Source organism: Amblyomma maculatum, chromosome 3 (genome assembly GCF_055883805.1).
Source record: "Amblyomma maculatum isolate TAMU_Amacu chromosome 3, ASM5588380v1, whole genome shotgun sequence".
NCBI classification, from domain to species: domain Eukaryota; kingdom Metazoa; phylum Arthropoda; class Arachnida; order Ixodida; family Ixodidae; genus Amblyomma; species Amblyomma maculatum.
Genome location: NC_139346.1, coordinates 40,613,788 through 40,685,876, shown reverse-complemented (window position 1 = coordinate 40,685,876; position 72,089 = coordinate 40,613,788). Strand labels below are relative to the sequence as shown.

At 48.1% G+C, this 72,089-nt stretch overlaps 1 protein-coding gene across 1 annotated transcript; it reads right to left on the bottom strand.

Moving 5' to 3' along the window:
• Nucleotides 1-40,543: 40,543 nt before the first annotated feature.
• On the bottom strand, nt 40,544-47,651 carry LOC146194630 (uncharacterized). Its single transcript, XM_084596092.1, has 3 exons — nt 46,977-47,651; nt 44,068-44,222; nt 40,544-40,697 (listed from the first exon to the last, which is right to left on the bottom strand). The coding sequence occupies exons 1-3, from the start codon at nt 47,606-47,608 to the stop codon at nt 40,561-40,563; spliced, it is 924 nt and encodes a 307-aa protein (XP_084452218.1). The 5' UTR covers nt 47,609-47,651; the 3' UTR covers nt 40,544-40,560.
• Between the last annotated feature and the right edge of the window lie 24,438 nt (nt 47,652-72,089).

The following is a 72,089-nucleotide window of genomic DNA, read 5'->3' as shown; positions in this document are numbered from 1 at the left end:
AAAAGAAAAGGTATATTTTAAGGTGAGAGCCTTTCTTTGCTGATAGTCAAATTCTCACTTGCGTGAGACCTGCTCGCGTGATTATGCAGTACATGTTCTTATGTAACTGATATGTGTTCAGACCGACGGCTAACCAATGCTGATGTCCTCGTGTCTACAGAGGACTGTTCTTGCATCGGGATGTCAATCTTTCCCATTCGCCAGCAATAGCTTGGTTGCTTATGCGTGTAGTCTAGAACCTAATAAGAAAGCCCGGAGTCAGCATCTACGTCGCATAGCCCACGGCCGCCTCTTCTTTTTCCTCCACGAAACAAAGAGGCATCCGTGTGCTCTGGGATGTCAATGCACGCCATGATGGCAAATTTTTTATTTTCTACGGTTTTAGAGGTGAAGGCATAGTTGGATTGTTGAGCGTTTCGCCGTTTAAACAACAATAAATTGAGAATGAGCAATTTGTTAAACAAAGTAAAATAATATATTAAAGCATTACTCCCAGCGAAGCCTTTGAACTGGGTAATTATGTGGTAGTATATCGAACAGAAGATGAAAATGAAAGCGATTGAAGAGCAAGCCTTGTCCGTTACAACTGGATGGAGGAAAAAAAATTGCCCTAGATTAGGTTACTGCGTAATACGAAATTTGATTGCAGCTTTTCAGCTCTGTCATCTTTTCTGATAGATTGAGGCAAAGAGTTTGAGCAAGTTGGTGTCGTGTACGATGACAACCTTTTTTATTTTTTACACATATATCTATAGAGGCAAAGATTTCGAGCAAGACATGTATATATACAAGAATACTCCACTAACCGTTCTTGACTGTCATGAAGGAAGCTTTGTGGTTGAAGAAACGAAGAGAGCAATTAATTTATCCTGAGGTTGATGGAGGAAGCGCGTGGGCCCATAGGAACGTTGTGCGGCGAAAAGATAGCAGCGCCTTTCTGGTGCCACTGGCACCGCTAGCGAATTGAGACAATGTGGGTCTGCATTTCGGCTTGGAATGCACGCACCGTGATCCGCTGATAACGAGCTGGCACCTCTTCGACAACAGCGGAATAACATTGCCGCCTCGCTGGAAGAGGATGAGGAGGTGGGGGGGGTATACGCGTTGTGAACGGAGGTGGCAGGTACGCGCAGCAACCGGAGAACACGCGTGGTCATCGCTACGGAGGAAGAGCGAGGTAAGGAGGCGGGGGGGGGGGGGGGGGAGTGCTCGCTGCCCCAGATGCGGAGCTTTGTTACGAGGGACAACCACGACGGCAACGACGACGCGAAACGCAGGAACGGGCGCCAAAAGGCTGCACTCTAACACAGCTACATTTCCCAGTGAACCTGCTTGTATACCTGGGAAGTTCTCAGCCTGAAATGTAAAAGGAAGAAATAAGAGAAACAAAAGTAAGCTCGACATTATCGGTAGAAACAAGTACAGAGGTTTTGTGATACGTGCCCACTAAGTGTTTGCTGAGTGATGAAAAGAAGTACGCGAATCAGAATAAAACTAAGCAAATAAAGTACAAAAATATGGTGACGAGTGACATTTACATAATTCAGCTAGATGTTTTTTAGCAGTACCAGGAATTGCTTGGGCGACGAGAAATACAAGAAAAAGACATAAGTAGGTTCTTGTCTCTGGGTGCCGAAGCCTGAAGAGCAAACTAAAAGAGGGCTGCAGATGCCAATCAGCACGCGAGAAATTGAAAGAGCTTTTGAAGAGTTTAGTGCTGTAAAACCTCTTAGGTTTTTGCGGCTTATGTGCTGATTTCTATAGCCGTTTCAAAGTAGGAATCACTAAAATCCTTTATTGCGACTTTACCCCAATTTACGACGCATCAAATGCTACCCTCATTTAGAGCAGCCCGTATGCTTTTAAAACATAAAAGTGAGGACGAGGATAAATTCCTTAGTGTGTGGAACAGCGCGAAAAGACGGAACACAAGAAGAGACGCACAACAGACGAGCGCTGTCCTGTCGGTAAGGATTTGTCGTCTGATAAGCCTCACAAATATTGATTATGAAGTGTTTACGACGTCTGTTTCCTTAATAGTGGAAAACGTTGTAAAAGCTCTTGTAGGGCCACACAAAACGTTTCGTTTTAAAGGCTGCCTCAACGGAACATACAGTGCGCATTGCAAGAACCCTTGTTTAATGGTTGTGACGCCTTCGTAGAAAGCTTTTCTGTGATGCAGCTTGAGCTGGCGTAGGCTTTAGATTCTGAACCAAATTAGGTAAAAAAAATGTTTGATAACTATGGCTCTTCATTGCTTATCAATATAGGCTTAACGATAGACACGGTAATATGTTGAAACCAGAGTAAAGTAGCTCTCGTTACGTATATCCTGGCATACCCGAGCTAAGCCCCTTCGTTTTTTTTTCTTTCATTCATAGTGCTTTTTTCCTTTACAACAGACAACAACGCCGACATCGGCTTTTCTGCGACATGGTGCCCTTATTCCGCGCGTGAAATGTGATACAGATTAGCATTTTTTTATAAAGCAACCCACGAAGTCAGCGTGGGACAGTTGCTTTATGGTTGCAGTGTCCACAGAAAAATGGGGCAGATACTGTTCCTTTCATTTCCTATAAACCCATATTGATTGATTGATTGAAGAACTTTATTTTCCAACCCCCCCCCCCCGGAACGTAGGCCTGAGAGATGGAGGCCGCCGCGTTAAAGGCTGGCAGGCAGGACTCGGCCCATGGCAGTCTTCTCCGTCAGGTGGACGATGTTCCTCTGGAGCTCAGGGTCCGAGGTTTGCAGTAGGGTCTCCCACTTCTCTCTACTAACTATATTTTGTCCCACCACGGGAGAGTGCGGGCATCCAAATATTATGTGGTGCAGGGTGCCTCTAGCACCACAATCACTACATCTACATCGGGGCACACAGGGTATGCCAAGACTCGATTTATTAGCGTATTAGTTCGCAAACGCCTCCACGCTGCAGGCTCTTTGTTATTCAGTTTTGGGTCTGGTAGGAGTATCTTCGTATGAGCTAATCGATAATGGTTGATTATTTCTCCATAATTTAGAAACCGCACCTCGCTACCCCAGTCGTCGGGGGGTGATATCTGTGAAAAAGTTCACTAAGAAAGGAAACGGGAGTCTCGCAGGACACAACCCCAGACCTCGCGTTTACGGGACCGGGGATCGCGGCTACCTGGTGCAATACTCAGAAAACATTCGGAAGCGACCACTACATCCAGGGGATTGTCATGCAGAAGCCTAATCGACAATGTACGCGACCAGCTAAAGTGGTCAACTGGGAGTACTTTCGGGCAAAGCGAAAAGAGCAGGGCTCTTACCAAGCTATCACAGACATCGCCGCTTAGAAAGCCGACATCTTCAAACAAGTTGCAGACGTCACTGCTGAAGTAGCTGTGGAGGACTGCGTACCAAACTGCGACAAATATTATGCCCAACTGTGGGACCGTGAGCGGAAGCTGGAGGCCCTGATTCAAACTCGCAAGTGGGATCGGAATCTTCGTGGATGGCCCGCCCGAGTCCATACCAACATTGAGAACTGTGCCGTAGAGCGTACTTGCCAAACTGGCGCAATATATGTGACCAGATAGATAAGGCTCCTAACACCAGAACCACCTAGCAACTACTCCGTCACCTCCACAACCCTAAAGGGAGCAAGTTCTAAGCTCGCCAGCAGCTCCAGGGTATCTTCCATAAATTTTGCGGCAACACCGACGCCCTCAAACAAAAGCTAGTAGACACCTACATCCTCCCGGGACCATCAGGGGTAGGAAAACGTCTGTTTAGATGCTTCGATCACTTTACCGGAGGTACGAGCTGAACTCAAGTGTCTCGAGACAAACCTCTCCGCAGGGCCGGACCGGAAGTCTAACTGTATGCTTCGGAACCTCGACGACGCCTCGATTCATGCGCTCACAGACATTCTACAAAATGCTGACCCCGCCGGGGTGGCGCCCTACTACTGTTCCCAAGGACACGGAATCGAATCTCGGCCTTGGCGGCCGCTTTTCGATGAAGGCGAAAAGCAAGGCGCCCGAGTGCTGTGCGATGTAGTTGCACGTTAAAGAACCACAAGTGGTCGAATTTCCGGAGTCCTCCACTACAGGGTCTCTCATAGCCTGAGTTGCTTTGGGACGTTGAACCCCACAAACCAAATTCTGGGAGCGGGGAGCCATCCCGCAAGAGTGGGAAGGCGTCAATCTCGTTCTCATCCCCAAGCCGGGAAAACTACCTTCTATCGAACCTTCGCCACATTTCTCTAAAATTCTGCGTGGGAAAACTATTGGAGCATGTACTTCAGAGCCATCTTCTTCGTTACCTAGAAGAACATTACCTACTCCCAGACATGATGTTTGGTTTTCGACAGCACCTTGCGACCCAGACATCATGCCCTTGCTCAGGCATCAGGTGCTGACACACAACACTTTGGACACCAAAGTCATAGTTAGTCTAGACGTCGCGAAAGCCTTTGACAATCTCCGGCACGAAGCCATCCTGCAGAACCTCCGGACCCTAGGGGTGGGACAACGAACGTATGCACATATACGCGACTTTCTTACGAACCGCACAGTACAACTTGACACCGGCCCAGCCGATCCTTCTATCATCTCTCCTGAGAGCCCAGGTACACCCCAAGGCTCGATGCTTTTACCACTCCCGTTTAATGTAGCGCTGCTTCGCCTACCCAGTCTTTTGGAAGGCACGCCGACGACCTCAGACTGTGGATTACAAATGACAGGGAAGGCCGGATCGAGAAGACTCTGCAGAATGCCGTCGATTGCGTTGGTACCTACCTGGCTACAGTCGACCTATACTGCTCGGCCACCAAGTCTGAATACATTATTGTCCCGACCCCGGGTAGACGCCCCAGATCAGCTCCGGCACCCTTCAATCTGCAAACACAAGGCAATCCCATACCCTGTACCGACCTAATCCGCATCCTGGGCCTTCATTTACAAGATAATGGAGAAACCGCCACAGCTCTTCAGCGAATGGATAAATCTGCAATCCAGATCAGCCGTGTGCTGAAGAGATTCAACAACAAGCATAAGGGCATGCGCGAATCCAACCATTCCCGCCTAGAGCAAGCCTTCGTTTATATGCACATTGCCTATGTTTCCCAATACCTTCGCCTCACGCGAACAAATTGGGAGCGACTAGATGTATCAATACACAAGGCATACAAGACAGCATTGGGTCTACTTATGTCCACTTCCACCACCAAACTTATGACTCTCGAGATCTCCAATGAAGTCGACAAGCTGCCTTAAGCGACTCTAACTTCCCAATATGAGCGCCTGTTACTGACATATGTGGGCCGCGCAGGGCTGCGCCAGGTAGGAATCACCCTTCAGAGGGCGACTTATACGTATACGGACCTCAAGCCTGAGCAGAGACTCAGTCTTCGTATACCTCCGCTTCCCAAACGTATGCATCCAGAGTATCATACGAGCGCAGAGCCGATTGAGCTCGGCAACTCCAGAAACATTTACCGGTCATCCCGACGTTACATACAGAGATGCCTCCCTCCACCCCCTTCGCCCTGCTATAGTTGCGGTTGCATTGGCACCGCAACGGAACTAGCACAATGCCTGCAGCGTCCTCAGTGCCGCAACTGTTACCACCGCGGAAAAGGTTGCCATCGCGTTACCTCTAACCAACTCCTCCAACAAATTAGTCGTTAGCGATAATCAACAACGAATTCGATGCAGATCTTATATCCCGACGGGCGTTCGTCTTCTCTTTTTCTTCTTCTCAGCCCACATATAAAGCCAAGCTTTAAGCAACCCTTATGAATGTGCCTTAGTGGCCTATAGGGGTAACGTGAATGTCAGGATCTCAGCATGCTGATTCGCGCCGTGGCTGCGACCGCGCTACGCCGATCGTTTGAGTTGGTAGGTCAGCTCTCAGCCTATTGTCACGTAGGGTGTGACGTAACAGCCACGTGGATGCGGCTGCGCCAAGCTGCAGGCTGGAAACGTAGAGTAGTATTACTTTCGCAATAATATTTGATCTAAACTTTATGGGGGCACTTATAGGCTCCATATACAGGGTATCCAAGCTAACTTTAGCCAAGGGCTAAAAAATGAAGCATTTGAGATAGGCTGCAGAGATACCACCTGTGCACAGCTGCCAGCCATCTGACGCACCATAGGCAATTTTTTTGTTTTGCAATTAAGCGATTAGTAATTAAGATAATGTTTCTAATTTAGCAACTATTGCCTTTAGACAACAGATGTGATTTGCAGAGTTGGCGAGCATCTTCTAAATCCCCATTCTTTCTATTTCCGATAAAGATAGTCTCACGTGTATCGATAAAGATAGCCTCACGTGACGCGCCACGATTGTGGTGCTTTCAATCGTGGCTCGAGTGAGCGAAATCAGCTGCGGCCGTGACTCGACAGCCCAATCCCAGCGGCAGGCTGATAGGTTGGCGTTGGTTGAAGCCGGCGCTGTGAGCTCGTTGCGACTTGCATCGTCACGCGCGCCGACTACGTGAAGCGGACGAAGAACCACCGCAGACATATTTGCCTGGCGCTCAACGGGGTCGTGGATCCAATGCCGTAGCTGATTTCGTTCACTGAAAGCCAGGTTGAGAGCACCGCAATCGTGGCGCACGAATGCGCTAGCCAGTCACGCGATATTTTTGTATTCCGAGGGCTTTTTTTAAGGATTGGAAAAACGATACACGTGATGCTTTCTTTGTCGGAAATAGGTGAAATGTGGGTTTTGGAAGATGCTTTCCAACTCTGCATATCACATTTGCTGTCTAAAGGCAATAGTTAGTAAATTAGAAAATTATCTTAGCTTTATTTAGTAAATTGCCAAACAAAACATTGCCTGCTGTGCACCAAATGGCTGGCAGCTGCATACAGGTAGTTTCTCTGGCCTATCTCAAATATTTCATTCTTTTAACCCTTGGCTCAAGTTAGCTTGTACACCCTGTATATTCTACATGACTAATAAAGCTCCGGGTTAACCAGACCAAATGAATGTGCCGGCACGGTCTGGCATGGTTTAGAGCCGTGGGCCAATATGTAGCTAACGTGTATTAGTTTTCGTAACCTATTAAATTGAATGTTCGAATCGACAATAATGACAAAGAAAAAAACACGGCCGCATGGCTTAAGGGTAACATAAAACCAAGAATCCTGGCAGGATGATTCTGCAATTCTCACATATGAAAGGAGGGGCCCGAGTGGACAGCTCCTGCCAAACGTGAGGTCAAGCAACCCTACGCCTATTCTGTGCTCCTCTGATGATGACGATGTCCTTCGTCACAGAAACAGTCACTCGGGAAGACTGACTCCATCGTTCTCACCTTTCTCATCCATCTCCCATCCGTGCGCGCGCGCGCGCGTGTGTGTGTGTGTGTGTGTGTGTGTGTGTGTGTGTGTGTGTGTGTGTGTGTGTGTGTGTGTGTGTGTGTGTGTGTGTGTCAGTCAGCTGTCAGCTGTGTGTCAGTCAGCTCTTGAAAGCGCCAGGCTCATGATTTTGTGCTTACAACGCCGGAGCGTATGGTACGGGACATTTAGGGCGATCTCGTTTTAAGCGCTAGCGTGCAGGTGGTGTTCTGCACGTCACATTGTACAGACCTATCAGCTTACTATCTGTTACGTATAAGGTATTTACTAAGATCATGGCGTCTTGCCCTGTCAAGTCCTGGATCATCAATGGACAAGAAGTGGAAGCTGTGACAGATTTTTTGTTCTTGGGCTCCAAGATTACCTCGGAAGGAGACTGCAGCCATGAAATTAGCAGACGCCTGCTTCTGGGAAAGAGAGCAATGGTTAGCCTTGACCGCCTAGTAAAGAGCAGAGACATTAGTCTGCCAACCAAGATCCGTATAACTCGTGCTATGGTCTTTCCAGTTGTGATGTATGGATGCGAGAGTTGGACTGTGAAAAAGGCTGACCGCCGAAGAATTGACGCATTTGAATTGTGGTGCTGGCGAAGACTCTTGAGAGTTCCTTGGACTGCCAGAAGATCAAATCAGTCGATATTGTCAACCATAAACCCTGACTGCTCCATGGAGAGTCAAATTCTAAAGTTAAAGCTCAGCTACTTTGGTCATCTGATGAGAAGAAAGGAGTCGCTGGAGAAAGATTTGATGTTGGGAAAAGTTGAGGGTCGCCGGAGAAGGCAGCGAACGCGATGGTTAGATGGCATCCTCGAGGCACTGCAGATGAAGTTATGTGATGTTAGGAAGATAGTGAGAGACCGGAAAGCGTGGCGTGACATGGTCCATAGGGTCACGAAGAGTCGGACACGACTGAACGACTGAACTGAACTGATTTACTAAGGCAATCGCTAATAGAATCAGGACCATCTTAGTCTTCAATCGAGCAAGAAGATGGAGCAGGCTTTCGGAAAGTTTACTGTACTACCGATCATATCCATATCATAAACCAGGAGATAGAAAAATGCTCTGATTATAGCCATCCATTATACATAGCATTATTGACAACGAAAAGGCATTTGACTGTATACAAATTACGGTGGTCATGCAGGCTATGTAAAATCAGGATGTAGACAAGCCGTATTTAAAAATACGGGAAGATATATATTTATAGAGGCTGTGAAGAGAACACTACTTCATGTATAAAAAAGTAAAAAATTCCTATGAAGAAAGGTAGTAGGCAAGGAGACACGATCTCCTCAGTATTATTCAAGCTTGCTTAGAGGAAGTATTCAGAGATTGGAATGGTAGCAGTTAGGGATCATGGTAAACGGAGCATATCTGAGTAATCTGGAATTCGCAGAGGATATCGCCTTGCTAAGTACCTCGGGAGATGAACTGCAAATAATGATTAGTGACCCAGATAGGAAAACCAGAAAGGTATGCTTGAAAATCAATATGCAGAAGACAATAGCCTCGGGAAGGAACCGCAGTGTAAGTTAGGTAGCGAAGCACGAGAAGTATTACGTGGATTGGTCTACTTAGGACAAGAAGTAACCGCATGTGCGGACCATGAAAGGGAAATAACAAGAAGAATAAGATTGGCATGGAGCGCATTCGGCAAGTAGTGGCAGATTATGACTAGCAGTTTACCGGTGTCACTTAAGAGGAAAGTATATATTAGTTGCGTGATATTAGTACTCACCTATGAGGCTGAATTGTGCATGCTAACGAAAAGGTAGCTCCTTAAGCTAGGACAACGCAGAGGGCTAGGGGATGAAAAATAGTAGGGGCAAAATAAGAGATAGGAAGCGTGCAGCGTGGCTCACGTAATTAACTCAAGTTACCGACATTCTAGTGGAAATCAAGAAGAAACATGGGCATGGACAGGCCATATAGTGCGAAGAAAGGAAAAAAGATGACCGATTAGGATAAAAAACTGGATTCCAAGGAAAGGGAAGCATAGCAGGGGGCGGCAGAAAGATAGGTGTGTGAATAAATGATGAAGTTCGCAGGGGTCAAGTGAATGCAGCTGCAGGAGCGGGTGAGTTGGAAGAATATGGGAGAGGCCTTTACCCTGCAGTGGGTGTAGTTCGGCTGATGATGACGAACAACGATGATGATGATAATTGTCTATCTGTGATTGTTGGCCAATTTGTATGACGCCATAAGAACACGTGTGACGGTTGAGTGAGGAGCAGCTGACAACTTGGGTAGAACGTCCTTGTAGTTCAAATTAGAGTGAACTAGAATATGTTCACTATAGTTCAAATCCTACACTCCGACGCTCCATGACGCTTGGATCCTGCGTTCACTCCACGCTACTCCTAAACACACAGGCACATATGCACGGCTTTGTTAAAGCCGAAACTGATATCTTCGTCCGGTGCTTTTCACAAATTGTTATAACTTAAAACTGTATGCTAATGAATATATGTGAAGTAAAAAGAATGGTAGAAGTTGAAAGCATTCGTATTCAGTATGATACACGATGCTATTGCTTGCAAATGGAAGTTGATGGGCGCGAAACCTTGGAATGCTCAGCTCAAGTGTGTTGCAGTCTGCACGAGGGGTGATCGATTGCGGCGAAGATGTGACATTCTTTACTCGACTGCTATGAGAAATGCTTCGGTTTGAATCCTCTCCTCTCAGACGGCTTTATGTGAAGTGTAGAAGCAGTGCAAGCTTAAATACAAGCGTTAGATGATTTTGCTTAAGCTCTATCCCGTGCACAACTCTGTCCAAACGATTATACCGTGTAAAAGCACTGTTTGAATTACGCGCGCGTTGGTAAGCAGACGGTGACGTCATGATGTGGCCGCTCAGTCAGGAGTCGGGCACACGCAAGATCGTTGCTCCGCTCTGACAATAGTTTGAGTGCTTTTGTATTTATAGATGCACGTGGTAAGTGGTAGTGATTCAGCGATCATGAAAAGTTCATGGGGCCAACCACCTAGCACCTGTTAGCGTGAAATCACAGGTGGCAAGGAAGTACCATGCGGGTTCGGTTGGCTATCTATGCATTTCCTATTTCCTGTAATCCTGCAATTCCAAATGTCGCTCATTGCCAAAGGCGGATATCGACTTTATGTTTGCTGTTAAGATTACATTTCAGAAGAAACGCACTGTCAGAAATAGCACTTTTGTAAACAAAATTAACGTTTCACACGTAGACTAATAAGGAGAGCCGCATACGCAAGAAGTTCGTTTCTAGAGACGAAGCGTAAGTGCATCTCAAACTATTCGCGTCGCTAAAAGTTCCTCTTTTTATCGTCGTAAAAACGTGAGTGAGCATCATTTTGAGACACTTTTATATCTGATGTCCCCCGACTGAGTATTAGCGTATATTGAATCTTAAAAACCATTCAGACTGAAAAAAAAAAACGTTGGTGAATGTATTCTGCACGTATTTACACGATGATGTTATTTAATTAAAGCTTAGGCACATCAAACGTTGTACACAAAGGTGAGGTGCCGCTCAACAGAAAACAAAACAAAAATATGACTGAATGTTACGCACAATTCCAGTGGAGGAGCTCGATTTTGGCGGTGAAAATATATAATATGTGAGTGGAAACCTGCGAAGCAGTGCTTGGAAGAAGAGAAAAAGCGAACCTGCGAGCTTGAAAGTGTGGTTGTTGGTCTAGCAGGATACGTCGCCGGGCAAGTTGGTTCATAATGATAGTAATCTATATTGCGCAGAGAAGATAATCACAAGTGAAGGTACGACAGAAGTGTCGCAGTGTTTTATTGTTTGATGCTGTGACTTGTCGGGTCACGCGCTAGAAAGGGGTCGGAACTGCTCATCTCCGAGCCACCGTTGGAGTTCTAACCCAAATATTTATGTTGCAATTTCAGAGTGATTTATTGCTTTAGACGTTTATGTGTTAAAGGGGACAAATAAAAATTGGTAAGGTGTGAAACGTTAATTTTGTTTACAAAAGTGCTATTTCTGACAGTGCGTTTCTTCTGAAATGTAATCTTAACAGCAAACATAAAGTCGATATCCGCCTTTGGCAATGAGCGACATTTGGAATTGCAGGATTACAGGAAATAGGAAATGCATAGATAGCCAACCGAACCCGCATGGTACTTCCTTGCCACCTGTGATTTCACGCTAACAGGTGCTAGGTGGTTGGCCCCATGAACTTTTCATGATCGCTGAATCACTACCACTTACCACGTGCATCTATAAATACAAAAGCACTCAAACTATTGTCAGAGCGGAGCAACGATCTTGCGTGTGCCCGACTCCTGACTGAGCGGCCACATCATGACGTCACCGTCTGCTTACCAACGCGCGCGTAATTCAAACAGTGCTTTTACACGGTATAATCGTTTGGACAGAGTTGTGCACGGGATAGAGCTTAAGCAAAATCATCTAACGCTTGTATTTAAGCTTGCACTGCTTCTACACTTCACATAAAGCCGTCTGAGAGGAGAGGATTCAAACCGAAGCATTTCTCATAGCAGTCGAGTAAAGAATGTCACATCTTCGCCGCAATCGATCACCCCTCGTGCAGACTGCAACACACTTGAGCTGAGCATTCCAAGGTTTCGCGCCCATCAACTTCCATTTGCAAGCAATAGCATCGTGTATCATACTGAATACGAATGCTTTCAACTTCTACCATTCTTTTTACTTCACATATATTCATTAGCATACAGTTTTAAGTTATAACAATTTGTGAAAAGCACCGGACGAAGATATCAGTTTCGGCTTTAACAAAGCCGTGCATATGTGCCTGTGTGTTTAGGAGTAGCGTGGAGTGAACGCAGGATCCAAGCGTCATGGAGCGTCGGAGTGTAGGATTTGAACTATAGTGAACATATTCTAGTTCACTCTAATTTGAACTACAAGGACGTTCTACCCAAGTTGTCAGCTGCTCCTCACTCAACCGTCACACGTGTTCTTATGGCGTCATACAAATTGGCCAACAATCACAGATAGACAATTATCATCATCATCGTTGTTCGTCATCATCAGCCGAACTACACCCACTGCAGGGTAAAGGCCTCTCCCATATTCTTCCAACTCACCCGCTCCTGCAGCTGCATTCACTTGACCCCTGCGAACTTCATCATTTATTCACACACCTATCTTTCTGCCGCCCCCTGCTATGCTTCCCTTTCCTTGGAATCCAGTTTTTTATCCTAATCGGTCATCTTTTTTCCTTTCTTCGCACTATATGGCCTGTCCATGCCCATGTTTCTTCTTGATTTCCACTAGAATGTCGGTAACTTGAGTTAATTACGTGAGCCACGCTGCACGCTTCCTATCTCTTATTTTGCCCCTACTATTTTTCATCCCCTAGCCCTCTGCGTTGTCCTAGCTTAAGGAGCTACCTTTTCGTTAGCATGCACAATTCAGCCTCATAGGTGAGTACTAATATCACGCAACTAATATATACTTTCCTCTTAAGTGACACCGGTAAACTGCTAGTCATAATCTGCCACTACTTGCCGAATGCGCTCCATGCCAATCTTATTCTTCTTGTTATTTCCCTTTCATGGTCCGCACATGCGGTTACTTCTTGTCCTAAGTAGACCAATCCACGTAATACTTCTCGTGCTTCGCTACCTAACTTACACTGCGGTTCCTTCCCGAGGCTATTGTCTTCTGCATATTGATTTTCAAGCATACCTTTCTGGTTTTCCTATCTGGGTCACTAATCATTATTTGCAGTTCATCTCCCGAGGTACTTAGCAAGGCGATATCCTCTGCGAATTCCAGATTACTCAGATATGCTCCGTTTACCATGATCCCTAACTGCTACCATTCCAATCTCTGAATACTTCCTCTAAGCAAGCTTGAATAATACTGAGGAGATCGTGTCTCCTTGCCTACTACCTTTCTTCATAGGAATTTTTTACTTTTTTATACATGAAGTAGTGTTCTCTTCACAGCCTCTATAAATATATATCTTCCCGTATTTTTAAATACGGCTTGTCTACATCCTGATTTTACATAGCCTGCATGACCACCGTAATTTGTATACAGTCAAATGCCTTTTCGTTGTCAATAATGCTATGTATAATGGATGGCTATAATCAGAGCATTTTTCTATCTCCTGGTTTATGATATGGATATGATCGGTAGTACAGTAAACTTTCCGAAAGCCTGCTCCATCTTCTTGCTCGATTGAAGACTAAGATGGTCCTGATTCTATTAGCGATTGCCTTAGTAAATCAGTTCAGTTCAGTCGTTCAGTCGTGTCCGACTCTTCGTGACCCTATGGACCATGTCACGCCACGCTTTCCGGTCTCTCACTATCTTCCTAACATCACATAACTTCATCTGCAGTGCCTCGAGGATGCCATCTAACCATCGCGTTCGCTGCCTTCTCCGGCGACCCTCAACTTTTCCCAACATCAAATCTTTCTCCAGCGACTCCTTTCTTCTCATCAGATGACCAAAGTAGCTGAGCTTTAACTTTAGAATTTGACTCTCCATGGAGCAGTCAGGGTTTATGGTTGACAATATCGACTGATTTGATCTTCTGGCAGTCCAAGGAACTCTCAAGAGTCTTCGCCAGCACCACAATTCAAATGCGTCAATTCTTCGGCGGTCAGCCTTTTTCACAGTCCAACTCTCGCATCCATACATCACAACTGGAAAGACCATAGCACGAGTTATACGGATCTTGGTTGGCAGACTAATGTCTCTGCTCTTTACTAGGCGGTCAAGGCTAACCATTGCTCTCTTTCCCAGAAGCAGGCGTCTGCTAATTTCATGGCTGCAGTCTCCTTCCGAGGTAATCTTGGAGCCCAAGAACAAAAAATCTGTCACAGCTTCCACTTCTTGTCCATTGATGATCCAGGACTTGACAGGGCAAGACGCCATGATCTTAGTAAATACCTTATACGTAACAGATAGTAAGCTGATAGGTCTGTACAATGTGACGTGCAGAACACCACCTGCACGCTAGCGCTTAAAACGAGATCGCCCTAAATGTCCCGTACCATACGCTCCGGCGTTGTAAGCACAAAATCATGAGCCTGGCGCTTTCAAGAGCTGACTGACACACAGCTGACAGCTGACTGACACACACACACACACACACACACACACACACACACACACACACACACACACACACACACACACACACGCGCGCGCGCACGGATGGGAGATGGATGAGAAAGGTGAGAACGATGGAGTCAGTCTTCCCGAGTGACTGTTTCTGTGACGAAGGACATCGTCATCATCAGAGGAGCACAGAATAGGCGTAGGGTTGCTTGACCTCACGTTTGGCAGGAGCTGTCCACTCGGGCCCCTCCTTTCATATGTGAGAATTGCAGAATCATCCTGCCAGGATTCTTGGTTTTATGTTACCCTTAAGCCATGCGGCCGTGTTTTTTTCTTTGTCATTATTGTCGATTCGAACATTCAATTTAATAGGTTACGAAAACTAATACACGTTAGCTACATATTGGCCCACGGCTCTAAACCATGCCAGACCGTGCCGGCACATTCATTTGGTCTGGTTAACCCGGAGCTTTATTAGTCATGTAGAATATACAGGGTGTACAAGCTAACTTGAGCCAAGGGTTAAAAGAATGAAATATTTGAGATAGGCCAGAGAAACTACCTGTATGCAGCTGCCAGCCATTTGGTGCACAGCAGGCAATGTTTTGTTTGGCAATTTACTAAATAAAGCTAAGATAATTTTCTAATTTACTAACTATTGCCTTTAGACAGCAAATGTGATATGCAGAGTTGGAAAGCATCTTCCAAAACCCACATTTCACCTATTTCCGACAAAGAAAGCATCACGTGTATCGTTTTTCCAATCCTTAAAAAAAGCCCTCGGAATACACAAATATCGCGTGACTGGCTAGCGCATTCGTGCGCCACGATTGCGGTGCTCTCAACCTGGCTTTCAGTGAACGAAATCAGCTACGGCATTGGATCCACGACCCCGTTGAGCGCCAGGCAAATATGTCTGCGGTGGTTCTTCGTCCGCTTCACGTAGTCGGCGCGCGTGACTATGCAAGTCGCAACGAGCTCACAGCGCCGGCTTCAACCAACGCCAACCTATCAGCCTGCCGCTGGGATTGGGCTGTCGAGTCACGGCCGCAGCTGATTTCGCTCACTCGAGCCACGATTGAAAGCACCACAATCGTGGCGCGTCACGTGAGGCTATCTTTATCGATACACGTGAGACTATCTTTATCGGAAATAGAAAGAACGGGGATTTAGAAGATGCTCGCCAACTCTGCAAATCACATCTGTTGTCTAAAGGCAATAGTTGCTAAATTAGAAACATTATCTTAATTACTAATCGCTTAATTGCAAAACAAAAAAATTGCCTATGGTGCGTCAGATGGCTGGCAGCTGTGCACAGGTGGTATCTCTGCAGCCTATCTCAAATGCTTCATTTTTTAGCCCTTGGCTAAAGTTAGCTTGGATACCCTGTATATGGAGCCTATAAGTGCCCCCCATAAAGTTTAGATCAAATATTATTGCGAAAGTAATACTACTCTACGTTTCCAGCCTGCAGCTTGGCGCAGCCGCATCCACGTGGCTGTTACGTCACACCCTACGTGACAATAGGCTGAGAGCTGACCTACCAACTCAAACGATCGGCGTAGCGCGGTCGCAGCCACGGCGCGAATCAGCATGCTGAGATCCTGACATTCACGTTACCCCTATAGGCCACTAAGGCACATTCATAAGGGTTGCTTAAAGCTTGGCTTTATATGTGGGCTGAGGAAGAAGAAAAAGAGAAGACGAACGCTCGGTCACCCGCAGCTAACCCTTTAGCTCAATATTTGGTTCAGCAGCGTTTAACCGTTGAAATTTTTTAGCTGTGGCTTAGCTCAGTTATGTTAGGATATACATAGCGAAAAGTAAAGCCCTTTTCAATAGTTTACAGCCCAGGGGTTCAACGTTTGAGCTATACTGTATGGCTCGTAATGCATTCCCATGCTTCTAAACTGGCTGAAAACAAGAATATTTTTCCTCCTACCCTTTCCAATGGCTAGAACTTCTACGATTATTAAAGAAGCATAACGTACGGCTTAAAAGCAAGCCCTCTGGCTCTAAACTTTTGACAAAGGCTGTACGTTCCCCAGGCTGAGCTTGTTGTGTTAACCAATGTTCAGTAATGAGAAACAGCTTTATTTATGCTATTTGGGCCACTTTGCACAACAAAAGTGCGATGAGGCGAAGTGGTCCGTTTGCGCAGTAGTCTGAAGCCCTGCACTACGGCACTTATTTCTCTCTACACTCACTTCCACCTTCCTCCGTTTCTTTACGACTCGGATAAAGAATCTGCGGAGAAATGTGAGGAGGCGGATATGGGTGGTCGTTCCTGGCCCTACGGGGTGGGTAATTGTTGGTAGGTCATTGTTGCTCGCGGCAGGGGCTAGCCAGTCACCGATTTTCTTTCTGTTGTATCCGTCATTGCAACCGCCACCGCTTAGGTGGTGGACGACGGTTGTTGTTGTTGTTGTAGTGGTTATTTATTATATGTAAAAAAGGAAAGAAAAGATGTGTCGGCGCGGGTATTTGTCTCCCTCTTTCTTTTCTTTCCTTATCTACTTTCTCTATTCTTTCAGCACGAAGCGGCGAAAGTGGCTTAGCTGCAGAGCCTGTGTCAGGCCCGTGCATTTTCTTTTCCTTCTTGCTTCAGCCACAACAACAACGACACATACTGCGCCTTTTCTTTCCTGTAAACTAACTTCAAACGCTACTGATGCCTGCCACACTGAGTCTGCTTGTATATGGTGTGTGGTCAGGCGTTCGACGAAGTCCACATGAATTGCGCCGCATGAACGCCTGGGTCGAACACCTAGTGAGGTCCACATCGTAAATGCGTGATGATAATAACTTAATTCTTCCACCAGATAAGGAGGACTCCTAGTCTCCGCACCCGGCACTGAAGCCTAAGGGACGGGGCCGGAAGTTCCTCAATTAGAAGCAGGCAAGTAGGTCTTGGCTCTTCGCCTGGTCACGTCATCAGCAGTCCGGACGTCATTATGACGCCGCTTCTAGTCATTAGGCATGGTTCGATTTTACGCCATGATGACTTCACATCCGATCATGACGTCACAGCCAATGACATCATCGTGTAATGATCACAGCCTGTCATTGTCATTTTCCATGACTATTAGTAATAACAACGCCGTCAAGAGTAATGGCAACTAATGAGTGATTAGTACTAGTTAGCGACTAGTTATTAGTACTGCATGGTTAGGGACTACTGTGCCATTATTAGCACTAGATGGTGTGTAATTAGCAATTAGTCATTAGTACTACACGACTGATGTAGCTTGCCGGATTGTGAGGCGCGGCGCTCTCGCCTGAGATCATGACAGACTGGGATGCAGCGGTTGCTAGGCAACGGCGAGAAGAGCTGTGCGACCACGAGGCGGCCGCCGCTACAGCGAAAACGCGACTTTGTGGCCATTGTAGCTCTCACTACAAAACAAGACAGGATGAGGCGATTCCTATCATTGCTAAAACTACTAAACTACGACGCTGAAACTGAACCTAATTTAAATAAGATACCTAAACAGCATGAACGGCAAGGTTTTCATTCTCAAAGTGATAATATTAAGGAAATGACTTCAAGGAGCATGGCCGCCTAAAGACGGAGCTGGTGAGAAAGGGCAGGCAGTATCAGGTATTCCGAATGCCAATCATTCGCTAGTGCTTGCGGCAAGTGTCGACAAAGCCGTGAAAAAATTATTCATCGCCTAAGGGGCTTTTGAGTCGACAATTCTTTCACGCGACCAAATTTAACCCCACCACGCCAGTTCGCGGCGCCAGTGAGTGACATGAAAAGGCTAAAGCTTCCATTGGCTTATGAGAGCAACGTCAGCAGTAATCCAGTCACAGAAATGAGTCAGCCGCCATGCACCCTTTAAGAGACCGCTGCCAGCCACCTTCGCTCTCTACATAATTCTGCTTTGGTGTACGCGAGGAAGGGAGAGAATTCCTACTTCCTCCAGAAGCTCACCAGTGAGTGTGTGAATCAACTTTGTTGTCTGACCAAAAATGCTCTTTTCCACTTCAGGTGCTCGCGTCTAGCGGAGAGGCGCCTTGGGGCAGGTGAAAATTGGCTTCAGATGCTGGCCAAAATCCCCTGGATCTCGGCGGCTTTTCAGCCCGTCGAACCGCTAGTAGCTGGTGTTCCGTGGTTGAGCTTTCCAGCAAAGCCTCCCAGGCTTGCCTACGATAAATTTTGTTTGCCCTGCAAACACTGCAAACACTTCAAACAAGCAATGCAAACACTTCCATGTTATATTGCCACTTGCCTAGCGCCGCGCGACATCCGTGTTTGGCGCCGACGACGACGAAGCGGTTGTTGTTGGCACGAGCGGCGCGCTGGTGCTGGACTCGGTGTTCGGAACGACAAGCGACCTTATTCTCTGGTCCTCGGCTACGTGTACCTTCACGGCTCCCTGCGACTTCAGTCGTGACACTGGTGGAGGTGCCATCGATGATCCCTTCTCCTGCGGACGATCCTACGCGGCCGCCTCTCGTGACCACTCCTGTTCATCGTACCAGCCGACGGCTCCAAGGCTTGCCCCCCGAGGCCTTCGCTCTTGACGAAGAGACCCTAGCTGTGGCAACGATACCGCCCGCCCGTACCATGACTGTCCCTTCCACCCCTTCGTCCTGTATCATCCTTCAGACCCCCCGTACCCCTAAACCATTTCACGGTGAGCAGTTTGAAGACGCCGAGGACTGGCTAGCTCACTACGAAAGGGTCGCGATGTTTAACGGCTGGGACGACGCTGCGAAAATGTGGAACGTCTACTTCAGCCTTGAAGACGCTGCTTGGACATGGTTTGAGAACCGCGAGGCCACATTCTCTACGTGGCCGGCCTTCCGAAGCCAGCTCCTCGGTACGTACGCCAACAGTGACAGCCGAGAGAACGCCGAGCGTGCCCTGACCTCTCGAGTTCAGCGCCAGAACGAAAGGGTTGCAATGTACGTTGAAGACGTCATGCGCCTTTGCCATCGCGCCGATCCGTCCATGAGTGAGGAGAAGAAGGTGCGGCACCTGATGCACGGCGTCAAAGAACAGCTTTTTTCCGGCCTCGTGCGGAACCCGCCCACCACCGTAGCGGCCTTTCTGGCTGAAGCTCTGATAATGGAGAAACTGCTACAGCAGCGATGCAGACAGTACGCTCGGCCGCTGAATTCCATCGCCACACTACCGCCGTCTGACCGAACCGACTACAATCCCGGAGCAGATATGAGTTCCCTTCGCGACCTCATTCGCACCGTGGTTCGCGAGGAGCTCCAGCAACTTCATGGATCATTTACTCCTTGTGCGGCTTCCCTGGCCAGCATCATCCGTGAGGAGGTCCAGAACGCACTCACGCCACCGACAAGTACACCGACAGTCGTTCCACCACCACCCCGGGCCTCACCCAGCGGATGACTTATGCTGATGTCACACGCCGACCAGCCCTGCTACCTACCCCTCCGCCTTACACGCCGTCACAGGTCGCTATGTATGCTGCGGAACCGCTGCCCCTTTGGGCAGATCGGCGCCAGGCGCCCCGGAAGACTGAACTCTGGCGCGCTGCAGATAACCGCCCTCTCTGCTACCACTGTGGCGAGGCACGTCACCTCTACCGGCAGTGCCCTTATCGTCAGATGGCCCTTAGAGGATTTTCCCCCGACAACCCTCGTCCACGGCCTGGTCAGCGGCCTCAGGACATCGCCGAGTACGTCACCCGCCAGCGTAGTCGGCCACATTCTCCTCGTCGCGAATCGCGCTCGCCTTCGCCTTGTCGCTCTTCGCCCTCTGGGCCATGGTATACCGCTGGACGCCATGGTTCCTCGAGCCCTCATCGGGAAAACTAGGTCTGGCAACCTTTGGGGGCGAGGCCGCCGCACACCAATTCGCCGTAAACTTCCACCGCCGCACCGCTCGATTCGCCCTGACGTCGAACGCCGAATTCCTATCCAGTTTTCGCCGCACAGACCAGATCGCGCCGACATCGTCCGCATCGCCAACCAGTTATCGTCGCCGTGTCGCTTAAACCGCCCCGACGTAGACAACACAACTGCCGCCCAGCTTCCGCCGCCGCACCACTTGGTTCACGTCGACCTGCCGTCGACATCGAATTGTACCGACGCCGACCACCCAACTGCCATCCAACTTCCGCCGCCACACCGCTCACTTCACTCCGAGCCGACGTCGACAGGCCCTGGTCTCGGCTGGGTCTCCCTTGACATCCCTGTTATCGTCGGCACGAAGGAGGTCAGCGCTTTAGTTGATACGGGAGCCGATTATTCTATCCTTAGCGGGCGGCTTACAAGGAAACTGAAGAAGGTGAAGACGCCATCGAACGGACCAGACATACGGACGGCAGGCGGACATGTGGTTGCACCACTGGGTTTGTGTACAGCCCGGGTTACGGTGCGAGGCTGCACATTTGTTGCGACTTTTCTTGTTCTACGCGAATGCTCTCGTGGTGTTATTCTTGGCATCGACTTCCTTCGCGAGCACGGTGCCGCTATAGATCTACCGAACCGCTTGGTGACGTTTTCCGCAAACTGGCCACTGAAAAGCATGAGTACCGCGGGTCCCACTTCATGCTGTGAGTCGCCGATGATAGCCTCACAGTGGCACCACGCGCCAGCATCTTCGCCAGAGTTACTTGTGACGAGCCACATCACGGCCTCCGGGTTGTTGAGCCTAATGTCTCCCTCTCACTCGCCTTGGGAGTTTATGTGGCAAGAGGTCTTTGTTTCCTTCGTGGAAGAGAGACGGAGGTGCTTGTCACCAATTTCTCCAATGAAGATCGACATCTGTTCCGTGACACTGTCATTGCTTACGTGGACCATCTGCACGAAGTCGCCGAATGTTTTGCTTCAGAGGAAGCTACGCCTAGAACTGAACCGGATGACGTCGTACACGCTGTCGGCATCAATTCTAGCCTTTCCTCCGTTGAAAAGAGGCAACTCCAAGATCTATTGCTGGAGTTTCGTGTGTGCTTCACGTCTTCATCTAAAGTGCAGCAAACGTCGGTCATTAAATACCGGATCATCACGCATGAAGGCACTCGACCCATCCATCAGCAGCCCTATCGTGTGTCTCCTCGCGAGAGAGACGCTATCCAACAGTAAGTCAAGGAGATGCTCGCCGACGGCGTCATTCAATCTTCAAGCAGCCCATGGTCGTCGCCTGTAGTCCTCGTTAAAAACAAAGACGGAACACTTCGTTTCTGCGTTGAATATCGGAAACTTAACAGTATGACAGAGAAGGACGTCTTTTCGCTGCCACGGATTGACGACTCTCTCGACCGACTTCGCCGAACCAAGTACTTCTCCTCCATTGACCTCAGGAGTGGTTATTGGCAAATTGAAGTCGATGAGAGGGACCGTGAAAAAACTGCCTTCGTAACACCAGATGGGCTTTATGAATTCCGCATCCTCCCATTCGGGCTCTGCTGTGCTCCTGCAACCTTCCAGCGGATGATGGACACTGTGCCCACAGGTCTTAAGTGGCAGACATGCCTTGTTTATCTCGACGACATGATAATTTTTTTACCGTCGTTCACGGAACACCTGCGCCGCCTGAGAACTGTTCTCGAAGCCGTCCGATCTGCCAACCTTTCTCTCAAGCCTCAAAAGTGCCACTTCGGGTTCACCGAATTGAAGTTTCTTGGGCACATCGTGAGTGCTTATGGCATCCGAGCTGACCCTGAGAAACTTGCTGCCGTTGCTGCCTTTCACGTCCCTGCCCACAAAAAAGCAGTCCGAAGGTTTTTGGTGCTGTGCTCCTATAATCGTCGCTTTATCAAAAACTTTGCACAGATGGGCAGCCCTCTCACTCCCCTGACTCGAGATGACGCATCATTTTCCTGGGGCGCCGAGCAGCAGATGGCTTTCGACGAGTTACGACGCCGGCTCCAGTCGCCCCCGGTCCTGGCACATTTCGACGATGATGCCGACACAGAGTTACACAAGGATGAGAGCAACGTCGGCCTTGGTGCTGTTCTAGTTCAGCACCAAGACGGGGTCGAGAAAGTAATTGCCTACGCCGGCCGTGCACTTTCCCGTGCTGAGTGTAATTATTCCACCACTGAAAAAGAATGTTTGACGGTAGCATGGGCCGCTGCCAAGTTCCGTCCGTACCTTTATGACCGACCGTTTCGTGTCATCACTGACCATCACTCGTTGTGTTGGCTGAAAAACTTAAAGGATCCTTGTGGCCGCTTAGCACGTTGGGAGTTCCAGCAGAAGTTCGATTTTGATGTTATTTATAAGTCTGGCCGGAAGCACACCGATGCTGATAGCCTGTCCCGCGCGCCCGTCGGCCCTCCTTCGTCAGATGCCACCGACGACGATAGCTTCCTCGGAGCAGTCACTACGTCCGATCTCGCCTCCAAACAGCGTGCCGACGACGAGCTGCGAATGATTATTGACCATCTTGAAGGTGGGCATCCTACAATACCCCGGTATCTTGCTCGGGGGTTGTCGTCGTATTGCCTCCGCAATGGGGTGCTTTATAAGAAGAATTCTACGTCGAGTGCGAAAACATACCTGCTAGTCATACCGGCTGATCTAAGGCACGAAATCCTCCTGGCCTGCCACGACGAACTAACTTCAGGACATCTTGCCTTTACACGCACCCTAAACCAAGTCCGGCAGAACTATTACTGACCACATCTTTCTCCGAGCGTTAGACGTTACGTACAGACTTGTCGACAATGCCAGCGGCGAAAACAACCCACGCTCAAGCCATCCGGTATGTTACAATCTATTGAACCACCCCTCACACCATTTGAGCAAGTGGGCATGGACCTTTTAGGCCCATTTCCTTTATTCTCGAACGGACACAAGTGGATCGTAGTCGCCACAGACTACTTGACACGCTACGCTGAAACGAAAGCCCTTGCCCGAGGTACTGCCGGCGAAGTTGCTCGATTCTTTATGAACGACATTGTTCTCAGACACGGTGCACCGTCGACTATCATTACTGACCGGGGAAAGGCGTTTACAGCTCGGCTACTGCGGGACACCTTAACTCTCAGTCATACCGAGCATTGCACAACAACAGCGTATCACCTTCAGACAAATGGATTAACGGAACGACTAAACAAAACTTTGGCGGACATGATCTCAATGTGCATCGACGTCGAACATAAAATGTGGGACGAGATCCTGCCGTATGTCACCTTCGCCTACAATACGGCGCCGCAGGAAACCATGAAGTTTACTCCGTTCCGTCTCGTATATGGCAGAAAAGCCCGCACGATGTTGGACGCGATGCTCTCGTGCGGGGAAGAAGCGGTCGAACCCGATGCCGCCCATTTCGCTGAACAGGCCGAGCAAGCCCGTCAGCTGGCCCGCTTGCACATCAAGGAGCAGCATGCTTCCGACGCTCGACACTATAACCTCCGGCACAGGGAAGTCCACTACGAACCAAGCGACCAAGTGTGGGTGTGGACCCCCGTGCGCCACAAAGGCTTGAGCGAGAAACTACTACACCGCTATTTCGGACCCTATAAAGTCCTGCGCCGCTTAAACAGAGTAAATTACGAAGTCATTCCAGATGGAACTGCGACCGTCAGTGTTCGACGCCAGCGGCCTGAAATTGTGCATGTGGTGCGCTTAAAGCCGTACTTTTCACGTGACTGAGCGCTTCCTGCAAGTGAAACCTTGCGTTATTGTACAGTTCACCTCACGCATAATTTTTTTTTTACTTTCTCCTCTCACCTTGTCATCGGGACGATGTTTTCTTTCACGGGGGGAATAATGCCACGTGCCTAGCGCCGCGCGACAGCCGTGTTTGTCGCCGACGACGACGAAGCGGTTGTTGTTGGCACGAGCGGCACGCTGGTGCTGGAGTCTGTGTTCGGAACGACAAGCGACCTTATTTTCTGGTCCTCGGCTACATGTATCTTCACGGCTCCCTGTGACTTCAGTCGTGACAATATGATTCAGGGCGTCCGTGTGCCCTCAATTAATGAAGCTCTCGTCTTCAAAATCTGGAGATATATTTTTATTCAAGGGGATTTGGATGAACATCTGCTTGCAGACGCCTTCATGCCGTTATCTGCTTTCCATCTACAGACCTGTCTCGAAGGTTTACTTTCTAACGCTACCTTCTATAATACTGCGTCACATCGCATACGACATAGTCGCCCTTCGCAGTTGTAGCCTTCCTCAGCTTGCTCATTCCGATCTGCTCTGCAGTAGAGATCGCGAACCAGGTTGTGAGCAGCCTCGTTGCCCCTAACAGATTTGTGCGCTGGTGTCCAGATCAGATTATTGCCCTATCCAACTCTTTTTGCCTTAAAAATTTGAGCGCCATAGGAGATATCCTCGCACTACCAAAATTTTGAATTGCAGTTTCAATGTCGCTTAACACATACGTGGCCTTTCTGCCGACGCAAGCAAGAGCTGTTGCAACCTTCTCGGCCACATCAATACCACCACTCTTAACCACTGTGCAAGAACATAATTATTCTTACACCGTGCTCTCAATCTATAGTGCCGAGATCGAGACCCCTCCCCCTTCAAACACTACCGCTAAGGTGCCTTCCCCCTTTTTCCGCCTACTGTATCTACAAATTCGACCTGCTCTCTCGGCTTCCTGGAATATATGCTTTTAAACCTTTCTAAACCCCCTTTCTTACTTCATATCTTCTAAAGAGACTGAAAGTCTGCATGTCATAGCCTTCCAGCTTTTTGATAGTAACAGCATTATGGCCATTCGCCGGCAGATGTAAGCCCAGGACCCTAAAGTCTCCACCTCCGGAACCTGCACCCAACCGACCAGAATTTGTATTTTTGAAGGCGGTTTATTTCTCATCGCCCTGGTCTTGTATAGAAATAATTCCGACGCTCCGGAGAGCACCCCAGTCACTTTCCGCCACTCGCTTACCTTCGTTCTCTGTCCAACAGTGACTACCACACCAGTCGCCGACACAGCAGCGGAACGGTTCTGATATCTACGTTTGCGAAGGCCCCCCTCCAGGAGCACATATGAGAGACGACGACCGCCCTCTCACTTCACCTTCCACATCGTCAGTCACCATCGGAGTCTGGCACAAAACGAGGTTTGTAGCACATCACTGACGCGAAATGAAGATAAAAAACATTAATGCAACTTTTTCTGAACTGGGTACCGATCAGGGCGCCCTGGCTGCGATAACGAAAATTGCTGGCATCAATTATTAAACTCCCAAATTCAGTTCGAAAAGACTGAAATTATTTGGACTTTAGAGCTCAACGTGCAGCGTTACGCCTATTTTTGCTAAGCAATACCTGGCTAACAGCGGTCTCGTGCCATTTTTCACATCTTATAGAGAAGCCGCGGTGGTACCGTGGTAAGACGCCCGACTACAGTGCCGGACATCCCGGGTTCGATGCCGACCGGCGGTGGCTGCTTTTAGATGCAGGCGAAATGAAGGGGCGTCCGTGTGCTGTGCAATGTCAGTTCCATGGGTGGTCGAAATCACTCCGCAGCCCTCCACTACGACTGCTCTTTCTCCTTTTCCACCTTCACTCTAGCCTTCCTTCCGCTTAGGTAGAAGCTGGGTTCTGTATATCTCTTTAGGCCAGCGTTGAAACTGCGTTGGACGTCGTTAAGGCCACCGGAATGCCTAGCCGAACTGAAAAAGAGTATGTAGTAATGACGGGGCACTTTAATAAAGACGAGAACCCCGCCTTCGTCTAGGATGAAAAGGAGCGGTTTCTACTCGAGTTGCGCCAGCACCAACCTCAAACAACCACACATTGAGGTAGCAGTTCAGACTTGGCTTTACCCAGAACCTCGGCAGATACAGGACAGGTCATTGTAGATTGTAAACGAAGTCCCACTACTTTACTGAGCATCGCAGCAACATCACTGCTATTAAGAATAAAAGCATAGTCGCTGCCTGAACAGTTTTCCTTGTATATACAATAGAGCTAAACCAACCGCCTAACCACATGCTACATCAAAAGCATAGCCATGCAGCTGTTGCTTTCGAAATTCAAGTAGTGTTCACTAGAGCAAAACTACAGCCAACTTTTTTGAGTACCTGGGCCAATAGGACCGGCACCCAAACATACCTTTGTGCAAACTTGTTAATAAATGTTTACCGCCAACACCACCAGTTATCTTCAGCCGCCCTTGTTGTCCCATTTTCATTTCAGGAGAAAGACAAACAGGCGACTGCCTTTACCTTCCGCCTCCTAACAACACACGCAGCATAGGGATCTATCATCATAAACTAATTTCATTTGCCCATCTATTATGCAGGGGTTGCAGGCTGCTTCAAAGTACCAGTGCATCTTTGCCACCAGGCAGGATCTCTTGTGTAGAACAGCGCGAAAAAAACGACAGGGACCAAGGAATGCAACAAGACGAGCGCTGCTTCCTTGCTCCCTGTCGTTTTTTTCGCGCTGTTCTACACAATGGATTACCAACATGCCCAAGGTTCTGTTTTAGCAAGATCTCTTACTGTTCTAATTATTTCGCGTTTTCGGTATTACCACTACTTTAGAAGCGAAAATGAAATAGGTCTCTTAGTCACCTTACGTGATTGTTCAGTGATGTTCAGTGAATAGGAAGTTTTTTCATGTTTCTGCTGCCCAGGTTAGACGTCTGCCATATTCTAATCAACTGGCTCACAAATACAAGTTTTATCCGTAAAGTTTCATCATGGTGTTATTGTGGCTTCGTCAGTACAGAGGACTTGATATATATCTTTCTCCGGCGCTAAACTTTGAGGCTGATCTGTTGTCCATTGTGAAGCAAAACGCGGACTTTATAGAACAGAAGGACATATGTAACAGCGAAAGCAAGCTCACATCGGTAAATTCATATCAGAACCGAGCAGATTTTGCGTTTGGGTACATATAAACACATATTCCCCGAGCAAGAATTTTTCCAACTAGACATTGTACGTGCTAACGCACCCATTTCTTCTCTCTTCGCTGTAATTAGACGCATTAACGAATGTATATTCCTGAGTTCTTGATTGATTACACGTGTTAGCTTAAAATATCACACATATCGTATACTGCTCTTATGCTAAAAAAAAAGCACCATTTATGGTGCTGTGCCAGTCAACTTGTGAGAAAAAAGATTTAATGTTTATAAGAATATGCATAAGAGATTCGGATGCGCAAGCTGTAAGCTGTGGATAATGTACATATTTACTAACATCGGTTTTAAATCTGGGTGCATACATGCTCCGTGTACCTTAATATGTTAGAACTTTCAACGCCAGCCAATGAGACAGATTTGATGGCGCATAGGTACGCTCTGCCGATGCTAACAATTAATGAGAAATTGTGCTACCCATAGCCCACTTTGTGCTAACAGGTAGCACAAAGTGGGCTATGAAGTGGGGTGTGGTCCGATGTAGGCAATGCAGGACAGCTCCGGTGGGCTCAATGTGGTTGTTGCAAGAGGGGCTGACGTAGGCCTGAATGGGGCTGTCGACAAAGCCCCGATGGGCCCCACTGGGGACCGATGCATGCAGCGCTTGCGGGGCTGACCACATTTTTCCCGCATTGCCCAAAAGGGCACATCTCGCCAACTCCCCCCGATGGTCCTACTTTGGGCAGATTCGGGCAGCCGCTCTGGATGAACATTTAATTTTTATTTCGATTAGCCCTTCAGATAATGACATAGGACCGATGCGGGTTCTATAGCGCAAGCCGCAGTTGGGCTTGCCCACAATATTCTCATAGGGGCCGACGCAGGTCATTGATCGCAAGCCCTAGTCCAAGTTCTACCAAATCAGTATTTATGCACATAATTAGGTAATTATGTTTTTATGTCTGCCCTTTCTAAACAGCCAAAATATTAAATTTTACAATAATAATAACATTATTCTAGCCTGAATGACTTTATATACATCTTGTTCAGGCTATGGAGATGTGTGTTCTGAAACAGTAATATTGTTGTTGTGGCTGTAGGAAGAAGGAAAAGAAAATGCACAGGCATGGTACTGGCTGTGTAGTTGAGCCACCTCCTCTGCCTCGTGCCGACCGAAGAGAAAATAGAGAATAAAGAAAAAGAAGAAGGGTAGAAAGACGCGCACAGCAAAACCAGCCGTCGTCCACAACGGTGGCGGGAGCAATGACGGCCTACAATAGATAAAATTCTGTGGCAAGCTTGCCGTTGTCAGATGGGGATGGGGTAATGACACCCGGAAGTGCAGTGCCCCAGAATCACACATAACTCATCAGCTCATCATCATACATTCAACCCCTCCGGCAAGGTCCCCCCCAAGGCCCAAGTGGGGTCTGGGAGAGCTTTTTAGTTCGAGGTGAAGGCCCTACCCGGACAAGGGGGCCGCCACGCGACACCCCCACAGAAGTAAGTGGCATCTGACGCAGAGACCGCATGCAGCGCCATCGTGGTAATAAACCAACGAGGCAGGCCTTCATGACAATGCGACGAGTGCCACCAAGGACGACCATTCCCTGTGATAAGATCATAGCGACACAGAGAGTGTTCCCCCGCAAGCGGTGGTCACCTACCAGTTCCAGCCCCATCAGGGGAGTAATACTGTTTTGAGAGTTGCAGGCTGTCCACAGCAACCAGGAAAGGAGAAACAGTTAGCAATCAGTATGTTATAGTCTTCTTAGCGCAATTTGCATGCGTGGGAGAACGAAAGTCATGTAATATTTCTAACCGACTAAATATGGCACACCCCTTCATGGATCACTGCCTTGTCGTGGCGGAGGGGCTTGCGAAACTCGATGAAGCCGTGAGCTCTGCTGTGCAGGGCCACCCAAGATAGACAGGTCACGGCAGAGAGTTCTGACAAAATGTGATTTACTGGAGAAGGTAATGGCAACCCACTCCAGTATTCCCTGCCAAGAAAACCCTATTGCCAGTCACAATACCATTAATGATATGGCGCCGGAAGATGAGCCCCCCAGGTTGGAAGGCATCCCACATGTTACTGGGGATGAATAAAGGGCGATTCCTAGTAGCTCCAGGATGAATGAAGCAGCTGGGCTAAAGCCAAAAGGACGCTCAGCTGTGGATGTGTCGGGAAGCGACCGGAAAGTCCGATGTTGTAAGGAGATATATCACATAGCAACATGAAATGTAAGATCTATGACGCAAGGTAAACTGGATGTCGTCAAGCGAGAAATGGACAGATTGAACATTGATATCTTGGATATCAGAGAGCTCAAGTGGGCCGGAATGGGAGAATTTAACTCCGGTGACCATTATGTCTTTTATTGTGGGCACGAATCCAAGAGAAGGAATGGGGTCGCTCTTATAGTGAACAGAAGGATGGGCAAAGCAGTGCTAGGGTACAACCCCAAAAACAACCGAATGATTTCACTTCGGATCCAAGGTCATCCTTTCAATATAAACGTTATCCAAGTCTATGCACCGACCACTACTGCTGAAGAAGCTGACGTTGAGAGATTTTATGCGGGCCTACAATGCATTTTAGACCGCACCCCATCATCAGACGTCGTTGTTCTCATAGGAGACTGGAATGCTAAGGTCGGGAGTGAAGAAATATCCGGAATTATAGTCAAGTTCGGTCTTGGCGAGCCAAATGAAGCTGGACAGAAGCTAGTAGAGTTTTGTGAAGAAAACAACCTGACCATAGCGAATACTCATTTTCAACAGCACAAGAGGCGCCTGTACACATGGACTTCACCGGACGGTCTGTACAGGAATCAGATCGATTATATTCTTTGCCGGCATAGATGAAGAAGCGCTATAAAAGCAGTAAAAACAAGGCCTGGGGCCGATTGTGGCACCGATCATCAGCTTCGTGTTGCCAAAATTAAGCTTCGATTGAGGAAAACGCAAAAAACTAGAAGGCCTATCAGGTATGATCTGGATCAAATTCCATTAGAATATGCTGTGGAAGTGAGGAATCGATTTCAAGAATTAGATCTAGAAGACAGAGAGCCCGAAGAGATGTGGACTGATGTTCGTGATATAATACAAGAAGTTGCTACTAAGGTAGTTCCAAAGCAAAAGAAATGCGAAAAAGCAAACTGGTTATCTGAAGAGGCTTTGCAAATAGCTGAGGAAAGAAGGATGGCAAAAGTTATGGGGGAAACAGAAAGATACAAGGTTCTCAATGCGGATTTTCAGAATATAGCAAGGAGTGATAAGAATGCCTTCCTGTACAATGCCAAACAGTTGAGGACAACAGCCAATTAAGGAACACAAGAGCTCGGTATAAGACAATCAAAGATATCTAAGGAAGCTTCTGTGCTAAGCTAGGCGTGATAAAGGACAAACGAGGCAAGGACCTCACTGAAGCCTCAGAGATAAAGAAGAGGTGGCAGGAATACACAGAAGACCTGTACAAGAAGGACCCGAATGTGCAAACCCAACTTAAGACGGTTGTGATTACTGATCTCGAGCCGGGCATCCTGAAGAATGAAGTTGAATGGGCCTTAGCCAGCCTTGCTAAGAAGAAAGCCAGCGGAAGTGATAGCATTCCAGCTGAGTTGCTTCAAAACCTCAACCATGACGCTGTTAACATTCTGCATACATTATGTCAGAAGATTTGGAGAACCCTGCAGTGGCCACAGGATTGGAGGAGGTCAGTTTACATCCCCTTTCCAAAGAAAGGCAGTGCCAAAGATTGTTCCAACTACCGCACGATCGCGCTTGTTTCGCATGCTAGCAAAGTGATGTTGAAAATTCTCCAAGGTAGGCTGCAGCTGTAGGTGGATCGGGAGCTTCCGGACATGCAAGCTGGGTTTCGCAAGGGCAGAGGAACTAGAGACCAAATTGCCAACCTCCGCTGGATCATGGAAAAAGCAAGAGAGTTCCAGAAACCCATCTACTTCTGCTTTATTGATTATGCGAAAGCGTTTGACTGCGTAGATCACAGCAGATTGTGGCAAGCTCTCCAAGAGATGGTAGCTCCAATTCACCTCATCTGTCACCTCAGGAACCTGTATGAAGGACAAGAGGCCACAGTCAGAACTGGGCATGGTCTTACTGATTGTTTTCCGATTGATAAAGGAGTGAGGCAAGGCTGCATACTGTCGCCCTGAGGAAAGGCCGGTCTGGACGAGACTTCAGCTGGAGTGAAGATTGCTGGAAAACGTATCAACAACCTTAGATATGCGGATCATACCACTTTAATGGCAGGAAGTGAAGTGGAACTCAAGAGACTTCTGATGCGCGTACAAGAAGAGAGTGAGAAGTTTGGGCTTAAACTGAACATTAAAACAGAAAGATCATGGCGTCTTGCCCTATCAAGTCCTGGAGCACCAATGGACAAGAAGTGGAAGCTGTGACAGATTTTCTCTTCTTGGGCTCCAAGATTACCTCGGAAGGAGACTGCAGCCATGAAATTAGGAGACGCCTGCTTCTGGGAAAGAGAGCAATGGTTAGCCTTGACCGCCTAGTAAAGAGCAGAGACAATAATCTGCCAACCAAGATCCGTATAATTCGTGCTATGGTCTTTCCAGTTGTGATGTATGGATGCGAGAGTTGGACTGTGAAAAAGGCTGACCGCCGAAGAATTGACGCGTTTGAATTGTGGTGCTGGCGAAGACTCTTGACAGTTCCTTGGACTGCCAGAAGATCAAATCAGTCGATATTGTCTACCATAAACCCTGACTGCTCATTGGAGGGTCAAATTCTGAAGTTAAAGCTCAGCTACTTTAGTCATCTGATGAGGAGAGGAGTTGCTGGAGAAAGATTTGATGTTGGGAAAGGTTGACGGTCGCCGGAGAAGGGGTAGGCAGCGAACGCTATGGTTAGATGGCATCCTCGAGGCACTGCAGATGAAGTTATGTGATGTTAGGAAGATAGTGAGAGACCGGGAAGCGTGGCGTGAAATGGTCCATAGGGTCACGAAGAGTCGGACTCTACTGAACGACTGAACTGAACTGAAATATGGCACAACTGTTATACAGATTTCATTTCATTTCATTTTATTACTATCAAGGCCGTTCAGGCGTTACAGAGAGGAGTTGGGAAACAAAATAAGAATAAAAAGAAAAACCAATAAACAGTTACAATTCATAAGCATTAACAGTATCCTTGAATTTTTCAAAATCCTTGATGACGACGACGGTGGAGGGCAGGTGACTCCAGTCCGAGGCAGTTCTGGGGACGAAGGAATTAAGACATTGGACAGTCCTGCACTGTGGGATGTGCACCTTTAGGTGGTGATCTTTGGGGGTCGATATGTGCGCCGGAGGAGTAAACAGGCACTGCTTTAAGATTTCGTTGCCGTAATATATTTTATGAAATGTGCAGAGGCGCGAAATGCGGCGCCGAATGGCAAGATCCGGAAGATTAAGCATTCTTTTCATTTCTGTAACACTGGCATGGCGGGAGTAATTAGACATTATGAACCTTGCAGAGCGATTTTGGATGGACTCGAGCAACGCAATGAGAGAGTTAGTGTTTGGGTCCCACACTGGAGTAGCGTACTCAATTTTTGAGCGGACGAGTGTTTTGTAGAGCAGTAGTTTCACAGAGATAGGGGCAAGGGAAAAGTTGCGACGAATGAAGCCGAGCATGCAGTTGGCATCGTTAGTAATATATTCAATGTGACCCATCCAGGAGAGATCATCAGTTATTTGAACACCAAGATACTTATACTTGTTAACTTTGGTCAGTGGGGTGTCATCAAGAGAGTATGAGCACGGAATGTTGTGATTAGTTGTGCGCGTAATTCTCATTAGTTGACATTTGTTAACTTTTAGTTTCACAAGCCAGGTATTACACCAAGTTCCAATTATGTTCAGGTCATTTTGAAGAGCGCATGCATCATCTTGGTTAGTAACTTCTCTGTACAAAACACAGTCATCAGCGAAAAGTCTTATTTTGGAAGTAACTGAGGAAGGAAGATCATTAATATAGATAAGGAAAAGAAGACGTCCTAGAACTGATCCTTGCAGAACGCCAGAGGTTACGGGGGAAACGGGGGAGTCATGATCGTTAACATTTACATACTGACTTCGATTACTTAAAAAACACTCAATCCACTTTAAAATACCGTTATCAATATTTAATTTACTTAACTTATAAAGTAACAGTTGGTGTGACACGGTGTCAAAAAATCATCTCTAATGGTAATTTAGGGCAACAGTTATTGCAAATTAAGGTTGAAAAGAATGATTGCACAATTGCACGCGCGCCTCTAGCTCCATTACGGCTGGTGTAGGACCTACAACGGTTTTGTGTGGGCAGCCCCAATTGGGCTTGATGTTGTTTTTGATCCTAACGCTCACTTGCAGTTGCACGTGCCTTCAAATTTTCCACAAGGGACCGATGTTGGTATCATACGGACCCGCCCGCCTTCCAGTCTCATTGCGGCCCATGCGGGATATAAAGCAGTTTTGTGTGGGCAGCCCCAATTGTGCTGGGTGTTGTTTTCGAACCTAGAGCCCAGCTGCTGCTGCACGCGCCTTCAAAATCCCCAAGAGGGACCGATTTTGGTACCAGGTGGGCACGCCCACATCTAAGCCCCATTAGAGCCGATGTGGGAACTAAAGCGGTTTAGCTTGGACTGCCTCACGTGGGCTTCACGAGGGCTTGCCCAAATTGAGCTCTTATTCATATTTCGCCTGCCCTCAAGTAACCTACAAGGGGCCGACTGGGGCAGCATGTGGGCATGTCCGTTTTTCTGCCCCACTAACGACCGAAGAGGGCCTTACAAATATTTATGGCGGGCGGCTCATTTCGGATCTATGAGGGGTTTCCCGTAAAGAGCTCACATTTAGGTGGGATTCCCCTAAATATCCGAGAAGGGACCCTTGTTGTCTGGATGCAGGAATGTGCTCTGCCTTAGTCTCAGCGACGCCGCTATTGGACCCATGCAGCAGGAACAAGAAAAAGCTAAAATAGGGCTTGCCCACATTAGCCCCATCAAGGACCGATGCAGGTTTTATGATGGTTGCCCCAGCCCCACTTGCCTACATCGGACCTACTCGGGCCCCACATTCTGTGCTACCTGGGCAGTCTTTTCGTTTTGCGTGGCGCAATAATGGATGGCGCGATTGAAAGTAAGATCAAAACACAAGTAACATAAGCCTTTCGTAACTATTCCTTAACAGGTAAAATACCGCTCCGTACAAAACTATTTGTTGATTATTATAGCGATTGGGAGGCGGAAGAGGACGAGGAGATAAAAAAACGTTAATGAAACGCACTATTAAGCGTCGAGAATGTCCTGGGCCAGGGTCATTAAGGCTGAATGGTCCTTCAGCTGGTCAGAGGCTGTCAAAGCCTGACACTTTAGGGGAGAAGGATGCCGAAAAAAAGAGGACTGAATGGAAACAGGAGAGGACAATGTACAGTGGTCTAAGTTAGCATAGTGTTCATTAATTCGGGCATGCGCGAGAATGTCTAGTAGGCTAGAGAAACTATCTGACAGGAATAAATAGTGTATTTAGCAGTAGCTTAGAAGAATGCGTATTTGCGTGCTAGTGAGTGATTTGTTTAGAAGAGGAAGAGCACGAAGAGTTTCTTTATTGTTTTCATTGTGAAGATTGGTTTTATTTTTGCAGTGAAGAGTATGTCCCACGTGAGTGGATAAGGCAAGGGAATCTAAGGCGCCTGGTGTTGAAGTTCGCAAGCAAGGCGACGAACTACCTCGTTGCCTGGGATTACAGTGTAAATAGGAATTAAGCTCAGTGTGACATTGTGGGGAGGTAGTCTGGCAAGAACTTCCTGCATATCACCCTGCAGTTCTGCGGGAATGCGACCCGTATGATTGGCGCGTATAGCCTGTGATGAATCAGAGTTAGCGCGTGCTAGTGAGAGGTCGTGAATACCGGATACCATTGTTAGGGCATCTAGATTTGCTGAAGGAGACGTATCAGTATAAGGACCGCACATATGTGTCCCTACCTCGCTATAGAGCTCTCAACTGTATAAGCAGCCGCTCCGATGCTAGTTCGTCATGCATCCGTGTAGACGATTGTTGAATCAATAGGACGAACGTGATCGGAAATGCGAGCGGAAAGTCTGCCTGAGTTAGTGTCGGCTGCAACTTATTTTGTAATGGCGGTTAATCTGAGGTTATCTGGGAGCAGGAAAGAACGGTAATGATTTGATGGTCTATAATATGAGTGCAGTTTGTTGAAGTATCCATTGTCCTTGTTTGATGCTAGAAAGACGTGCCATTTGAGGGTCTCGATGTGGCTGTGTGAGGTCTCCGAAGGGCAAGAACAGCACCGCGAAGCAGAGGTGCTCCGTGGACGCATATACAGGGACTTTAATGGCTGCCTTGTACAATATATGAAGCGCAACCTCAATCTTATGTCTTTGGTGACAAACTAGACTAATGTATGGATTGGGTAAAGAATTGTGCTGAGTGGTAACACTTGGACAAGCTGTCTGACGTGACCCTCAAGTAGCCCGGAGTGCTCAGTGACAATGCGACGGGCTGGATGCGTAAGCAAAGTGCGAATTTAAACATTTGTAGAAATATTGGTTGCCTCTTGGATATGAAGAACAATAATCCGCAGGATGATACGTGAGCGATGGGGTAACGTGCGATTGTGAGAGATAGATGGGTGTGTTGGTGTTCATAGCTAGTTCGTGCAATCAGCAGCTTTTCAGATTTTTCAATTTCGGAAAATCGCCCTATTGAGTCAAGATAACTAGTGACTGCATCGATACCCTACTGTAGGCTCTCCTCTACTGCTCTGGGAGACCTAGATTTGCACCAAAGAGTAAGGTCGTAAGCATATTATTGTATGTTTTACGGTTGGGGTAGACGCTAGAATACGACAGAAAGGAGCCAATCCGAGGTTAAATAGAATGGGTGACATAAATAAACTGAGATATTGCAATGCCAAGATTTAATCACTATCTCTATGCCCATTCTCGAGAGGTCGCTTCCCAAGACCCTTTTTCAATGAGCTTTAACCAAGATTACATATGTACAGTGTACGCTAAATCCGTAGAACCAAGTGAACATCTTATACTCGAAAGCGATGGTATTAATTCGCATCTCGATGCATACGCATGCACTTACCCTGAGGCCATAGGGTTTAGAGACACCAGTGGTCGGATGTATGAAACTTTGGTGCAAGTTAGTAAAAAGCGATTTGAAAATTAGTAGCTGGAAACCATAAGGGCACAAATATAAAGGGCACATAAGGGCACAAATACAAAAAAGAGTACCTAGTATCTGAAATGACAAAATAGGTGGCGGATTTATAATATCATTCAAGATAAAATAAAAATCTGAGCATGGTGGCCACAGCCACCACCCAGTTTCAATCTATCCATTCGCCCATCCACTCACCCACACATCCATCCATTCATGCATCCATCCATCTATCCGCCCCTCCGTCCGTCCGTCCGTCCCATCCATCCATCCATCCATTCACCCACCCACCTATCCCATTCATGCATTCATCCATCCACTCACCCATTCATCCATCAATCCATCCATCCATCAATCCATCCATCCAACCATCCATCCATCTATCCATCCATCAATCCATCCATCCATCCATCAATCCATCCGTTCACCCATCCATCCATCAATCCATCCGTCCATCCATCCATCCATCCATCCACCCATCCACCCATCCATCCATCAATCCATCCATCCATCCATCCGTCCATCCATCCATCCATCAATCCATCCATCCCTGCGTCCATCCATCCATCCATCCCTCCGTCCGTCCATCCGTCCGTCCGTCCGCCCGCCCGTCCGTCCGTCCGTCCGTCCGTCCGTCCATCCATCCATCCATCCATTCATCCATCCATCCATCCATCCATCCATCCATCCATCCATCCATCCATCCATCCATCCATCCATCCATCCATCCATCCATCCATCCATCCATCCATCCATTTTTTGGGCTTCAAGTTATCAGCCTACACGTAGACATTTCTCGCGTCAACAGTTTTCTTTCTCTGAAGGAAAATGAAACGCCTAAATTATAAATATTATTTAAATCATCGGGCATTTTTCGCTTCGAACAAAATGAAGTTTTGATCAAGATCTTAGCTTGAGGCAAATGCTATCGATATGACACTTTCTGCAGCGAGCGATAACGGTCAGTCTTCACTGGCAGATGTACAATGAAAAACAAAATTAGCTGTCTTTGTAGAGGAGCAGCACACAATTTGTTCACCGGAGGTACACTTTACGGTGGGATGCCGCTAGAGGAACTGCTTTGCTATTTATTGCAATTCGCTGCCTTTGCTCGAGGAGATCCTGAGTGGCTTCGGTTCGTTCGCTTCCTTTGGTTAACGGTTGGTGAAATGCGTTGTGTAGTCTCAGTAACGATGTGATGATAATATGATATCAGAAATAAAAACCAAACGGTGCATTTCGATTCAAAAGACGTTTATCAGAGGCCCATTTTTAAGCTAATTCGTTCTCTCGCTAAAGCAGAAACTGCGGAGGAGGGGGCGGGGGGAATATATTACATTTATGTGTTTAAGCTTTTGCCTGCGGTAAGTATACGGGAAATGGTTTTGATATGAAGCTAATGGGCGGATGTCAATTCCGATGGCGTAGTTCCTTCGATGCCTTTGCTAAAAAAGTTGTAGCGTCATCTATTGCAAATGCAGGGCAGGGTCATTTGATCAAGTGGCACTATCAACGTTCCGCCGCGCTGATATCCTTTACCGTTGACATACAAAATGGTGCCAGAAATAGCGCAATATATTCCGTAGCTCTGCAACAACGTCACACTTCTTTCTTTTTTCTATAGTTATGCATTGCTGTTTCGTGGTTCTTTACTTTATTGTGGTACTTTTCTAGATTATAGTTGTGTGGTAAGTAAACAAAATTGCATAACGCATATATTTGTTCTTCTTTTGGCCCATCTTTCGTACCACTGTTTTATTCTCTTCTTAAAAAAACTGTTTATCTTTGTACAGAAATAGGCGTAGTTATAAGAGCTTCATGCCCACGAAAGCACAAAGAAACTAGCATGACAACCGAACTTTTATTCAGCTTTTTTCGACTGGCAGTTAAGTTCTAACAGCGTTTTGTTTGTGCTACTCGAGTACAATGCAGGTTATAGTGATGTTGTACTAATGCAGCCCAAGCTTTTACTTCGTCGGAGCTTCAACAGGTGTTCTCGGATATATACGCGATGGCGTCATTTATTAGCGAAATTCTTTACTTTCAAGATTGCTGGTCTCATACGGCTGTTCTTTAGCAGCAGCAAGATTAGCCGATGCCAAAACGTAGCGTTAGAATCATGCATAAGGTTTTCGCGCAACGCTCAGAGCGTAAGTAATACATTTCACTAAAAGGCGAACTCATACTCGTAAATTGCGCTGTTTCGTGGCGGGGAAAGCAACGGCGTACGCCTTTGGTTCGCGCTACAATGACCGACACAGAATTCCAGCGTCCTTTTCATCTTCCAAACGTGCGATGCGCTATCTGTACAAAAAGCTAGTCGTCGTCCCATATCTGTAAATTAACACTAAAACTGAAAATATTTTTGAAAGCCATATAAAGAAATTGTCCAGTCTTAACAAACTGACAAGAGACGTAAGCAAAACAGAAAAAAGCAAAAACAGATTTTGATAGCCAGTTATCCTTTCTCCTAAACAAGGCAGGTGACTTCGAAAACAGATTTCGTCGCAATAATCGAATAGTTTATGAATTGAGAGAGTTCGAAGACGAAACGTTTGAAGAACAAAAAAAAAAGTTAATGATGTCATATTGATAAGGAAGATAGGTGTAACGCCTAAAGATATCGAACGGCTTCATAAGTTCGGAGGTAAATCCAGTAATGAATCAAGGCCAGTCATAAATAAATTTCTGCGCACTCAAAAAAAGACATTCATTTTTCAAGTAGCCTGAAAAATTAAAGAGTTCGTCATAGTCTACCTTGAAAGACGTCTCAAAGCCCACTCGTGAACTGCGTAAACTTTTGTGGAACAGCGCTGCAGAAGAAAAAGCAAAGGGTGCTAATGTAAGCTCATCTTTGATAAACGTGCATTGATAGTGTTATATTTGCCGGAGTCACCGATAAAGGAAAGCCGTCAAATTGGCGAATAAGCAAGCCAAAAAATAGCTGGCAAAAAGGTATGATTCCACATCTCTGAAAATCTTGAATAATAACTGAGTAATATAAATTTTTTTTACGCAAGCTTGCCATACGGCATATTATAAAAACCATGTATATTATTTTGCGCAAGGAACCGGAGGAGGTACCTGATCTTACCGTTGTGGGTGAGCCATTTGGAGAAGTCCTCTTCCCTTGTTGCGGTTAGTCCAACTTCCTGCAGAATCTATTTCCTTGATGCATTTGCCCCTGCACAAGTCCACAGCAGGTGGCGAACATCCACTTCTGGAGCTGGTGTAGAACACTTCGGGGATGTAGCGTGTCCGATGTCTTCTTGAGATTTCCATCGGCATGCTACCGACGGGGTAAGGCTGCCCCAGCTCTTATCCGTTTAAGGAAAACCTCCTCAAATCTAGTTATGAGAGAGAGGGAAAGTGCGCGGAGGAATGAGAGCACGTATACTTGTCCTTGATGAGGATGCTCAGTTGGGAACAGCGGAGCGGGTATCAAAATGCATCCTCGTTGGGGTGCATTATTATTTGGAGCTTGATGTGTGAGGTAGTCAACTTTTCTCTGTTCAGCGTTCTCAGCATCGTCTCGTGCCCATTGCTACTTTATGCGTATCTGTGTTTTACTTTATTCAGTGCATGCATTTTTTGGGTTGCACATAGTGTTTTTGCGGGCGCGCGCGCTGATCGAGACGGCCGTGACCGGCGCCTGCTCCGGAGAGCGCGCGCTAGTCGCGCACCCCGTAGGTGGAGCCACGGTCGAAATGCGAGAGGAGGAGCGGCGCTGCAGGAGGAGGAGAGAGGAGATGGCGCTACTTTTAGTTTATTGAGGGGTTTTAGTAGAGCTGCGCTTCTGTGCGCCCCCTTTATGCCGCCCGGCGCGTGAGCGCGGATAACCAGGGTACGCTATCAGTACGCCGGCGGGCCCCCACCGCTGCAGGAAGCATGACGTTAGCGTGTGCACACCGTATTCACGCTCCTGGGGTTCAGAGTAGCTCACCGGTTGGTATATCGAATATTCAATATATTAGACTATTTCGAGAGCTTTTTCGAGTTCGATATATCCGGAATGTACTGTATGTACTTTGTTACTGCGACTGAAATAATTTCAATTATATCTCTCTTTTTTTCTCAGTAATCTGCTGAATTGGAGAGGATCATAAAACAAACTTAGTATTCCGTTACGCGCTTCCAATCACATCAAAAAAGTGTTTCACTTGGCTGCTTTCTTTATTATCAGTGCAATGTTAGCATTGAAGGTCCTGAAATCGGATATCGTCGATTTTGCGACCCTGCAAATTCTCTGGTGCATAGCAGGTTCCAGAGATGCGGCCCTTGGGAAATTCCAGCAGAGGACGGATTGCACATCTGCACTGGATAGAACCTAAAACAGAAAAAAGGCCATTGGTCGATATGACGCCACAATGTTTTTTGTGCACATATTTCCTTTTTCTTTTCGTTGTGCGCAACACTACGCTGCACCAAAGAACTGTATGTGCGTCGTAACAGGCCAAAGGGGAATTTTACATCAACATAAAGGAAGATTTATTTCTTATTCGCTCTTGTAAAGTGGTATCAAAGTTGTTTTATACACCATACCTATTTTACTCAAGGACCGCATGATATCCGTTCAAGCCTTTTAGAGTCTAAGCTTGACTATTCACAATGCAGCTTCCCGTTTCGCCTCGCTGGGACTAAATGAGCTTGAAAACATCATCTAGGTGTTCCCCAAAACGTGAGACAGATGTACCTTTCTTTCCGCGATAACCTAAGATATAAAACAAATTTATAAAGAAATCGCGGAATAAAAAGGCTATGATAAAGGTGCTATCGCATCTACTGTTAACCTTAAGATTGGGCGCCCACTAATCAGACAAGTCATGCACAACATAAATACAGCATGCGACATCATGCTTTCACGCCTCTAATTAGGTTCAAGCCATGCTTACACCACTACTATTTTTATATTCATAAATTCAGGGGCCTTGATTATATTGAAACCGGGATAAAGAGCTTGAAGAAGAGAGTAAAATATATTGGCACTTACAAGTGTGCCTCATTGAATGCGCTCCGTAGGCGTTTATTGGGGATTTGATACGTTATATCTTCGGGGCTCTCACAGCTTTTGAAAGCAGGAAGCAAAAATGCACTTCAAAATCTAGTGAAAGACAATACTGAGGAGGTAAGCTATGACAGCGTCACAGAATATTTCACATGACTTATCTTTAAAACTCGATTTTTAACTCACTGCTTTTTGCACCTTTAATGCGATATAATTCCGCAAATATTTTGAGATACTCGCTTAAGGCAATTTCTTGGAATAAATATATACAGTCTTTGTCAAACGTTTGTAGCCCAAGGGGTGCACTTCTAAGCCACAGCCTATATCAGCCTATTACGAATTTCCTTTTTGATTCTTATCCCTAGCAGTTGGGTATTCAGGTCTCTTAACACTTATTAATACAAGCGGTCGATAGCTCTGCTCTAGACATCTTTTATTTGTAGCTAAAACTTTTCTGGTGGTTTATTCCTTTCTTTATGAATAATTCTAGATACTGATCAGCCGCACGGTATACCATTCAATTGCTCAGATGTCTAACAAGTCAACTAATTTTTCATAATGTATGAAGGTTATATGTACAGATTGCTTATAAAATATTTGTACTGGTGCGCGAATTTCGTAGCGCAGCCCTCAGCGTATCCATTTAGGCATCGCTCGAGTAAACCCAGTGGAAGAAGCTCTGAGTTACTTGCCCGTACAAGAAAGTGAGCTTGGCTGCACGTCGTTACTCTCAGAATGTATATTGATAACTGCCTTAAATCGGGTATTTCTTCCACTGTTTCACGACTGAGATTATTAATGCAATAATAAGCTCGTAAACGTTAGGACGTGCTTTCAAGAGGAGCAATTCTCGAGTGCAACAGCGCAACGGCACGAGGCCACAGTAGAAGAAGGTACTAGATACAGCGCTGACTAACAACAAAGGTTTATTCAGGGAGACATTGCTTATAAAGGACCTAGTCCCTTCTTGTACTCTGGCCTCGTGCCATTGCGCTGTTGCACTCGAAAGCTATGTCTGACCAACGTGCCCATCAGTTACTGTTAGAAGATAAGCAGATTTTTCGAGGACGCTTTTATACTTTCTCTTCACCATTCAACACAATTCTGTATTACGCGTGACCCACCAGTAGTGGACAATTCCAAGAGCGCGCTTTGTTTCAAGGTTTGGCTGCTAACTTACATGAAGAGGTCCATTTACATTTGCTTCTCACGGGCCTGTGATGTAATCGCTTTCTACGCCCGCATTTGAGAACACCTCTGCAACGGAAGCTTTCGATCCCAGCAATGAGAGGGGGATAGGCTAAAATAGTGATGATTCGGTAATTACGGCCAACATGTGAACGGCGAAGTTTTAGGGCGATATTGCAGAAAAAAACAAACGTGGCTGGGTACGTGGTAATCTGCATTGCTGTAAGCACTATCGTTATGGGATCCGCTGTTTTACATTGCCGAGCCGTATCATGTAGTAAGCAAGAGCAAGTATTTATTAGCTGACGATTTTTGTGTTTCCCTGTTAGAAACATCATTCATTTGCTACCCGTCTGGACATGTTTTGCCAATTTCGTTCCCTTGCTGATTGCGACATGACGCCGCTTAAGAGGGAGTGCTGCTCCTTGTCACTAAGAGAATTGCGGTCGCGGTTAAGAAAACGCGCTCTAGATACGTGATAATATCATCCAAAATGAAACGAGCCAGAAGTAATCGCCACAGAGGCGAGCAGCTTGCAATTTATTCTAATTAGAAGCGCCTCTCTAAAATGATAAACGCACTATGAGAAATTCACTTTTCCTTGAAATTTATGCGTCTCGTACTGCATGCAGTGTGAAATATTATTAAAAACCTATTCACAGGTCACCTACTGACTGTTGAAGCTACCTATATTTCAACCGGCATTCGTCTTTGATTAAACCCGTACCTCTACAACGTGTCGGTTCGTAACGAAAAAGAGAACTAAGTTTGCCCCACGTTCTCAGGGATGTGTCTTTGGCGATTGCATGATCGCATGAACTCGGGGCCTGGCAAAGGAAAAAATGTAATGCTTAAGAATATCTAGCAAGAAAGACCTTTACCTCTAGTAGGCAGTTCGTATGGCCGGTTAAAACTCGAGAAGCGACGCATTTGCTGAATTGCAATTCCTCATTCGAATTACGGTCGCCGAGCTCTCTTAGCTAGAGCGCTTAATTTATGTTGCCTATGCTCGTTCCAGGCGTCTTATCGGGGACCTCGAAGTGCAGTAATAACACGCAATGGAACAAAACCTGAAGTTTCGTTGAGCTAAACTAGGTCAGCTTATAAATGCCGTTTTAGCGAATCAAATAACCGCCGATAGTGCAGACATGGGCCGCGTTCATCAAAGGGCTAAAAAACTCTATGCACGCGTGTATTGATAACGCTCCAATAAAGAACTTATTCTTGGAGAAGTCTCCAATTTTCATTTGTCCATTCTATAGAAATTCAGCTTATAATTTTAGTGGCTCAAACAAATATGATATTAATCAAAAAGTTCTTTCCGTTATTCAACGAAACGTAGTCTGTGTACTTCCTTCTAATGCTGTGTGCTAGAGATTCTATGTTTTTATAATGCATATATTGTCAGCGTGTGCGAGCACCCCGCCAAATACTTCAATGGCCCGAAGTCGGCAAATATACTTTTACCGCTGGCCGTATACTTACGGGTTTTGGAACAACTCACCGACAACTAGTTCGGGGTTATTTTGGTGGCTTCGAATAGCTTCCAGAGTATCTGCATCCCACGTTGCGATCCGATTAGTCTCCAAGCGAATGCTTCTCAAAGCGGGGAACTGTAGACTGGTGAAGCCTCTCGGGATCTTGGTGAGCTCGTTTTCACTGTAAGAGAGCATAATGCGAGACCCGCAATTACTCATTTCTATGGGCAAGTGCTTATCGACGCAAGATCTAAGTTGGAATTGGTGCCTAATAAAACGCCCAGCGAGTCCCTCCTTGCAAATAACGTGGGTTTCCTTACACCGAAGAGTCGCTTGCTATGCAATCATAGCACCGCTGCGGTGGTTCAGTGGTTATAGTGTTTAGCTACTGATTATAAGGTCACCAGGTTGAATCGCAACCTCGGTTCCCGTATTTCAAAGATGTTAAACATAAACGAAAAATTGAACGCCTCAGCACATGTGAATTAAACCTGGTGGTAGAAACTAATTCGAAGACTACCCTGAATCTCGTTAGATGCATTAACAGTTAAGGACCCAGGATAGAATAAGGGTAAGACAATGGCTGCAGAGTATGAAAGGGAACCGAACGGTTAACGGCGAGGCTTTATTCGCAAGCCAATCTTAGGGAAGATTACTGGCACTTGACTGGTCGAAACCAAGTCCTCTTGTCGAAACATTTGCTCGGAACTGAGGCTCTCCCTCAACCCTTGTCCAATTTTCTTTGATTGTCAAGAAGGTTTGTCATGTATACTTACTACAGTGATAAATAATACCATGCTTTTGAATGCAGGGTTCTTCTTTTAAACGTCGACAAAAATTTATATTAAAACTGCAATAGATGCATCTCTACAGTGTGTACGGGATTTTACAGCAAGGCGAAGTTCATGTAACTGGTGGTTAAACAATAAGAGAAGACTACTGAATTAGCGTTTTCACCTTCGCTTACAGACCTCAAATTTGTAATGTAAAATGCCAGGTCGTCAACAACAAAGATCTGTGGCGTTTTTTTAATTTTTCTTGATAGGAAGTGTGGTTTGATTGATCGAATGTCACAAATGGTCATTGCAAAGCTCATTAAATTGACTTATCTGCACTGCATGAAAATATAATGATGTCGTTGTGAGTGACATTGTCACCGAAATTACATTAACTTGTTTAACATTATCAAATAACGATAGGGTACCTGTATTTATTGCATATACAGGGAATATACACCACTTCTCATATCATATATTCGAAACACCAAATCAATTACCTTTAAAATGCCTAGATTTGGCTTTGAACCCTTCTAACCCCTATGCAGAATAAACAATTTCAAAATTTACGGTCTCTAACCTTGCAATGGTACACATCCGCCGACGATTGAAAGGTAAAACATTTGTTATTTGTTTTCGCTAACTGTATCATCCATGTTTAACATGTAAATGAACGCTGTTCTCAAACTTGCCAACAGAGACAGAACAGACGTACTGTCTTTGTCAAATGCTTAGAGACCAGGGGCTCATTTTTAAGCTATGTCGTGGCACTTTCTTAGCACTTATGGTAGTCTTTCCTAATGGGGAGCATGGAACAAGACATGTTTCTTACGTCCACGAGATTTTGAACAGTGCGAATGCATTACAAGTCACACAGTGTGGCTCAGAAGCAAACACATTGGGCTATAAAGTTTTGAGGAAAACTTAGCTGTGGTGAGTCTATTACATAAATTCGTAGCCTACCAGAGCACTCTAACTAATATGTGGGAGATAATAGAGGCCAAATAAGCACTCAGGCCTTAAGCGAGTAGGAAAGTGCATGTACACGAAGAAGAATCTCCAAGAGAAGGTACATAGGGCAGTCAATAATGAGGTAACGCCATATTCTGTAAAGCAGAGGTTAAGTGCCACCCCTTTCCCTCGATTTATTTTGAACCCTGCACCCAACGGTTACCCCGACCAAAGAAGAGGATACGGTGTCATCAGAGCCGACGCAGAATACGTTACGCCGATTAATAGCCGCAACGAGGCACATTGATCTTAACCGCTGTCCGGACAGCGTATTCGTCTCTCGAGCAACGGGAAAGAATTTGCTCATTTACACGGCATGACACCTTCGCTCACGACTGGACTACTAAGAAAGCTATTGGTGCGTAAGCCCCACCGATGGCAGCGCTGGGCGTAAGCGTAGGGCTTGAAAAAAAACTTTCAGCCGTATTCGTTTAGCTTCCTTTTCTCCCTCCAGTCTAAAGCCATTATCAGCAGTGGCGGGCCAAAAACGGGAGCTAGAAACATTTCACGTCCAAGATATTCCTTAGTGAAACTTGAAATTTCCGCAACCAACCCTTATAGCTGCACACAGCCCCGCGTCATGCATCCTTGAAGGAGTAGCCGAGACGGCTCCGAAACGCCGGGTTTTGTAAAATAAAAAAGTGTTGATTGGAAATATATAAAGTTTCACTAAGTTATCAACCCAACTAGAAAGGAAAATAAGTCGAAATGTTTAGCTTTCAAGATATTCCTTTTTAACAGGTTGTTGCTGACGAGACTAAGACGAATTATGTTATGCATGGTACGAAAAATGCTGTCACAAAAGCAAAAAACGAACAGACAGTTTATTCTATCTTACCTGGCTTTCTAAATTATAAGTACCTAATGTTTTGCAGGTGACAACCTCTACAATATTAACTGTGCTAATTGAAGACAAAATTCATCTAGTGCACCGCTCAGGAAGCGAGCTTCGACTACGTAAATCACTTACGTTCACAATTCTTTAACAAGGTACAAAAAAGTAAGTGTTGTTCGCTCCTAGCTGCCTGTTAATGCCTATGAAAAAGCCATCGCTCAGTCGCCACCATACTATATAAGCTGCAAAACGCCACCAAAATTAAAATCTTTCATTCCGGAAACCCGGTGAATATATTTGTTTCCAAACTTACCCCAACAAGATGGTGTCCAGGTGGGGCGCGGGATTTGGCAGAACAGCCCATGAAAAGTTCCCGAGCCTACTGCTCGTGATGCCAAATTTCTCCATATGCTCCAATGGAGCTAGCGCTCCTTCTTCGAGGCCGGAGACTCGCGAATCGAAGATAAAAATGTTCCGGATACTTTTTGGCAGGTTGCCCCAGTCACGGCTGAGAGACACCGTCTGATCCTGTAAGCGCAATGTCAGCAACGAGAGGACGTCTTCGAGCACATTCCACGACGCTGGTAGAGTACTACCCGCTCTGAAGAATATGTCCTTGAGGGTACCATTGAGACCTTCGAAAGCATTTGGATGAGTGGCTGGGAAGTTGTCGATGTGGACGTTGCTTAACGTAAGGTTAGAAATGGTCAAATCGCGAAAGGTGTCAGCAGGGAGACTTTCCAGGCGACTGTCGGAAAGGCTGAAGAAATGTTCCTGGTGCTCGGGGCGAGGAATACCCGTGGCCAACTCCGATGCGTGAGAAAAGCCCTTGCAAAGAAAGTAAAGACCTGTGTCCACTTGAAATTTTTGACAGGACGGTTCGGAGAACCCGAACGGCAGGCTGACGCACTGCAGTAGTAGGATGAACGAAAATTTCTGCGACATTGTCGAGCTTGCTCTCCTGAGAAGTACGACGCCTGGTCAACGCGTTGTCTGGGGCCTTTTTAAGGGCTTATGAAGGCGCTGCCAGCGCTGCCCTCTAATCACGCCACACTCGATGAACAAAAATATAAAATGGCCTTTTTATGATAAGTTCTTTTCCGCAGTGTAACTTTATACAGCACGCCACGGAACCATGTCTAGACTACGACTTATCATTTATAAGGCCGTTGAACTGTGGCGCGCTATTTGCGATAGAAAATACAAGACTGTAGTCTCGCTTACACAATTTTTTTGCGAAGCTAGCAAGTGGAGCGAGGCTCTTTAATTATACATTCATAATTATGTTTGTCGTATCACCCTTCTTTCAAAGTGGTGAAAGACTAGACAAGAGGGCGTTGCACTTCTCGACAAACCTGCAAGCATATCCCACTCTATGTTGTTTCCATGGTTGTCCTGGCTTCAAATCTCTTCACCTTAGATAGGTCCGCGTCTAACAATCTAACTGCTCCACTCGCCTTCTTCATTTTATCTGGTAGAGCATCCAGGGACGCATATTGCTTGTGGCTTTATTTGTGAGGTTTGCACAAGGCGCTACACATACCCGAGCCATTTGAATCCCTGTTTTCATGTGTGGAATTATCAGTAAACTCAACAAGCCTAATTCATGGCCGTATTCACTGACTGCAGTGTTTTGAAGACTCCTGCCACCGTTTTCGGCTGTTAAATCACACTTCGGCTTACGATCGCAGTACTCTATTGAATTCTATTACGCATTCGGTCTACTGTAAATCCGCAGCAGCGCATGTTTGACATCATACGCCTCCGCACGTACAGGGAATTGTTTATTTACGTACATGACCTCTACATATGTTGCTACTATAACCGGTTTACATGATCACAGTAATGATGCAAGCCAGTTACACACTCCATGTGAGCATGGGTTTAGAAATGTTTTGTCTTGTCTTACCCAACTAACTGAATTCAGCCACGATTTGGCGGAGGCATTAGACGATCAATCTATAATTAACTCTAATTAGATATTTTAAAAAATTGTGATATAGTGTCCTATTTCCTTTTACTACAAAACCTACCATGTTATAATGTTTCCCAACAAAAAATGTCCTCAATTAGTGAATACTTACATCATGGGCCCAGAGTATACTGGTTAATGAAACTCAATATAGCAGTAGGGGTGTTACTTCAGGAGTTCCCCAAGTGTCTGCGCTGGGGTCCTTGCTCATTCTGATTTATATTAATGATACTGCTACGAAGATGAGGAAGCGGGCAATGGTGCTGGGCGGAGCGCTCGCGCCAGGTGCGCTAGCCATAAAAGCATATTTCATCTTTATGTCATCACGTCGGTCTGTTTCTGTTGTGTCGCCATGTTCCATCGCTTGTCATGCCACCATGTAACAGTGTAAATGTGAATATCCACTCATGCATTAGATTATTTGCGGACGATTGTATTCTGTAATGAAAAATAGGTGCACTGTAATCCCTGAATGCCCGTTACTTATGGGAAGCAAGCAGCAACTGAATTGGACTGATCTTAAATCATACAGAGCAACATAAATATAATCGATGAGTCAGACATTAGGCATGAGCATAAACCTTCATAAACAGTATGCATACAGTTTTTTCAGAAAAACAATGTTCCAAGAAAGTTTCCCTATAAAATGCACAACACATTTACAAGACGCATTACAGAATGAAAGTATCTAGGTGTGTTTTTTGTTACTTCTTTTATCTTGGAGTCGGCACATTGATTACATTGTCGCTAATGCCTGTCACAAACTTGGTTTCTTGAGACATAGCACGCGAGAGTTTTCTAAAACCATTTGTGATGTGTAGTGCAAACCGTATGACCGGTCAAGACTAGAGTTCTCTTGTACTGTACAGGACCCTCATACTTTGAAAGGCAGAATAAAACCTGAAAAGTTGTAGTCATTAGCAGCCCAGTACAGGCTAAGGCCACAGATGCATTAAAATTGGAAGAGATGGAGCATTTCAGAATGACGTCCCCCACTCCCTTAAATCTACTTTATGCAATGCAATAAATTATTTACTTACTCGTATTTCCAGCAACGCTTAACTTTTTCCCCCTCGTTACTTATCGGCACGTGTAGATTACGAAGCTAAAATTCAGGAATACCAATGTAACATTGCAACATTCAAAGAGGCTATTCTTTTGAGGATGATTCGACAGTTAAATCGCTTGCCTGCTGCTCTTGTACGGCTTTCTCACAGTGATGGATTTTATTCTTCTTTACAAACACCGAAACCAAGTTTCACATTGTTATATTCGGCTGTTATCGGTGTAATCTCGGAGTGGAACGCTGTTACTTGCTGCTGTCACGCCTATGGTGTCCTCACATACATTTCTATTCGCTCGCCCAGGCACCATGTTAGTGAGTTAATGAGTATTATGTTGCTTTATAACTTTGTTTCGCTGTTTTTTTTGTGTTAATGAGTGCTCGTGTTCTTACGTTTTTGTTGCACCTGTTGATTATTTTTTTGTATTTTGTGCATTCTTTATTACAAAGTACCGGCAATTTATTAATAGTAGACTAGCCAATGCATCCCCCCTCACGTTAATACCTTAAAATAACCTCTAAAAGGAGATTTTCCGGAAGATCTAAAGATTGCAAGAGTAGTTCCCGTATATAAAGGTGGCGTTGCATCAAATATTAATAATTATAGGCCAATTTCTGCCCTAACTATACTGTCTAAATAATTTGAGCGCGTTGTTAACGACAGACTCACTGCTTTTTTTCGGAAACATCATATAATAGCTGACGCCCAGTACGGCTTCCAGGCACTTCTATATATAAACGATCAAATTATTGAAAACATAGAAAAGAAACTTCTAACACTGGATTTGTTTATAGACCTTAGGAAAGCATTTGATACTGTGCAACATGATATATTGATAGAAAAGCTAGAGATGTGCGGAATCCGGGGCGTTGCGCTTAGGCTAATTGAGCCATACCTAAAGAGCAGATCCCAATATGTAATTGTTAACAATCATATATCGAGAAAATTGGAGATCCAACACGGAGTCCCTCAAGGTTCAATTCTGGGCCCTCTACTATTTCTAGTATATGTGAATGACATAACTATGATACCAGGATCCCCTCAGCTAATCATGTATGCAATGACACCAACATATTTTTTTACTGGAGCAACAAAAGAATGTCTAGGAAAAATGGCTAATGATTACTTATTAAAACTGTCCATGTGGCTGCAAGCCGATCGTATAGGCCTAATTGTAACAAAATCTAAACATATAATTTTCAAACCCGTCAGTAAGCGAGACCTTACCTCTATTAGCCTCAAATATAAAGGTGTCCTGCTGGAGGAGATCTCTTAGCAGAAATTTCTGGGGATTTGGTTTAGCAGTGATCTTTCGTGGAACACCCACATCGATAGCCTTTAATCTCATTTGACATGAGTGACAGGTTGTCTTTACAGAATTCAACACTTAATCCCATCTTGGTTGAAAGAAGCTATGTGTTACTTTCTTTTCTACTCAAGAATAACCTATTGTATATTAGTCTGGGGCACTACTGATCATAATTACAAAAAATAATTACTTTACAGAAGCAGGTATTGCGTATTTGTGAAAATTATCATGGTGAGAAACATAAACTAAGAACTCACCCACTGTTTCTGAAATACAATATACTCAAGGAAGACAATGTTTACTACTTTAAGCTGCTGCACTAAATACGTAAGAATCGTTTACATAACACTCCTACAGACAGAGTAAGCTTGTACGCAATCAGGGCTCCTAAATTAAACATGTCTATAACCAGAACAAACTATGGGCGCCAAACACTGTCCTTCTCAGTTAAAAAAAATGCTCAATAGAAGAGAGATACCCATAAATTACTATCAATCCTTTTCTGCATTCAAGAAAGATTGTAAGAGATTTCTTTTGTGTAGTGATATTGCATACTCTCAGTAATATTACTCCGTCCGCGCATGCTTTAGATGATTTGTTGGCCAATGTTTCTTTGTTTGCTTACCAGTTAGTTATTGTACTTAAATCGTTTGTCCAGTGTAATAGTGTCACGACTGAAGTCAGAGGGAGCCGTGAAAGTACACGTAGCCAAGGACCCGAGAATAAGGTCGGCTTGTCGTTTCGAACACAGAGTCACAGCGTCCAGCACCAGCGCGCCGCTCGTGCCAACCACCGCTTCGTTGTCGTCGGCACCAAACACGGTTGTCGCGCGGCGCTAGGCACGTGGCATTATTCCCCCCCCCCCCCCCCCGTGAAAGAAAACATCGTCCCGATGACAAGGTGAGAGGAGAAAAGAAAAAAAAATTAGGCGTGAGGTGAACTGTACAATGACGCAAGGTTTCACTTGCAGGGAACGCTCAGTCACGCGAAAAGTACGGCTTTAAGCGCACCACATGCACAATTTCAGGCCGCTGGCGTCGAAAACTGACGGTCACAGTTCCATCTGGAATGACTTCGTAATTAACGTTGTTTAAGCGGCGCAGGACTTTATAGGGTCCGAAATAGCGGTGGAGTAGTTTCTCGCTCAAGCCTTTGTGACGCACGGGTGTCCACACCCACACTTGGTCCCCTGGTTCGTAGTGGGCCTCCCTGTGCCGAAGGTTATAGTGTCGAGCGTCGGTGGCATGCTGCTCCTTGATGTGCAAGCGGGCCAGCTGACGGGCTTGCTCGGCCTGTTCTGCGAAATGGGCGGCGTCGGGTTCGACCGCTTCTTCCCCGCACGGGAGCATCGCATCCAACATCGTGCGGGCCTCTCTGCCATATACGAGACGGAACGGCGTAAACTTCGTGGTTTCCTGCGGCGCCGTATTGTAGGCGAAGGTGACATACGGCAGGATCTCGTCCCACATTTTATGCTCAACGTCGATGTACATTGAGATCATGTCGGCCAAAGTTTTGTTTAGTCGTTCCGTTAATCCATTTGTCTGAGGGTGATACGCTGTTGTTGTGCGATGCTCGGTATGGCTGAGAGTTAAGGTGTCCCGCAGTAGCCGAGCTGTAAACGCCTTTCCTCGGTCAGTAATGATGGTAGACGGTGCACCGTGTCTGAGCACAATGTCGTTCATAAAGAATCGAGCAACTTCGCCGGCAGTACCTCGGGCAAGGGCCTTCGTTTCAGCGTAGCGTGTTAAGTAGTCTGTGGCGACTACGATCCACTTGTGTCCGTTCGAGGATAAAGGAAATGGGCCTAAAAGGTCCATGCCCACTTGCTCGAAGGGTGTGAGGGGTGGTTCAATAGATTGTAACATACCGGATGCTTGAGCGTGGGTTTTTTTCGCCGCTGGCATTGTCGACAAGTCTGTACGTAACGTCTAACGCTCGGAGAAAGATGTGGCCAGTAGTAGTTCTGCCGGACTCGGTTTAGGGTGCGTGTAAAGCCAAGATGCCCTGAAGTTGGTTCGTCGTGGCAGGCCAGGAGGATTTCGGGCCTTAGATCAGCCGGTATAACTAGCAGGTATGTTTTCGCACTCGACGTAGAATTCTTCTTATAAAGCACCCCATTGCGGAGGCAATACGACGACAACCCCTGAGCAAGATACCGGGGTATTGTAGGATGCCCACCTTCAAGATGGTCAATAATCATTCGCAGCTCGTCGTCGGCACGCTGTTTGGAGGCGAGATCGGACGTAGTGACTGCTCCGAGGAAGCTATCGTCGTCGGTGGCATCTGACGAAGGAGGGCCGACGGGCGCGCGGGACAGGCTATCGGCATCGGTGTGCTTCCGGCCAGACTTATAAATAACATCGAAATCGAACTCCTGTAGGCGCAATGCCCAACGTGCTAAGCGGCCACAAGGATCCTTTAAGTTTTTCAGCCAACACAACGAGTGATGGTCAGTGATGACGCGAAACGGTCGGCCATAAAGGTACGGGCGGAACTTGGCAGCGGCCCATACTACCGCCAAACATTCTTTTTCAGCTGTGGCATAGTTACACTCAGCACGGGAAAGTGCACGGCTGGCGTAGGCAATTACTTTCTCGACCCCGTCTTGGTGCTGAACTAGAACGGCACCAAGGCCGACATTGCTCGCATCCGTGTGTAATTCTGTGGCGGCATCATCGTCGAAATGTGCCAGGATCGGGGGTGACTGGAGCCGGCGTCGTAACTCGTCGAAAGCCATCTGCTGCTCGGCGCCCTAGGAAAATGATGCGTCATCTCGAGTCAGGAGAGTCAGAGGGCTGGCCATCTGTGCAAAGTTTTTGATAAAGCGACGATAATAGGAGCACAGCCCCAAAAACCGTCGGACTGCTTTTTTGTGGGCGGGGACGGGAAAGGCAGCAACGGCAGCAAGTTTCTCAGGGTCAGCTCGGATGCCATCAGCACTCACGATGTGCCCAAGAAACTTCAATTCGGTGAACCCGAAGTGGCACTTTTGAGGCTTGAGAGAAAGGTTGGCAGACCGGACAGCTTCGAGAACAGTTCTCAGGCGGCGTAGGTGTTCTGTGAACGTCGGTGAAAAAATTATTACGTCGTCGAGATAATCAAGGCATGTCTGCCACTTAAGACCTGTGAGCACAGTGTCCATCATCCGCTGGAAGGTGGCAGGAGCACAGCAGAGCCCGAATGGGAGGACGCGGAATTCATAGAGCCCATCTGGTGTTACGAAGGCAGTTTTTTCACTGTCCCTCTCATCAACTTCAATTTGCCAATAACCTCTCCTGAGGTCAATGGAGGAGAAGTACTTGGCTCGGCGAAGTCGGTCGAGAGAGTCATCAATCCGTGGCAGCGGATAGACGTCCTTCTTTGTCATACTGTTCAGTTTCCGATAGTCAACGCAGAAACGAAGTGTTCCGTCTTTCTTTTTAACGAGGACTACAGGCGAGGACCATGGGCTGCTTGAAGTTTGAATGACGCCATCGGCGAGCATCTCCTTGACTTGCTGTTGGATAGCGTCTCTCTCCCGAGGAGACACACGATAGGGCTGCTGATGGATGGGTCGAGTGCCTTCATGCGTGATAATCCGGTGTTTAATGACCGACGTTCGCTGCACCTTAGATGAAGACGTGAAGCACACACGAAACTCCAGCAATAGATCTTTAAGTTGCCTCTTTTCAACGGAGGAAAGGCTAGAATTGATGTCGACAGCGTGTACGGCATCATCCGGTTCAGTGCTAGGCGTAGCTTCCTCTGAAGCAAAACATTCAGCGACTTCGGGCAGATGGTCGACGTAAGCAATGACAGTGCCACGGAACAGATGTCGATGTTCATTGGAGAAATTGCTGACAAGTACCTCCGTCTCTCTTCCACGAAGGAAACAAAGACCTCTTGCCACAGAAACTCCCAAGGCGAGTGAGAGGGAGACATTAGGCTCAACAACCCGGAGGCCGTGATGTGGCTCGTCACAAATAACTCTGGCGAGGATGCTGGCGCGTGGTGGCACTGTGAGGCTATCATCGGCGACTCGCAGCGTGGAGTGGGACCCGCGGTACTCATGCTTTTCAGTGGCCAGTTTGGCGGAAAACGTCACCAAGCGGTTCGGTAGATCTATAGTGGCACCGTGCTCACGAAGGAAGTCGATGCCAAGAATAACATCACGAGAGCATTCGCGTAGAACGAGAAAAGTCGCAACAAATGTGCAGCCTCGCACTGTAACCCGGGCTGTACACATACCCAGTGGTGCAACCACATGTCCGCCTGCCGTACGTATGTCTGGTCCGTTCCATGGCGTCATCACCTTTTTCAGTGTCCTTGTAAGCCGCCCGCTAAGGATAGAATAATCGGCTCCCGTATCAACTAAAGCGCTGACCTCCTTCGTGTCGACGATAATAGGGATGTCCAGGGAGACCCGGCCAAGACCAGGGCCTGTTGACGATGGTTCGGAGTGAAGTGAGCGGTGTGGTGGCGGAAGCTGGACGGCGGTTGAGTGGTCGGCGTTGGGACAATTCAATGTCGACGGCAGGTCGGAGTGAAGCGAGCGGTGCGGCGACGGAAGCTGGGCGGCAGTTGTGTGGTCTGCGTCGGGGCAATTTAAGCGACACGGCGGTGATAACTGGTCGGCGATGCGGACGACGTCGGGGCGATCTGGTCTGTGCGGCGAAAACTGGACAGGAATTCGGCGTTCAACGTCGGGGCGAATCGAGCGATGCGGCGGTGGAAGCTTTACGGCGAATCGGTGTGCGGCGGCCTCGCCCCCAAAGGTCGCCGGAGCTAGTTTTCCCGATGAGGACTCGAGGAACCATGGCGTCCAGCGGTATACCGTGACCCAGAGGGTGCAGAGCGACGAGGCGAAGGCGAGCGCGACTCGCGACGAGGAGAATGTGGCAGACTGGCGGGTGACGTACGCTGGCGGGTTACGTACTCGGCGATGTCCTGAGGCCGCTGACCAGGCCGTGGACGAGGGCTGTCGGGGGAAAATCCCCTAAGGCCCATCTGACGATAAGGGCACTGCCGGTACAGGTGACCTGCCTCGCCACAGTGGTAGCAGAGAGGGCGGTTATCTGGAGCGCGCCAGAGATCAGTTTTCCGGGGCGCCTGGCGCCGATCTTCCCAAAGGGGCAGCGGTGCCGCAGCGTGCACAGCGACCTGATGTTGCGTGTAAGGCGAAGGGGTAGGTAGCAGGGCTGGGCGGCGTGTGACATCAGCATAAGTCATCCGCTCGGTGGGGCCCGGGGGTGGTGGTGGAACGACTGTACTTGTTGGTGGCGTGAGTGCATTCTGGACCTCTTCACGGATGATGCTGGCCAGGGAAGCTGCGCCAGGAGCTCCATGAACTTTCTGGAGCTCCTCGCGAACCACGGTGCGAATGAGGTCGCGAAGGGAGCTCATATCTGCCCCGGGATTGTAGTCGGTTCGGTCAGACGGCGGTAGTGTGGATATGGAATTCAGCGGCCGACCGTACTGGCTGCATCGCTGCTGCAACAGTTTCTCCATGGTCACAGCTTCAGCCAGAAACGCCGCGACGGTGGTGGGCGGGTTCCGCACGAGGCCGGAAAAAAGCTGTTCTTTGACGCCGTGCATCAGGTGCCGAACCTTCTTCTCCTCACTCATGGACGGGTCGGCGCGATGGCAAAGGCGCATGACGTCTTCAACGTACATTGCGACCCCCTCGTTCTGACGCTGAACTCGAGAGGTCAGGGCACGCTCGGCATTCTCTCGGCGGTCACTGTTGGCGTACGTACCGAGGAGCTGACTTCGGAAGGCCGGCCACGTAGAGAATGTGGCCTCGCGGTTCTCGAACCATGTCCGAGCAGCGTCTTCAAGGCTGAAGTAGATGTTCCGCATTTTCGCAGCGTCGTCCCAGCCGATAAACGTCGCGTCCCTTTGATAGTGAGCTAGCCAGTCCTCGGCGTCTTCAAACTGCTCACCGTGAAATGGTTTAGGGGTACGTGGGGTCTGAAGGATGAGACAGGACGAAGGGGTGGAAGGGACAGTCATGGTATGGGCGGGCGGTGTCGTTGCCACAGCCAGAGTCTCTTCGTCAAGAGGGAAGGCCTTGGGGGACAAGCCTCGGAGCCGTCGGCTGGTACGATGAACCGGAGTGGTCACGAGAGGCGGCCGCGTAGGGTCGTCCGCAGGAGAAGGGATCATCGATCGCACCTCCACCAGTGTCACGACTGAAGTCAGAGGGAGCCGTGAAAGTACACGTAGCCAAGGACCCGAGAATAAGGTCGGCTTGTCGTTTCGAACACAGAGTCACAGCGTCCAGCACCAGCGCGCCGCTCGTGCCAACCACCGCTTCGTTGTCGTCGGCACCAAACACGGTTGTCGCGCGGCGTTAGGCACGTGGCAATATGTAATTGACTGTGTATTTGTTTGCTTGTCTTATGGTTTAAATGTAAAAAAAGGGGAAAAGTCACCTGTCTGATATAGGGTATTGTACTGTGTATATTTCTTTTACTTTCATTATTTTAGTATGCCTGTGATACACATCGTAAAATTCTGCCTATTAAGTGTCTTCATTATATTCATATTGTACCTACATATAATGCTTTTGCACACACTGCGCACAAATGTCACTATTGTTTTGTTTCTTTCCTTTTATGTCCTGATCAAGGCTAGTGTTGTGTGCCAGCCTGCTGCAGTATTGTAGTTTCGATGCTTACTGATCATGTAGCAGGGGGGCTGAGGCCACGTCAGGCGACCGCACCTTTAGCCTGAGCCTCCTTTTAGGCAAATGCCCAAGAAACAAATAAAGGAAGAAAGAACCAGAGGTGCTCTGTGTAAAAAAAAAATAAAATAAATACTCTCTCGGATCTTAATCCTTTAGACTCACGCAATTTTGACTAAAATATGAACGAGCCTAAGATGGGCATACACGTTATCAGTCTCTACGCTCTACGTAGGAGGCGGATATAACACGCTTCTGATTACGCAGATAATGACTTTTTTCGGTTTACATCGGAATACAGCGCGGACAGGCCGCTACACAAAGCATCTTTGTACTCTATACGCTGAGCGGCATGGTGTGCTTGCCTGCCCCTACGCCGGGCAGTTGACATTACCGGCGCATGCTTCACGTCCTGGAATCTCCTTCTAAGCTAGCAAAATAAGGATGAAGCATGACATTGCGAAAATCTTGAAGTTGTATTAAAGGCTTTGGAGGCGAGCGACGATCTTGTGCGGTTCCTGGATTTATTTACAGAGGAATGCCACATCACTGTGCGGTTATTATTCTGTGACTTTGTACTTCCCCCTCACCCCGCCCTCTCCCTACCTTGTAAGAATTGTCCCCCTAGATATATGCCTTATCAGGGCCCTTTTCATAGCCTGTTCGTTTGTAAGATGTATCTGCACCAAATCCGCTTAAGTGGTGACTAATTACCTACCCGGTATTGTAGTTTTTCCTGGTACTGCCGCTTTTACTTCTTTTGCAGGCCACAGAATCCCTGGGTCCGGTCTGACAAATACATACTGAAGATTTTTTCTTTTTTTTTCATTTTTTCCTTCACTTAATGACCCACTTTCTTCTCACCCAACCCTTCCTCCCCACTCCTTCACACCTACTTTCTTTGCACCCACTTTCCCCTCCCCAGCTTTTCTTCATCAAGAGCAAAAGCGTATTTAATCCGCTGCCAGTGATGATCGCTATGCCCAGACGAAGACAAGTCCACTTCTCGAAACGTTGGCTCATCTGCAAACTGAGGCGTACCCCATTTACCCTTTTTCAGTTCTTCTTCATAGGATACCGACAGAAAGACAGAGGACTGCTGCTGAACTATCACCTTCATTTATTCGTATCTGACCAGCAATATATTGCCAGGGGGCGCTCGGAACGAAAGACGTTGAAGTGGCGCTCGGAGAAAAAGGACGAAGTGAATCGGCTCCGGACTCGTAGGACGTACCAAAAGCTTGGACCGTGTAATTCTACCTGCACCGGCTCTGATACCTAGCCCTAGTCGCCAATACCGTGACAAATCTGGTGGAGGTCAGGTCTGATGTCCCGTACCCCTCCGCTAAGCAGGAGTGCTGGTCATATATTCGAGGAAACGCCTGTTCACCGCACCAGCCGCAGGCAATGAGGCCTACCACCTGAGTTTTCCCCATCGGCTATGACTACCAGTAGCCACGACATCGTCGCAATGCCTGGAGCGGCCCCTACTTACGTGACGTTTCAGAACCCCCGCGTCCCGAAGACCTTTCACGGGGACACCTATGAAGACGTCGACGACTGGTTGCAGCGCTACGAAAGCGTAGCTACCTCCAACCTCTGGGATGACGCTGCCCGACTTCGCAACGTCTACTTCAGCCTTGAAGATGGCGCTCGGACATGGTTCGAGAACCATGAAGACCAGCTGTCTTCCTGGAGTGAGTTCAAGCGTCATCTTGCGGCTACTTACGGTAGCTCAGATCGCCGCGAACGGGCCGAACGCGCTCTCCAATCTCGGGTTCAAATTCCTAACGAAACCGCCGCAGCATATATCGAAAACATGACACGCCTCTTCAAGCGGACAGACCCTACAATGTCCGAGGACAAAAAGGTGCGCTACCTCATGGTTGGCGTTAAAGAGCAGCTTTTTGCTGGCCTGGTGCGCAACCCACCGAAAACTGTCGCAGAATTCCTTGCGGAAACATCCACGATAGAGAAAGTGCTTCAGCAGCGAGCTTCGGCACAGAATCGTACCGTCCACGCCACCTCCGTCTCGGCCGAGTTACCATCGCATGGCGTGGACGCATTGGCGCTACGGGAGCTCGTACGTTCCATTGTGCGCGACGAACTCAGACTGCTGTATGGCGCACCTCCACCAGCTTCTACCTCTATTGCGAGCGCTATCCGCGACAAAGTGCAGCAAGCGCTCTGGCCTCCGTTTCCAAGCGGTGAACCTCACCCTCCTCCTCCTCTTACGCCACCTGAGTGCCAGCGTCCCACATACGCCGAGGTGCAACAATACTCGCCGCCCCAGTCGCCGACCCTCATTCCTGCTAACGTAGCTGCACCAACAACACCGGCCCCCGTGATCCAGTACGTAACGGATTCCCGGCAGTCTAGACGGAAAGCAGACGAGTGGCGTACCCCCGACCGACGGCCTTTATGCTTTCACTGCGGCGAACCGGGACATGTCTATCGGCGCTGTCCCTACCGTCGACTGGGCCTCGAAGGTTTTTCCGCCGATTCTCCGCGGCCTCGCTACGGCGAACGGCCCCGAGCCGTTGAAGATTTCCTCAATGACCAGCGCCGTGGTGTTCCGTCTCGTCTGCGGCAATCTCGATCACCGTCGCCCAGGGCTCGCCCTTCGCCATCTGCTGCGAGGTCCTCATGGGCAGCGCAGGGCCGATTGCCCAGCCCCCAGCGGGAAAACTGAAACCAGCGACCTTCGGGGGCAGGCTCGCTGGACATCGCTGCGCGGGAGACCCCCCATCGACGCGGACACGGAAAGACTACGAATCGACATTGGAAACGTCCGCGGTTGCCGATTATAACGCTACCTCGACGCCGCCACGACGCACCCGCAACGACGACGAATTGCCGGTGGAACCGACGACGCACCAACGCACCCGCAACAACTACGAATTGCCGGTGAAACAGACGACGCAACAATGCACCCGCAACAACGACGAATTGCCGGTGAAACAGATGACGCGACAACGCACCCGCAACGATGAAGAATTGCCGGTGGAACGGACACCGCAACAACGCGCCTGCAACAACGACGAATTGCAGGTGAAGCATACCGCGTACCCCGACGCAGAGCACTCAAACACTCAGAAGCCTGATATTCGCGAGCAGCTGTCGTTGTACATACCTGTAATACTGCATGGTCGCCATGTTCGAGCTTTGTTGGATACTGGCGCTGATTATCCTATTTTGAGCAGCCAGTTTGCCGCGATTCTCAAGAAGGTTTTGACTCCGTGGGCTGGCACACACATTTGCACTGCGGGTGGTCATCTGGTTACTCCTAGGCATGTGCATGGCCAGGGTTCAAATTCAAGAGTCGACATTTGTGGTGAGCTGCCTCGTTCTGAAAAGCTGCTCACGTGAACTAATTCTGGGCGTAGATTTTCTTCGTGAATATGGCGCAATTATTGACCTCCGGGATTTTAAGGTCTCGTTTTCTACTGAGAAAGCAGTGGCCCTTAGCAGTACACATCGACACCTCAATGTGCTTCGAGTTTATGCGGACAGTGTCACGCTGCCACCCCGAACCAGCACCTTCGTTAATGTCAAATGCAATGCACTTCACGATGGTGATGCAATAGCCGAAACTAACCTCTCGTTACTGTTGACGCAGGGAGTCTGCGTGGCTCGCAGTTTGATCCATCTTAACTGTGGTCAGTCCAAGGTACTGACTGTTACCAATTTTTCGCACGAGTATCGACACCTTTTTCGGAATACTTCCGTAGCTTACGCGGAACGCATATCTGAAGTCTCCGAGTGCTTGTCCACAGAAACCGTGCCACCGCCCACATCCCTCGACAACCTCGATATTAGCTCTGAGCTATCGGTGAGCCAGCGTGAACAGCTGTTTTCGTTGTTACTCGAATTCAGAGATTGTTTTGCATCATCGTCGAAAGTGTATTAGACTCCCATTGTCAAGCACCAGATCGTGACGTTCGATGATGTGCGCTCAATTCACCAGCACCCCTACCGCGTCTCTTCGACCGAGCGCGAAGTTATTAAGTCACAAGTTAAAAAAAGTGCTCTAGGATGACGTTATCCAGCCTTCAAATAGCCCATGGTCCTCCCCAGTCGTTCTAGTTAAAAAGAAAGACGGCACGTTACGTTTTTGCGTCGATTACCGCAAGCTGAACGCCGTAACCAAGAAGGATGTTGTCACGAAATCGGCGCCCATTTGCATCAAGCCGGTACGGCGCGAGGCCCGCACGGCGTCGCGTGGAAGGCATAGAGAGAAAAAACCCCCTTCCCCGCGCGGGAGAGCGCGTAGCTTTGTACGCGTAGCCGTGACCCTCTTTCCCATTGCCCGGGGAGGACGGTGGTTCATCGGCCAGGAATGTGCCAGGCCTTTCGAGAAGGTTCTATGGGACCTGGCCAATGACGACGCGCGGCTCGACGGGAGGAGAAGAGGGAGCTATAACCAGCGAAGCTATGTGTGTGTGCGCGCTAGCTTTGGCGCATGTTAACAAACAGACGCGGCGCGCCCTATTTAAAGCGACCGCGCCGCTTGTTGAGTCAGTCAGTCAGTCAGTCAGTTCGTCAGTGTTTTGCGACGTGCTCGCGTCTACTTCGGCTGGACTCCCGGGGATCACCCGCTGCTGGCAAGCCCACGGACTTTCAAGGGAGCGGCGCTCGTCTCGTAGGGCGGCCACATCGTGACTCTTGAGGCGTCGGACTGCAACAGTGCCCGGTGAACAATTTGGTGTTTGTTTATGTACTCTCTCGTGTCTCATCTGTTGTAAAGCCTCTACGTTATTGGATACCTGTGTAATTGCATGCTTAGCGTTTGATACTCTGTGAACCTCCCGTCTGTGTATTTCAAGTGATCTTGTGTATTCCTTTGTATCGTCTCTTGCTGTGCATAAATTGTGTTTTGTTTGTTACTTCTGACTCCGATCCTTACTCTGGTTTGAACCGGCGACCGCTGGGCACCAAACGACCACCCCCTTCTGTCACTACAAGGTAGCTGAATTCCGGCTGAGCTTGCCACGCAGGTCGAGGGCATCTCCTTTGCGACCGGAACAGCTACCCCCACTCACTCTAAGGGTGTCTGGGAGTGTGCGCACCGTTAAGGGCGCATCGTTAATAATACCCCCTTAATTATTAACGGGTGACAGATGTTTACCCCTTGCCGCGGATTGACGACTTTCTCGGCCGCCTTTGGCGTGCGAAGTACTTTTCGTCAATCGATCTGAAAAGTCGCTACTGGCAGATTGAGGTAGATGAGCGAGATCGTGAAAAGACGGCCTTTGTCACACCCGACGGACTTTACGAATTTGAAGTTCTACCTTTCGGACTTTGCTCCGCGCCGGCCACATTTCAGCGGATGATGGACACTGTCCTCGCCGGGCTTAAATGGCAGTGTTGCCTAGTCTACCTAGATGACGTGGTGGTCTTCGCAGAATAGAATCGTTTGCACAACATCTTAAGCGCCTGCGGTCAGTACTCGAAGCCCTTCGATCCGCTAACTTGACACTTAAGCCACAGAAATGTCACTTTGGCTACCGAGAGCTTAAATTCCTCGGTCATGTCGTAAGCGCTACCGGCGTGAAGCCTGACCCTGAGAAGCTTACTGCTGTTGCGGAATTTCCGATTCCCCGTGACAAGAAAGCTGTTCGCAGATTTCTCGGCTTGTGCAGTTATTACCGCCGTTTTATCGATAACTTCGCTGATCTTGCTGAACCGCTGACTCGGCTCACCCGGGGAGACACCCCTTTTGTTTAGAGTCACGAGCAAGAAGCTGCTTTCACCGAGTTGTGTCTCCGTCTCCAATCGCCGCCTATTCTAGCCCATTTCGATGAACACGGTGACAGAAATCCGCACTGACGCCAGTAACATTGGCCTTGGGGCGGTTCTCGTGCAACGGCAAGAGGGTGTGGAACGAGTCGTCGCCTATGCCAGCCGTACCTTATCCCGCGCCGAGATGAACTATTCAACTACTGAGAAGGAACGCCTCGCCATTGTTTGGCCTGCTGCAAAATTTCGCCCTACCTTTATCGTCGCCCATTTAAAGTGGTTACTGACCACCATTCATTATATTGGATGGACAACCTGCGTGACCCATGCGGCCGCCTGGCGCAATGGAGCCTTCGCCTACAGGAGTTTGACCTCACTATAGTCTATAAGTCCGGACATAAGCATGAAGATGCTGACGCGCTCTCTCGTGCGCCCGTCGAGCTCGCTTCACCACACGGGTGACTCCGGTAGTTTTTCTTGAAGCTGTTGATGCTTCAGATATCTCTCATCAGCACCGTGCTGATCCAGAGTTACGAGCCCTGATCGATTATTTAGAATGTCAGCCAGCCAAAATACCTAAGTGCTTTTCTCGGAGCCTCTCAACTTAATGCCTGAGAAGTGGTGTACTATATAAGCAAAGCTCTAGATCCGAGTCGAGAACCTACCTCCTCGTGGTACCCGCAGCTCAGCGAGAGGAAATCCTTTCCGCGTGCCACTATGAACCAACCTCTGACCACTTAAGCTATACTCGCACACTTGCTAGAATCATCTTCATCATCATCATCAGCCTGATTATACCCACTGCAGGGCGAAGGCCTTTCCCATATTTCTCCACTTAACTCGGTTTTGTGCTAGCTGCATCCACTTGACCCCTGCGAACTTCTTAATCTCATCCGCCCACCTAACTTTCAGCCGCCCCCTGCTACGCTTTCCTTTTCTTGGAATCCAGTTTGTTACCCTCAGCGACCATCGGTTATCCTCTCTTCGCACTACATGTCCTGCCCATGTCCATTTCTTCTTCTTAATTTCTACTAGAATGTCGGTAACTTGAGTTATTTCTCTGACCCACTCTGCATGCTTTCTATCTCTCAATGTTACCCCTACCATTTTTCGTTCCATAGCCCTCTGGGTTGTCCTCAACTTAAGTAGAACTCTCTTGGTTAGCCTCCACGTTTCAGCCCCATAGGTGAGTACAGGCAAGATGCAACTGTTGTATACTTTCCTCTTGAGCGATACCGGTAAGCTGCTAGTCATAATCTGCGAATGCTTCCCAAATGCGCTCCATCCCAATCGTATTCTTCTTGTTATTTCTTTTTCGTGGTCCGGATCTGCGGTTACTACCTGTCCTAAGTAGACATATTCGCCTACTACTTCCAGTATTTCGCTACCAAATGTAAACTGCTGCTCCTTCTCGAGACTGTTGAACATTACGTTAGTCTTCTGCATATTGCTTGCTAGAATACGAAAGACATTCTACTTGCCCGACCTTACCACTGTTGTTAAGCGCTATGCTAAGAGCTGTCGGCAATGTCAGCGTCGGAAGGTTCCACAATCAAATCCTGCAGGCCTCCTCGTGCCCATAATACCACCACGGGCACCGTTTGATCAAGTCGGCATGGACCTTCTTGGTCCTTTCCCTCGATCCTCCGAGGGCAACCGCTGGATAATCATCGCCACAGACTACCTGACTCGATATGCTGAGACCAAAGCGTTACCTAGTGGCACAGCATCTGAAGTTGCCCATTTCTTTGTACACCAGATCATGCTGCGGCATGGTGCTACGACCTGTATTATTACTGACAGAGGGACTGCCTTTACTTCACAAATGATGGCCGAAGTTTTACATCTCAGCGGTACGGCGCATCGAAAAGCTACTGCTTATCATCCGCAGACCAGCGGGCTGACGGAAAGGCGTAATAAGACCATTGCGGACATGCTGGCGATGTACGTCGACGCCCAGCACAAGACTTGGGATGCTATCCTACCATATGTGACATTCGCGTACAATACGGCAGCCCAAGAGACGGCTCGCTTCACGCCGTTTCGCTAGTTTACGGCAGGGAGGTTCGGACGATGCTGGACGCAATGCTCCCTTGCGAAACAGATACCGAGCTTTCTACCGACGCCGAACACTTTGCCCAAGATGCTGAGCAAGCAATCCAACTAGCACGCGTCCACATCGCCCAGCAACAGGACAAGGATTCACGCCGGTACAACCTCCGCCACAAACAAGCTTCCTACAACACCGGGGACCAGGTGTGGGTGTGGACTCCTGTTCGACGCCGTGGTCTATCAGAAAAGCTGATTTGCCGTTACTTCGGCCCATATAAAATCTTGCGGCGCCTCAGCGACGTTAACTATGAGGTCCTCCCAGATGGCCCAGAGCAGAGAGGCCGTCGGCTACCTCGTCCAGAGACAGTTCATGTCCTACGCATGAAGCCATATTTTACGCGGTAACTTTAAGACGGCATCTGCAAACATTTTTTTCGTTTGCTTTTGTCCACCTGTGTGCACGTGTGCCGTGTGCGTCATGCTTAAGGAGGGAAGAATACCAGGGGGTGCTCGGAACGAAAGACGTTGAAGTGGCGCTCGGAGAAAAAGGACGAAGTGAATCGGCTCCGGACTCGCAGGACGTACCAAAAGCTTGGACCGTGTAATTCTACCTGCACCGGCTCTGATACCTAGCCCTAGTCGCCAATACCGTGACAATATATAGAAGAATCCGGGCGTGCGCAATATAAAAAGTAGATAAAAAACACCTCTTAGAGCAAAGCATACAAGACGAACCAATTCCGTCTTTAAAAACATTGGTAGTGGATTACCTCAGCTTTGCCAGGATATACGTAGCGAGAGTTGGGTTTCTCTGACTGAGGTTGTTGTGTCATGCATTTTTAGCAATGAGAGACATTGGGTATACACATTATTCATTCATTTTGCTTGACAGAAGCGATGATCTGGGAAGTAGCATGCAGCTGTCTCAATTTAGTCTGTACAGTATTTCTATTTGGCAGAGCCTCCAAAGGCAGCCTCATACACTGGATTACTCAGCGGTGACAAGTCCATTTGATGCCACAGCCTCTCGCACACACTTCGCATGTGCCCAATCTCAGTGTTCACGAAGTCTACTTCAAATGTCTGGAGCGCAGGTGCACTACCAAAAATTCGAATGGAGTGATGTGGCTCTGTAGCTGTGCCACATCCGCTGCCTCGTGCGGACAGAAGAGATACAGATAAGAAAGAAAAAGAAGGAGGGAAAGACGCGCGTCGCTACAGCCGCCGTTCACCACCGAAGCGGTGGCGGATTCAATGACGGTCTACAACAGGGCTCTCGTGACATGCGCGCAGATAGCAGCGGCAGCCACTGGAGTCCCGGAATAGGGACCCCCCCCCTGCACATCTCCCTTCCTTATCTCTGCTGAGTAGTTTTCCAGTTAGTCAATCAGATACAAATCCGGTGGCAGGCTAGCCCAAGCTGCAAGCGGCGGTGACCTACCAGTCCCAGCCCTGTAGGGCAAGGATCAGCCACCCCTTTGCTGAGTTGTTGTTGTGACTGTAGGAAGAAGGAAAAGAAAATGCACGGGCCTGCTACTGGCTCTGTAGCTGAGCCACCTCCGCTGCCTCGTGCCCAGAGAAGAGAAAATAGAGAAGAAAGAAAAGAAAGAGGGAAAGAAAGAAGCGCGCCGCAAAAACAACCATCGTAGTTCACCACCGAAGCGGTGGCGGGTGCAATGACGGCCTACAACAGATAAAAATTCGGTGGCAGGCCAGACCCCGACGCAAGCGGCGGTGACCTACCTGCCCCAGCCCCATCTTGCTGAGTTCAAGGTAAAGATTCTCAGGAGGTCGAATTAAAGAAAGGAAAGTGGGAATGCGGAAGAGAGAAAGAGGAGTAGCGGAGGGCTATGGAGTAATTTCGACCACCTGGGAATCTTGCTCAGTTCAAGTTAGATTCCCAGATGGTCGAAATTACTCCGTAGCCCTCCGCTACTCCTCTTTCTCTCTTTCCGCATTCTTTCCCACTTTTCTTCCTTTTTACAGCGCGGCTATGGTGTCCACAGATGTCAGCGCACGGTAAAGATCCCCAGGTGGTCAAAATTACTCCGTAGCCCTCTCCTTTCACTTTCACTCCCACCTTCCTTCCTTCCCTTACGGTGCGGTTACGGTGTCCACAGAAAACAAGTGAGACAGTTACCGCACCTTTCCCTTCCTATAAAGCAATCAGCTGTCTACAGAGCAAGTGTGACAGATACTGTGCCTTTCCTTCCCTGTGAACGCCAAATGGCGCGGTGCGCGGCTTTTCTCCCTTCCGTCCTTTTAACCAATTATTATTAAGAGCGGTGACATGAATGATCTTGAGGCATTAGAAACATTTCATATTATGAAGAGAGAAAGGGAGTGTGTACGTGACGCCTTTGTGCTTCTTTTGTAGCGAGCGCTACATTCGTCGCAAAGTCGCATTCTCACTGTGGTTGTAACTTTACTGTGGTAGTAACTGTGGAGAAATAGCTACCACCACAGTAAAAATGCTACTTCGCGACAAATGTAGCGCTCGCTACAAAACAGCCACCGAGGTGTCACTTAAACACTGACTCTCTCCTTAATATGAAAAGTTTCCAATGCCTCACGAGCATTCATGCCACCGCTCATAATAATAATTGGTTAAAAGGAAGGGAAAGGCGCGGTATCAATCACAGCTGTTTCTCTGGATGCATCAACCGCTCCGAAAGGGAAGGTAGGCAATTTCGACCACTTTAGGACCTTTTAACAGCACAGTTAGAAGCCCCTCCGTTTCATCTGCATCGAAACGCAGCGCTGGCAGTCGCGATGGAAGCCGGGTACTGTGGCGCAGTAGTCGGGCATCTAACTACTGCTCCAGCACGGCGGGATATCACCTCTCTTGCCCAAATGCTTTACTTTATGGTTGGTTGATTGAGTGATTTAAAGGAAGGGAAAGGCTCGGTAACTGTCTCCCTCTTCTGTGTACACCTCAACCGCGCCGTAAGGGAAGGGATGAAAGTGGGAGTGAAAGTGGAAATAGAGAAAGAGGATCCGTAGTGGAGGGCCACTGAGTAATTTCGACCACCTGGTGGTAGTGGTACAAACTTTATTCAGTGAAGGCAAAAAAAAAACTAAAATAAAAAATGTTGCCGCCGTTCGTGAGTGGCCTTCCGGCTGCTGGTCTTGACCTCCAGGTCACGCCTGGCGGCGACTTCCGCTGCCCAGGTCGTAAGCCGCTGTTGAATATGTAGCTCCGAGCTGGCCAAAGCAGCCTCCCACAGCTGAGGGCTGTTTATTTACCAGGAAACGGGGGGAAAGCGGGCCGGACAAGAGTAAAGAATGTCAGCATAGTCTGCTTGGGGAGAGCTGCAAAGCATGATTTGGGGCGAGAAGGCACCGGGGTGAATAAGGGCAAGGCGTGCAGGGGAGAGGAAAGTGTGGGCCTGTAAATGGCGCCACTTATTCTGTTCTATTTTAGATAGGGACTTGTGAGGGGGAGGGAGGGATAATCGGGAGCTGCGGTAGTGGAGTGTGATGTCATTGAAGGTGAGGAGGGAGTCACGCGTGTCCATCCTGGGGTGGAGGGGGCCAGCTCGGTCGGTCATCTCGCGAGCGATAGAATTTGCCGCATCATTTCCAGGGTGCCCGCGTGAGCCAGAACCCAAAAGAGTTGGACAGATCGGGAAGGGGGAAGGGAGTGCTTAAGGATATTGAGCGCGGAGGAAGAGATTCTACCCTTTTCAAAGATGCGAACTGCGGTCTTAGAGTCACTAAATATGAAAAGGGCTGGTGTGCTGGCAATGGCTGCTTCTTCGGCGGCAGTGGAAGTGAGAGCATGGATAGTGGCGACGGAGAGAGGGGCTCGTGTATTAGAGACAGTGGCCAGGGCATAGGAGGGATGCGAGAGGTAGGGTGCCGCATCAACAAACACGGCGTTAGACTGTGTACCGTACTGGCACCAGAGGGTGGAGGTGAGGGCAGATCGGCGAGCGGCATGATGCTCAGGGTGCATGTTCTTGGGAAGGGGCTTGACAGTGAGCATGGCGAAGAGGGAGCTGGGCAAGGGATGGGTGGCACAGATAGGGGAGACAGGGGTCAAGCGAAGGGAAGTAAGAAGGGCTCCTCCAGGGGCGGTGCGAGATAAACGATCGAATTGTGCCACGCGGTGGGCCTCCACAAGTTATGAAAGAGTATTGTGGACGCCCATCGCACGTAGACGAGAAGTGGGGGTGGAAGTGGGAAGCCCGAGAGCTGACTTATAGGTTTGGCAGATGAGACAGTTGACCTTGTCTTCCTCGGCACGAGATAGAAAGAGGTAGCGGAGAGAGTAGACAAGGTGGCTTAGCACTAAGGCCTGAACAAGACGACGGAGGTCGTGATTGCACCTGCCGTAATGGCGGTAAAGCGACATGTCGGATCAGCCGTACTGTCTGCTTGACGGTGGTAGTAAGGCTGGAAAGGACAGTAGTGTGCTTGCCATTGGATTGGAGAAAGAGACCGAGAATAGGGATGCAAGAGACAGAAGGAATGGGATGTCCGTCGATAGCGATGTTAAGGTTAGGAGATGAGGTTGGAACTACGGCTCGAGCAAGAAGGAGCAGGAGCTCCGACTTGCATGGGGAACAAGCTAGCCCGACCGCGAGCATAATCGGCGACCGTTTTAGCGCCCGCCTGGAGAGCAGCTTCCATCTCTCCAAGATTGCCGGTGGTCACCCAAAGGGTGATATGATCAGCGTAGAAAGCATGGGAGAGGTTAGGAATGGTAGCTAGAGCACGTGCCATAGGGAAAAGGGTGATGTTGAAGTGAAGGAGACAGAGAACAGAACCCTGGGAGGTACCTCGATTTCCAAGAGGGAAAGCGGGAGAGGAGAGGGTGCCGAATGAGATCTCTGCCGTGTGATGAGCAAAAAACTGATTTATTTATAGGAAGGGAAAGGCGTGGTAACTGTCTCACTTGTTTTCTGTGGACACGGCAACCGCGCCGTAAGGGAAGCAAGGAAGATGGGAGTGAAAGTGGAAAGAGAGAAAGAGCAGCCGTAGTGGAGGGCTACGGAGTAATTTCTACCACCTGGGGATCTTTACCGTGCGCTGACATCGCACAGTACACGGACGCCTCTTCGTTTCGCCTTCATCGAAACGCAGCCGCCGAGGTCGGGTTCGAACCCGGGTACTCCGGCACAGTGATGAGCAAGAAAAGCCTTGATGTAACCATGGATCCGGGAACCCACGTTAAGGGTAGAAAGGGCGTCTAGGATCGCGGTATAGAGGACATTGTCAAATACTTTCGTCAAGTCGAGTGCCATGATCGCGCGAGTGCGCTTGGCGTAAAGAGGGTGAAGGACCTCTTCGGAGAACTGGAGCATGACATTCTGTGTAGAGAGGGATGGGCGAAAGCCGAACATCGAATCGGGGAAAAGATGGTTGTCCTCGAGGAAGCTCGGCAAGCGGTCTAGAACGACGCGCTCAAAGAGCTTACCGAGACAAGAGGTGAGGGAAATAGGACGGAGATTTTGAATGTCTATTGGTTTGTCGGGCTTGGGGTTGAAGGTTACTTTAGCCTGGGTCCACTCAGAAGGCGCAGTGCCTTCGTACCAGTGTTTGTTAAAGAGGTCCGTAATGGCCTCAAGGAATGATGTGTCCAGGTTACGAGGGCCTTATTAGAAATTTGGTCTGCTCCTGCTGCGGAAGTGGTGCCGAGCTTATGTAGCGCCGCACAAACCTCCCCCAAAGTGATATCTGCGTCAAGCGCAGAATTAATGGTGCCGATGTAGTTAGAAAGGGGGGATGGAGGGGAAGTGCAGAGATAGCGATCTCAGAGTGCAAGAAGGAAATCGGAGTCGGATAGCGGTGAGGATTATAGGAGGCGCGTCGCATCCCTGCGTTGCGTGGCCTTGGAATGTGACGGGTCAAGGAGGACACGTAGGAGCGCCCACGTATCCCTCAGCCCGAGGTTACCGGCCATGCGGTCGCAGGTCTGGCCCCACTGCTGACTGGTGAGGTATGAGCAGTGCTCCTAAATGTCCATACCCAGGCGGGCAAGGCGGAGGCGTAGTGAGCGATTGTGTTTTAGAGCGCAGCTCTTTGGCGGCCATTCCTGGGTTTCGCGGCGGCGTCGGCGTCGGCCTCGTAACCAGTTCCGCCCCCCTTTCAGCACCCCCGTTCGAGCCGGCGCTTTGGCCACCGGAGCCTCGCAGGAGGAGGGGGGTACACTCAGCGGCGAATGATGGGGGCAGGAGCGCGCACAGCTACCGGAGCACACGAGGAAAAAAAAGGGGTCGCCGGAGGCAGCGCTAGCAGCGACTGACTGACGTCGCTAGCTAGTCAACACAACGTGCTGCGTAGAACACCGTCGCCGCCAGGCAGAAAGAGGAGACCCCCCCTCTTCCTGAGTGGAAGCGAGGGTACTCTCCGGTTGCGGAAACGCTGACCCGCTCCACAAGTATGCGGGCGCACCGAGATGACCGGTCCGGAGGGGGATACAATAGCGCTCGCATCCTTCATCCGCAGAAAGCAACCGTACAGCGGCGGATCACGGTGCGTGCATCCCGTTCTCACTCGCTTCCAGGCTCGCTTCACTCGCTAGCGGCGTCAGCGAGTCACTGCTATCTGTTTGTTGCGCAACGTTCCTATGGACACACGCGCTGCCTCCCGCAACCTCCCGATAACTCAGTTCATTT

Coding starts and splice junctions, on each gene's coding strand:
- LOC146194630 (XM_084596092.1), bottom strand. CDS start 47,608: ATGTCGCAGAAATTTTCGTTCATCCTACTACTGCAGTGCGTCAGCCTG. Junction 44,223..46,976: donor CTGGACACCATCTTGTTGGG/GTAAGTTTGGAA, acceptor GCTCTCTTACAG/TGAAAACGAGCTCACCAAGA. Junction 40,698..44,067: donor TAACCCCGAACTAGTTGTCG/GTGAGTTGTTCC, acceptor TTTCTGTTTTAG/GTTCTATCCAGTGCAGATGT.